General features: G+C 39.6%; 1 protein-coding gene, 1 long non-coding RNA gene and 1 pseudogene across 2 annotated transcripts in view; 1 reads left to right on the top strand and 2 right to left on the bottom strand.

Moving 5' to 3' along the window:
- The first annotated feature begins 5,737 nt into the window (after positions 1-5,737).
- LOC116456444 (large ribosomal subunit protein eL21-like) lies at positions 5,738-6,276 on the top strand. The gene has a single exon (XM_032753802.2). The coding sequence runs from the start codon at positions 5,760-5,762 to the stop codon at positions 6,240-6,242; it is 483 nt and encodes a 160-aa protein (XP_032609693.1). The 5' UTR covers positions 5,738-5,759; the 3' UTR covers positions 6,243-6,276.
- A 29,009-nt stretch (positions 6,277-35,285) lies between these two features.
- Positions 35,286-35,328, bottom strand: LOC116477609 (U7 small nuclear RNA; annotated as a pseudogene).
- Positions 35,329-45,366: 10,038 nt separating this feature from the next.
- LOC131382178 (uncharacterized) overlaps positions 45,367-61,554 on the bottom strand; it is an 18,548-nt gene continuing 2,360 nt past the window's right edge. The window contains exons 2-3 of the long non-coding RNA XR_009211430.1: positions 54,002-54,100; positions 45,367-45,461 (exon numbers count right to left, since the gene is read on the bottom strand). This is a non-coding gene — a long non-coding RNA (uncharacterized LOC131382178). The remainder of the gene's footprint in view (positions 45,462-54,001; positions 54,101-61,554) is intronic.

Raw genomic sequence — 61,554 nt, 5'->3', positions numbered from 1 at the left:
CCTGGGCTCAAGCGATCCCCGTACCTGGGCCTCCCAAAGTGCTGGGATTGCAGGCATGAGCCACCATTCCTGGCCAGATGTCCTATTTTCATGAAGCTGTTATATAACAGCAAAAAATCAATGAGATTGGCAAGGAAATACCTATAGGACTGAAAGCCAGTGATGTTCTTAAAACTTTTTTTAAACAACAGTTTCCATTTTTATTAAATTTTCTGTTAATCAAAAAATTCCCTCTTGTCAACCAAGACTCATACTTTTACAATACTTATAGATGCTCTATTCTTTATGGTTTAGTTTCTTTCCATTTTTTAAATAGTTTTTAACAATTTTTCTTTGTTTTTTTCAAGCACAGAGTTTCAGGAAAATCTCCATTTTTGTATATACTTTGTTGCATGTGTTTTATGACCATTAGTGTGTCTTTGCCTATTTGAGATTCTACCATGTCAAAGATTTAACGATTAGGTTTTTATGTATGTGTGTAAGTGGTTGTTTTGTTTTGTTTTTGCCAATCTTAAATATATAGAGCTGAAATTTTATGTTTTATTTCTCTATCTATTCTCTATTATTCTTTATTGCTCTTCAAAGGACTTGTAATTCCAAGTTCATTTACAGAACTGAATAGAAACCATCCAACAAGTACTAAGTTAGTAATGGGAACTATGTAACCAGTGGAGGATATTTAAAGGACACAGGAAGTACAGGCACTTTCTTCCCCGACTGTAAAATCTGGTTGGCGTACTAAGTCATAGAAATATAAATAGTTCAGTACCCATATAAAGAGGTGTGACTAAGAACCGAAAGGATGCAGTTAACAAGCACCATAACCAGCACACATTCACATAATGAATGAGAGAATCACATACTTCCTTCCCTCATTTCATCCAGGCCTCTGTTCCAATGTGATCTCCTGAAGGAGGGCTTCCTTGACCATCCTATCTAAATTACTGTTTCCATTACTCTGTATCCCCCCCACTCTGCTTTGGTTTTCTTTAGGCCACTTCATAACCCTAACTCTAAAGTTGCTGTTAAACATTATTTAATTAGTTGTTGATTGCCTCTACTACTAAAATATTAGCTCATTGATGATTTGTAGATAGATTGCTATCAAATATTTGGGGAAAACTCAAATGTAATTTTTTTTTCCCCTGAGATGGAGTCTCACTCTGTTGCCCAGGCTGGAGTACAGTGGCACGATCTTGGCTCACTGCAACCTCTGCCTCCTGGGTTCAAGCAATCCTCCTGCCTCAGCCTCCCAAATAGCTGGGGCTACAGGTGCGTGCCACCACACCTGGCTAACTTTTGTATTTTTAGTAGAGACAGGGTTTCTCTATGTTGGCCAGGCTGGTCTCGAACTCCTGACCTCAGGTGATCCACCCGCCTCGGCCTCCCAAAGTGCTGGGATTACAGGCGTGAGCTACCAGGCACCTGGCCAAATGTAATTTTTTTTAAAGTCTAGTCTCAGAACTAATGAACGAATAGGAAAATTACTATATGCTAGTTGCTATGTTAAGTCATTTATATGCACTTATAGTACCTCATTGTATCTTCAAAACAATATTTTGAGGTAGATACACTTATTTTTCAGATAAGGAAACTGAAGCTTAAAAAACTTAAATAACTTTCACAAAAACACAATTCCATCGTTGGAGCTCTTAACCACTGTATATTATTAACTAGATGGTAATTGGACCGTATAATAAGAAAGATCATTGAAATAGAAATAATCTACAAAGTATGTGAAAAATTTATGTAGGTAGCATGTTGAGCCAACAACAAGATACTTATCAAAATGAATTTATCTTATAAAACTGAAATTCTGAAAAAATAAAATATATGGGATAAATCGATAGTCTTTAAAAATAACTCAAGGCTGGGTGTGGTGTCTCACACCTGTGATGCCAGCACTTTGGGAGGCCGAGGCTGGAGGATAGCTTGAAGCCAGTAGTTCAGGATGAGCCTGGGCAACGTAGTGAGACATCATCTCTACAAAAAATAAAAAGCAATTAGCCAGGCATGGTGGCATATGTCTATAGTGCTAGTTACCTGGGAGGCTGAGATGGGAGGATTGCTCCACCCCAGGAGATCAAAGTTGCAATGAGCTATGATCGTGCCACTGCACTCCAGCCTGGGTGAGAAAGCAAGACCGTGTCTCAAAGAAAGAAATATGTTAATAGGTGGGAGTTGGCTGCTTGACATCTATAAAAGAACAACCTAGAATGACAATATTTGGTAATTCATCTCCAGCATTGTCCCAGGGACAGGGTGCCTTGGCACAAAAATACTAATCTCTGGTCCATTGGCCTTTGTTGGGGTTGGTTGCTTGAGGACACAAACCGTACAACTAATTCACCTTGTTTGACTTCCAGATTCATCAAGCAGCCATATGATAAACATATCTTCCCATATTGATTTACATTTAGGGCTGATCAGAAAACACTAATATCCAGACCACAATAGTTACATTGCTCAGAGTCCATTTTAAAAATGGTATTCGGTTTTCTGGTTTGTTGGCTTGTTAGAATTACCCTCTATGAGTTTGGCTAAGGGAAAGAACCCCCTCTGGACTGGATTTTCTCTGAGTCCTGAGACTGTGATGATTCTCTGAGGACATGCTATACTACAGGTATTGTCTGGGTAACTGACCATCCTTCCCCAGGAATTGCCATGAGCCTCTCTTTGTACTCCAACTATATCACTGGAGACCTGTGAATTAGGAACTCTTTTAAAATAGAGTTTAAATGGGGTTTTGCTCTGTCACCCAGGTTGAAATGCAGTAGCATGATCATAGCTCACAGCAGCACTGGACTCTTTGGCTCAAAAGATCCTCCCACCTCAGCTTTCCAAGTAGCTGGGGATACAAGGCACATGCCACCACACCTGTCTAATTTTTAAATTGTTTTTGTAGAGACGAGGGCTTGCTATATTGTCCAGGCTGGTGTCAACTCCTGGCCTCTAGTGATTCTCCTTCCTCAGCCCCTAAAAGTGCTGGGATTACAGGTGTGAGCCGTCATGCTCAGCCTTCATGTATTTTAATAGCAAACTTATAGGAATTGCACAAAAGACAGACACCATTAAAAACATGTACTTGCTGTAGGACAACCCAGAAAAGTATAGTGAGTGGATAGAATCTATTGAATGATAAAAACACTACAAATATCATTTAGTTGCCATCAATAATAAATTTACTTATTTTTGTAAAATCCAGATACTAGCATTGTCCAGAAAAATTTAACAGGTTTATTTGTAATTGTTATAAACTACTGAAACTTGCTCACTGAAGTATTTGACCTGCATTAATGATTAGTGCTTCTTTCATCTGTCTTTAAACACTTTTTTCTTTTTTTTTGAGATGGAGTGTCACTCTGTCACCTAGGCTGGAGTGCGGTGGTGCAGTCTCGGCTCACTGCAACCTCCACCTCCTTGGTTCAAGAAATTCTCCTGCCTCAGCCTCCCGAGTAGCTGGGACTGTGGGACTACAGGCACCTGCCACTACGCCCTGCTAATTTTTGTATTTTTAGTAGAGATGGCCAGCCTGGTCTTGAACTCCTGACTTCGTGATCTGCCCACCTCGGCCTCCCAAAGTGCTGGGATTACAGGCCTGAGCCACTGTGAACCCTTATTTTAATTTTACAGTTTGAGAGACACCAATTCCCATTACCTACTCAGGACATTGCTTAAAAACATGGGATGTACTCAAATGTGACCAAGGAATTTTGAAAATTAAAAGATTGGGGCAGAAATGGAATTTTAAAAATTATTTTATTATTCTAGTTAGTTTTTTGTTTACTCTCTCCTTGGTGATTTTTATGAGACTGAGGCACTACCTACTGGCTAATAAGGCACCTTGATTTTTAAAAGAAAATCAAGAAAAAGAAAAAGTAAAGAAAAAAATTTTTTAAGGGAAACCTCTTCTGCTATTCTAATATATCCATGTGCCAACATTTTATGCTTTTACAATTATAGGGTGCAAAGAGTTTTTGTTTGTTTGTTTAGAGACGGGGTCTTCCTGTACTACTAGGCTGGAGTGCAGTGGCACAATCCTGGCTTACTGCAGCCTCTAACTGTGGGGCTCAAGCGATCCTCCCACCTCAGCCTCCTGAATGATGGCTAGGACTACAAATATGTGCCACCATGCCCAGCTCATTTTTTTATTTTTTGTAGAGAAAAGATCTTGTTATGTTGCCCAGGCTAGTCTCGAACTCCTGGGCTCAAGTGATCCTCCAGCTTTGGCCTCCTAAAACTCTGAGATTATATGTATGAGTCACCCCCAGCCTGCACAAACAATTTTGAATTCTCCATTTTTTCCACATGACATCTTATTGCAAACATTTTGGACATTGCCTATAGATGGGATAACAGTTTTTAAACTTTTTTTTCTGGAAAAATTTTAAACTTACAGAATACTTGTAATAGTAACTCTTCTTCTAAGCCCTTCTAAATTCACCAATTATTAATTTGTTGCATTGCCTCTCTTAATCTCATTACTTCTGAACCATTTGAGAGGAAGTTGCAGGCATGATGATCCTTTACCTCTAAATACTTCAGCATGTTCCTCCTATGAATAAAGACGTTTTCTTACAGCACCATAATACAAATAATGAAATCATGAAATATAATAGTAGTTTTATCTAAAATAAAAATCATAAAATCAATATTCATATTTTGCCAGTTTCTTCAATCATTTTGACAGAAATACTACAAAAATAATATTGTATTCTTCCTGGTGCATCACATCATTGGTAACATTAGTGGCTTCAGAATATTCTACTGAGTGGATATATCACAGTTCCCTTAATCAGTTCCAAATGGTTACATATTCAGGTAATTTCCAGTCTTATATTATTATAATGTTCTAATGCATACATTTATGAGAAATGTGTTTTCCTATTTAGATGATTTCCTCAGGATAATTTTTCATCAATAGAATTAGTTTATAGGATACATAGTTTTGACTGTTTATACATAATGGAATTCATGTTGCTCTCCAAAAGTGTGGTATCGGCATGAGATTTCACAGCCAACTTATCAGTGTTGGGTGTTAAAGGAATTAAAAGAATGTATTGTTGGCCGGGCCCAGTGGCTCACGCCTGTAATCCCAGCACTTTGGGAGGCCAAGGCAGGAGGATTGCCTGAGCCCACCAACCTGGACAACATGGTAAGCCCCACCCTCTAAAAAAAATAAAAATAAATGATGGATGATAAGGAGGCCATAGGCAGTTGTACCAATGAAACATCACAATCTCCTGCCAAGTTCCTGGACCTGAGCCAATTTTTAGACCCAAAATCCATTGACTGAAGAAGTTAGGTGCCAGGAGAAAGGAACTGTGGCAAGCAATGGGGTTAATGATTCCCCAGTTCTTCCCCCAAAATGATCTATGGCTGTTTACTTGTGCAACTGTATACTTTGTAAAGGGGAACACCCAAGCAGTTCTAATACTGCCGGACTCAGGTTTGACTTGACATTGATACCCAGAGCCTGAAGTACTATCCTAGCCTTCCTGTTTAAGTGAGGATATACAGGGTTCAGGTAATACATGAAAAGCAAAAAAAATGGAAGGTCCAAAATTCCTTAAACGTCTTTTAAGCAACATTAATAGGAGACTGTTATATACGGTTGACCCTTGAACAACACGTGTTTGAACTATGTGGGTACATTTACACATGGACTTTTTAAATATAAATATATTGCAAATTTTTTTGGAGATTTAGGACAATTTGAAAAATCTCGCGGAACCGCCATCTTCCAGTAATTCACCAAAATGACAAACACAAAGAGAAAGAGGAGAGGCACCCGATATATGTTCTCTAGGCCTTTTAGAAAACATGGAGTTGTTCCTTTGGCCACGTATATGCGAATCTATAAGAAAGGTGATATTGTAGACATCAAGGGAATGGGTACTGTTCAAAAAGGAATGCCCCACAAGTGTTACCATGGCAAAACTGGAAGAGTCTACAGTGTTACCCAGCATGCTGTTGGCATTGTTGTAAACAAACAAGTTAAGGGCAAGATTCTTGCCAAGAGAATTAATGTGCGTACTGAGCACATTAAGCACTCTAAGAGCCGAGACAGCTTCCTGAAACGCGTGAAGGAAAATGATCAGAAAAAGAAAGAAGGCAAAGAGAAAGGTACCTGGGTTCAACTAAAGCGCCAGCCTGCTCCACCCAGAGAGGCACACTTTGTGAGAACCAATGGGAAGGAGCCTGAGCTGCTGGAACCTATTCCCTATGAATTCATGGCATAATAGGTGTTAAAAATAAATAAATAAATAAAGGACCTCTGGGCTGTAAAAAAAAAAAAAAAAGAAAGAAAAGAAAAAGAAAAATCTCACAAACTGCATAGCCTAGAAATATTGAAAAAATTAAGAAAAAGGTATGTCATGAATGCATAAAATATATGTATTAATAGATAGACTATGTTATTGGTAAGGCTTCTGGTCAACAGTAGGCTATGAATAGTTAAGTTTTGGGGGAGTCAAAAGTTATATGTGAATTTTCAGCTGGGCATCTCATACCTATAATCCCAGCACTTTGGGAGACCAAGGTGGGTGGATCACTTGAGGCCAGGAGTTCGAGACCAGCCTGGCCAACATGGCGAAACCCTGTCTTTACTAAAAATACAAAAATTAGCTGGGCATGGTGTCGTGGACCCGTAATCCCAGCTACTTGGGAGCCTGAGGCACGAGAATCGCTTGAACCCGAGAGGCAGAGATTGCAGTGAGCTGAGATCATGCCACTGCACTCCAGCCTGAGCAACAGAGCAAGACACTGTCTCAAAAAAAAAGTGTTTTAAATTTTGAAAAAATTAAATAAAAAAGTTATGTGTGAATTTTCAACTGCATGGGGAGCTGAACACCCCTAACTCACACATTGTTTAAGGGTCAACTACTGGGAAACCAACAGATGTGTCTTCTGTAATGAAAACCACACAGAATCTGTAGAATGTAGTGGTCACCAATTTTGTAGATTTGAAATGAAGAGGGAATAGCTGTTTTACTCTCTGGGAGAAGACTATATGTAAGAGAAATAACATCCAGGCTAATGAAATTGGTAAGGTACTGGCCAGGCATGGTGGCTCACGCCTGTAATCCCAACACTTTGGGAGGCCGAGGCTGGCGGATCACAAGGTCAAGAGATGGAGACTGTAAGATACAATGAATTGCTTTGAACTTCTCTTCAAAGGTTTAGCCTGCTAACTTCCTTGTCCTTTGTTCTCAAACTCAACTTTCCTGTTCCTCCTTGCCCCTAGTTACTGTAAAACAGCCTACCCCCTTCCTGTCAGCTCTAATCAATAACTCACATCTTTTCCCTTGGCTACCTGCACCCATTGTTCCCCTGAAACTGCACGTCTCAAACAGTCTCACATGCTTTACCACTGTACTTCACGTCCCCCTTCCCTTCCATATTTAGAAAAATATTTGCAAGTAGCCAATCGGGTCAGCTCAGATTGTGCAGTCCAACCCCAGCCCATCGGGGAAGGACAAAGAGGTAGGTATTGCATTAAGGATATAAAAAACCCCTGGTCTCCTTTATTCTCTGTGCTCTTGCGATCTTGATTGACACAAGTGGCACCCTTCTTCCGAAGTAAATTGCCCTGCTGAGACAACTTTTGCCTGAGTGCTGGTTTCACTTTGTGGCACCGAGCATTTGTTTCCAGAACATTTTTGTATCCAACAAGACCATTCTGGCCAACATGGTGAAACCCTGTCTCTACTAAAAATACAAAAATTAGCTGGGCTTGGTGGCGTGCGCCTATAGTCCAAGCTACTTGGGAGGCTGAGGGAGGAGAATCACTTGAACCCAGGAGGCAGAGGTTGCAGTGGGCTGAGATGGCGTCACTGCACTCCAGCTTGGCAACAGAGTGAGACTCGCCTCAAAAAAAAGAAAGAAAAGGAAGGAAGGAAGGAAGGAAGGAAAGAAAGAAGGAAGGAAGGAAGGAAGGGAAATTGGTGAAATTGGTAAGGTACTGACATGAGATTACAAAGTGCATTTTAGTCTAAATAAATAAGAAAGAAAAATAAGGTATTAGAGGAATCTGAGGCAAGAGAAAGTTGGCTGGAGATAGTTAAAATATTTCTAAGGCCCAGTCTCTTGATATAGACCTGTAGCCAATGATTTACAAAATAACAAAAATGGCAAGGGAGTGAGTAAACAAGTGGTTCACAGAGCTAAAAGCAAGGCATGATGCAAGGTGTGAATGGAACTAGTAAGTAAAATGTGTTGCCTGGGTATGTAGAATTTGATATTTGTTTTAACAAATTTAAAAACTGTCAGCTGCTACTTTAAGTGGAGACAGAATTTCCCTTTAGCACATTTTTATTCTGAGAAGAATCACAGTAGTGGCTGCTTTTAGTTATGTAAATGTATGGACAAAAGCGTAATTGCAAACTAGGGCTGTTGGTAGACTGGTCCACTTCTCTAATTCTCTCTTCAGCAGCTAAGTAGCTTGGTATTAGGATAGTCCTCTTGGACTAGTAAGTTTCTAGGCTTTTTAATTAATTCAAAGGGAAATGCGACAACAGAAACTACTTCCCCAATAATGAGTGGAAAGTACCAAAATTAAATAAATATAGCTGAGGTGTAATTTTAGGGAAGAACAATTGGATTGTGATTTTAACCAAGGAATGTAAAACTATGTGGTTGCAATATATTCTGCCTGAACTAAAAAAGTGCTTTAACAGAGGAAAGGAAATTGGTGGTAGTCTCCCTGTCACATTGAAAAGGATAGTCCAGAAAGATTTGGCTGTGTGTTGCCTGCACTACTCGAGGCCCTAGAATACAAATATGGTAGCTGACTCATGGGCTAAGTATCTCCCTATATCAGACTAGGAAAGTTAGTGACACTTGCCATTATTGAATAGGTTATAAAACTCAAGAACAGGACAGGTGTGGTGGCTCATGCCTGTAATCTCAGCACTCTAGCAGGCCAAAGGAGGAAGATGACTTGAGCCCAGGGGTTTGATACTAGCCTGGGCGACATAATTTTTAAAAATAAATAAATTTTTAAAAATAAAATAAATAAATAAATAACCTCAAGGACAACCTTATAAAATTAATCCTGATAATTGCTCCTAGATGAATGCTGATGAAGGTAAGTGAAGTCTCAAAACAGTACTAATCTCCCTTCTACCTCACCAAATATGTTTCTTTTCCTGAATTCTTTATCCTGGTTAATTATAAAATCATCTTCCAGTCACTCTTTTCCTAAAATCTTGTCATCATCTCTCCAATGATGGTCACTCTTTCATCCTCCACATCCAGTAAATCAGCAAGGTTTAGCAGTTATTATTTTTTTTTTCAAGACGGAGTCTCCCTCTGTTGCCCAGGCTGGAGTGCAGTGGCTCAATCTTGGCTCACTGCAACCTCCACCCCTTGGGTTAAAGTGGTTATTGTGCCTCAGCCTCCCGAATAGCTAGGACTACAGGCACGCCCAACCATGCCAGCTAATTTTTGTATTTTTAGTAGAGACAGGGTTTCACCATGTTGCCCAGGATGGTCTTGAACTCCTGACCTAGAATGATCCACCCGCTTCACCCTCCCAAAGTGCTGGGATTACAGATGTGAGCCACCGTGCCTGGCCATATTTTTAAGTTCTCAAGTATTCCCTCTCCTCTTCATTCTCACTGTCTTAGTGTAGTGGACATCTATAGATCTATAGTTCAGCTTTCTTTCTGTAATAATTGCAATTCTCATCTTTTGGAGACCTATTCCTTCTCACTCTAACCATGTGGTTCTACTGGGACTTGCCTCATGGTTCCCCTTACACCATTATTGGAGGCACATGACCTGGGTGGAAAATTAGAAGGAGTCGTAACTGAGAGGGTGAATGCAGACACTTGACTTTATACAAGTCAAGGTTATCGTAGTGGTCATGGTGGATGACTCCTCAACAAGAGTTTCTCACAATGATTAGTCTAAGTCAGAAGTCACCATACTGTTGACATTTAGGGTCAGATAATTCTTAGTTGTGGAGGTCGTTTTATGTATTGTGAGATGTTTAGCAGTATCCCTGGCTTCTATCCTTTAGATGCCAGTGCACCCTTTCTCTAAGGTGTAACAACTAAAAATATCTCCAGATATTGCCAAGTGACTCCTAGACAGTGAAATCATCTCAGGTTGAGAACTACTGGTCGAAACTATTTGTGGCAATCCTATTGCTTATTTCATTGGTCTCCAAAAACAGGCCGATGTAAGGTGTTAAAGTTTTGTCCACTAGAGGGCTTCTGGGAGGGTTTCCACAATCCTGAGAAAGTCGACTGGAAGTAAGAGCATTTTCTTGAGAGAAGTTGTTTTTATGTGAATACTTGCTGCAGTCAACATGGAGAGGGAAATGGAGAAATAAGGAATGTAAAGTAGGAGATATAATAAATTTTACTCCTTAACTATTGAGGCGATGACTTCCCTGCATGAGCCTAAAACAATCTTATCTCTGTACTACCACTTATTTTGGGGTATATATGTATGTACTAAAAAAAAAATACACATGCTCATTATACAATTCAGTGAGTCCTAGCTGAAATGTAAAAACACCTGAGAAACTAACCACTAAATTTGAGGCTTTAAAAAAAAAGGTAAGAGAGAGTTTTTTTCTTTTTACCAGCTGCTATAGGGATGTAACTCAGATCCAACCAGTGAATTTATGTTACTATATTTTACAGTCTCATGAATACATGTAAAAGTGAAAGCTATAAGATCTTTTTAACATATGTGTTTATGCATGTTATATGTTGTGTCTACGTGGTAAAATCTGGCATAATTGACCAGAAATCCCTTAAGGAAGCCTATTTAGATTGGCTTAGAGATAAATGGTTACTCATGTAAAATTATATCTAAAACTGTTGAAATATGTAGTAATTAACACAAATGCCTTTTCATTTACGTGACTTAAGTGAATCTTTGATAAATAAGCTGGTTTTAAATTTGTCAGTAAAATAGAAATGTTTTTAGAATGGTCAGCATACATTTTTGCCTGCATGTATTGTTCAGACAATTTTATATTTGTTCTAGCTGTTTTAAAGTGTCAGGATTCGACACACAGGTCATAAAACTATAATTCCAGCCTTAAAAGCAAAATGATCTTTGTGTGATGGTTAATACTGAGTGTCAATTTGATTGGATTGAAGGATACAAAGTATTGATCCTGGGTATGTCTGTGAGGGTGTTGCCAAAAGAGATTAACATTTGAGTCAATGAGCTGGGGAAGGCAGATCCACCCTTAATCTGGTGGGCACCATCTAATCAGCTGCCAGTTAATATAAAGCAGGCAGAAAAACGTGAAAAGGAGAGACGGGCCTAGCTTCCCAGCCTACGTCTTTCTCCCATGCTGGATGCTTCTTGTCCTTGAACATTGGACTGACTCCAGGTTCTTCAGTTTTGAGACTTGGACTGGGTTTCCTTGCTCCTCAAGCTTGCAGACAGCCTATTGTTGGACCTTGTGATCATATAAGTTAATACTTAATAAACTCCCCTATATATCTACGAACTCATATATATATATCTATGTATGTATGTATGTATGTATCCTATTAGTCTGTCCCTCTAGGGAACCCTGACTAATACAGTTTATGTCACTTTTTTTTTTTTTTTTGAGACAGAGTTTTGCTCTTGTTGTCCAGGCTGGAGTGCAATGACGCGATCTCTGCTCACTGCAACCTCTGTCTCCCAGGTTCAAGTGATTCTCCTCCTCAGCCTCATGAGTAACTGGGATTACAAGCAAGCGCCACCATGCCTGGCTAATTTTGTATTTTTAGTAAAGACAGGGTTTCACCATGTTGGTTGGACTGGTCTCGAACTCCCAACCTCAGGTAATCCTCCCACCTCAGCCTCCCAAAGTGCTGGGATTACAGGCATGAGCCACCACACCCGGCCTACTTTTTTTTTTTTTTTTTTTTTTTAAGGCAGGATCTTGCTCTGTTTCCCAGTCTGGAGTGCAGTGACATGATCATGACTCACTGCAGCCTCAACCTCTCAGACTCAAGCAATCCTCTCACCTCAGCCTCCCAAATAGATTGTACTTTTTTTTTCTTTTTAATTTTTTTATAGAGATAGGGTTTCACTATGTTGCCCAGGCTAGTCTCAACCTCCTGGGCTCAAGTGATCCTCCCACCTTAGCCTCCCAAAGTGTCAGGATTACAGGCATGAACCATCCTGCCCAGCCTATTTTTGTGCAACTTTTTGATGAATAAGACTAGTTTAGTATTGTTACTTTAGTGAAAACAGCTGTATCTTCTAAGTAATCAATAAAATATCCATGTACTTTAAGGTTCTTAAGGTGAACATCTAACATTCACATGCTGTAAAAATGGCTAACAGAAAGGTAACTTGAAATAATGATTAGCTCTGTGTAATATTTGTTTTCATAAGTAATCGAGGTATAATTGTTAAAAAATAAATTAGGTAAATGAAAAGGGAATAAGCATTTATAAATGAACTTTTCATATAATTTGAGATCTTAAAGTTATATTAATTAATAGTTATTCATTAAATGTCTGGGTCATAGCCAAATAATATAAAATATAAAAACATTAATTACTGAACATAGATTCAAATTAATTTACTTTTGGCTTTTTTTTTTCTTTTTTGAGACAAAGTTTCACCTTTTCCCCCAGGCTGGAGTACAATGGCGCAATCTCGGCTCACTGCAGCCTCCCCCTCACAGGTTCAAGCAATTCTGCCTCAGCCTCCCAAGAAGCTGGGATTACAGGCGCCTGCCACCACACCCAGCTAATTTTTGTATTTTTAGTAGACAGGGTTTCAACCATGTTGGCCAGGCTGGTCTTGAACTCCTGACCTCAGGTGATCTGCCCGCTTTGGCCTCCCAAAGTGCTGAGATTACAGGCATGAGCACCGTGCCTGGCCTTTTTTTTTTTTTTTTCTTTTTTGAGACAGGGTCTCACTCTCACCCAGGCTGAAATGCATGATCACAGCTCACTGCAACCTCTACCTCCCAGGCTCGAGCAGATCCTCCCAGCTTAGCCTCCCCAGTAGCTAGGACTACAGGTGTGAACCACCACACCCAGCTAATTTTTTGATTTTTTTTTTTTTAAGCCAGAGTTGTGCTCTTGTTACCCAGGCTGGAGTGTAATGGTGCAATCTCAGCTCACTGCAACCTTTGCCTCCCGGGTTCAAGCGATTCTCCTGCCTCAGCCTCCTGAGTAGCTGGAATTACAGGCATGCGCCACCACACCCAGATAATTTTGTATTTTTAGTAGAGATGGGATTTCTCCATGTTGGTCAGGCTGCTCTTGAACTCCTGACCTCAGGTGATCCGCTGGTCTTGGCCTCCCAAAGTGCTGGGATTACAGGCATGAGCCACCATGCCCAGCCTTTGATTTTTTTTTTTTTTTTTTTTTTTTTAGAGATGGGGTCTCTGTATGTTGCCCAGGCTTGTCTTGAACTCCTGGGCTCAAGTGGTACTTTCACCTCAGCCTCCCCAAGTGCTAGGATTACAGGCATGAGACACCACACCTGGCCTACTTTTGGCTTCTTAAGTTTTAAAGAAAGAGAAAAGATATTTGGGCTTATTAATAAATATGTCCTGTTTCACATTGGAAAATTGTTCTATGAGAAAGCACATGTTTGTAGAGATTATGAAATACATATTCATAGGAGGTTGATATATGTCAGATAGTTCAGAGTTTGCTTCCTTCCTGGGCTTTCACTAGAAATTAGGGTTACTGAGAGTTAAAAATTCTAATTAATGTATGTGATTCTGCATGCAAGATGTATAAGAAATTAAGTTATGTTTTTGGTGAGAAAAACTTTGAAGATGAGAATTTTTTTAAAGGAAAGAATAGTTTTGTCTAAATTCAGAGGTTATTTAAGGTTATTTTGAAAGTAAATTTAGAAAGAAGATAGCAGCAAGGCAGAAAGGAACCAGTAGGTAGAAGAGAGGCTTCCATAGAAAGTTATAGGTATGAAGATGTATTTTTGGAAAGGGAGGTTAAAAAGAGAAGAGGTTTTTTTTTTTGGTATGAGAGAGAATCTCAAGTGGTCAAAATCAAAAGAAAAAAAGTAAATTTTGTCCTAAAGTAAAATGACTGGTTGTTAAAGAAGGAGCAACTATAAATAGGACAAAACCAAAGGTCTGAGCAGGTCACAGACGGTCTGAGCTAGTTGTAAAATGTTTGTGAAAGATGACTCTTATGAAAGAAATTTTGTGTGTGATCAAGTTGGCTAAAATTACACTTGGTTTTAGCCAAAAGGCTGAGAAGCGATGAAGTTGGCTAAATTAAAAGAGAATTATTTGTAAATATTTCTAAAGATTTTGATTTAATTATATGTATAATTAAATAAAAATAGCTACATATGTATATATATATACATATATATAAATATGTTATGGATACAAAACTAAAATTTTAGTTCCCTGTGTTAGAACAACTTTTTTTGGAGTATTGATCTGCCCTTCATAAAATTTGTAAGAGGTTTTGATTTCTAAAATCGATTCTGAACTCTTAAAGTTTTTAACCATCTTCTGAACTAAACTTTTTTCTGTTTTATAGTTTCCATTTAATTTCCATAATTCCAGGTTAAAAATGCTATCTTCTTCATTGAGAATAGTAATTTAATTTCTCAAAGTAGAGTTTTTCTTTGGAAGCTTTTCAGATTCATATCTCAGAATTTCAAATTTTGCTACATCTCACTGCATGTGATTTGCAGGCCAGGCATGATTACCTTCTGCTTCTCCTCTTTTTCTCCTTGAGAAGGTACTCTTTTTGTTTGGCTGGGGTGATGACTCTCGCCTTCAGCTTTTTTGTCAGCTCTTGTAACTTTTTTCTCCAGTCCTAACTCTGCTGTTGTGACCTGACACCGAATATGTTTGTCCTGAAGGCCTAGGAGAGCAATGCTTTCCTCCAATATAACTAGATTCTGTACTCTTGGCTTTTCTTGATGTATCTGAATTGTTCCATGTAACCAGGCAATTTCACATGCTTTTGCTTTTTCTAAGAGCCATATATTCTCCCTGCTCAAGGGACTGGTTTTCTTGTTTACTTCTATGACACAGTGTACACTCATAACCTTGGACATACACTCTTCCAGTGTCTGATTGAATTCAAGTATCTTTACATCAAATCTGACTTCCAGGTTATCTGAATGTGCTTCCCATAAAGAAAAGCAATCACAATGCAGGAGATTTTTCTTTATGCTTTGGTAATTGGCCTAGGAAACAAAGATTTGGTGTTTCATCAAGATAATTCCTGCGTATCACATTGTTTTTATTAGGTTTTTTATTACGTAGGAAAACTGAGCTTTAAAAGGGTTAAAGTTTCTTTATTTGTTTTGTTTTCTTTTGTTTTTGTTTCTATTTTGCATCTATATAATATTCTGTATTTGCTTTTGAAATATTTTAATTACCATTCTGGTTAAGTGAATGACTATTATTTCACAATGACATGTGATCCCATTTTGATCAGATGTTTTAAACCTTTTGACATCTTTGGCAGTCTTCCTCATATCAAAGCTCTAAATTAAGTTTTCTTGACCTACAATTAACTTTGAGATTTTCCATTTGGAACTCTGGAGAGCCTCCAATAATGTATTTCTCATCTGGTAGAAATGTTAATAATTAGGCTTGTTAGATGTATTACATTGTTTGGGAAGCATTGTCAAATAAATGATGTTAAATCTTTGTTAAAGTTATATTTACATGAATATAATATTGATATTCTATATATTAACACTGTGACTGCGGCCGGGCGTGGTGGCTCACGCCTGTAATCCCAGCACTTTGGGAGGCCGAGGCGGGCGGATCACGAGGTCAGGAGATCGAGACCATCCTGGCTAACACGGTGAAACCCCCGTCTCTACTAAAAATACAAAAATTTAGCCGGGCGAGGTGGCGGGCACCTGTAGTCCCAGCTACGCGGGAGGCTGAGGCAGGAGAATGGCGTGAACCCCGGGGGGCAGAGCCTGCAGTGAGCTGAGATCGCGCCACTGCACTCCAGCCTGGGTGAAAGAGCGAGACTCCGTCTCAAAAAAAAAAACAAAACACTGTGACTGTTCTGAAGATTATGTAAAATTTCTGAAAGTCTGATGATCCTGATGTGTTGCTGTCAGTCATGATTCTGGTTGTTATCTTAAAATGATATATGAAATAGAAATAACTGAATTTCCTTGTCAATTGCTAAACTTTCATCAGATTTCTCACCCTGGTTATTCAAAGTCTCTGTCATCCACAGTTTTGATTTTTCACTAAAAGTATCTGCATTCAGCTTGGGTATGGTGGCTCATGCCTGTAATGCCAGCACTTTGGGAGGCTGAGACAGGAGGATCACTTGCGACTGTAGGTTCAAGATCAGCCTGAGTAACATGGCAAGACCCTGTCTCTATTTAAAATAAAATAAAATAAAATAAATAAAAAATAAGAGCATCTGCAATCCGATTCATGGAAAGACTCTAGCAAATGCTCTTGAATACAGGTTTCTGATAACTTTAAAATCAATGGTTCTAGTAAAAATTTATAGAATTCTAATGAAGAAACTGATGCGTTCATGAAACTGTTAATCAAGACCAAGTAAAACAAAAATTAATTACATGAGATTGTATAACTGAAAAGGATAATGTTTTTATAACTCTTATTTGAAACATTGTTGGCTCTTTACTTAAATGTTTTGTTTTCCAGATTTAAGGAAACTTTTTCTCATAACTAGCTATAGTTTATGGAAATTTGATAATGCATACTTTTGTAATAAAATTGGAAGAATTTACTTTTTCTTCCTACTTGATTCCTCCAAAATTCCAAAACTATTTGTATTTTAGTTTAAATTTTTTTAAATCAATAGTTTTGGCCAGGCGTGGTGGCTCACTCCTATAATCCCAACACTTTGGGAGGCCAAAGCGAGTGCATCACCTGAGGTCAGGAGTTCCAGACCAGCCTGGCCAACATGGTGAAACCCCGTCTCTACTAAAAGAAATACAAAAATTAGCTAGATGTGGTGGTGGGCCTCTGTAATCCCAGCTACTCGGGAGGCTGAGGCAGGAGAATCGCTTGAACCGGGAGGCAGAGGTTGCAGTAAGCTGAGATCGCACCGTGGCACTCCAGCCTGGGCGACAAGAGTGAAACTCTGTCTCAAAAAATAAATAAATAAACAAATGATAGAAAAATTAAATAAAATAGTTTGCATAAGTTCAATAAGATCTGCTCTCTTTATAACAGGATACAATTGAAGATGTTGGCTTTACTAGCAAGATTTTGACTGGGATGTTATATTTAAATAATTTAGGCCGAGCATGGTGGCTCATGCCTGTAATCCCAGCACTTTGGGAAGCCAAAGCAGGCGGATCACGAGGTCAGGAGTTTGAAACCAGCCTCACCAACATAGTGAAACTCCATCTCTACTAAAAATACAAAAATTATCCGGGCGTGGTGGCCCGTGCCTGTAATCCCAGCTACTTGGGAGGCTGAGGTAGGAGAATCGCTTGAACCCAGAAGGCAGAGGTTGTAGTGAGCCAAGATGGCACCACTGCACTCTAGCCTGGGTGACAGAGTGAGACTGCATCTCAAAAAAAAAAAAAAAAAATCATTTATAGGTACTGCAGGCAAAATCTGAAGTCTCTTTTGGTTTGGCTTCTTAGCCTCAAGTGGTTTTTAAATACGAGATTTCTGCCAGTCACAGTGGCTCGTGCCTGTAATCCTAGCACTTTGGGAGGCTGAGGTGGGCAGATCGCTGGAGGCCAGGAGTCTGGGGCCAGCCTGGACAGCGTGGTGAAACCTAGCTCTACCAAAATGCAAAAATTAGCCGGGCATGGTGGCACATGCCTGTAGGTCCAGCTACTTGAGACACTGAGCTGGTAGGATTGCTTAAGCCTAGGAGGTCGAGGCTGCAGTGAGCTGAGATCATGGCACTGCACTCCAGCCTGGGTGATAGAGTGAGACCTTGACTCAAAACAAACAAACAAACAAAAAAAAGGAAAAAGAAAAAAGATGAAATTTCTGTGTGAAAAATAACTATTCTTCCTGCACTTCTGTAAATGATCATACCAACATTGATGACACTAAATTATTTTACAAATAATTTTGTCTTTTTCTGATTGTTTTTAGTAGAAATTGGGATATGACTGGAAAGAAAGTTACATGTTTTTGTTGTTGTTGTTTTTTGTTTGTTTTTTAAAAAAGCTATAATACACCTGTGACTAGATTGTAGCCCTGTATCATGGTTGACCACTGCTTAATTTGATAAACAAAATTGTAGCCCTGTGCAGTGTTTTGAGTTTTTGATATCTGCTTATAGACTAGATTAGATCCTGAATTCACCTCATTCCCACCAATATCTGGCTACAACTATTCAACTAAGTATAAGAACTGCTCTGTTTAGCCGGGTGCGGTGGCTCATGCCTGTAATCCCAGCACTTTGGGAGGCTGAGGCGGGTGGATCACAAGCTCAAGAGATCGAGACCTTCCTAGCCAACATGGTGAAACCCTGTCTATACTAAAAATACAAAAATTAGCTGGGCATGGTGGCACGTGCCTGTAGTCCTAGCTACTTGGGAGGCTGAGGAAGGAGAATTGTTTGAACCCAGGAGGCAGAGATTGTAGTGAGTTGAGGTCAAGCCACTGCACTCCAGCCTGATGACAGAGTAAGACTCCGTCTCAAAAAATCAAAAAAAAAAGAAAGGAACTGCTCTGTTTTTCAGGCCTTATAAGATGAAACTGAATAACTTTTAAGGGACAAATCTCATGCCTAATGTAAGGGCTTCCCCAAAAGTTCACTGGACCACCCAGTGCCAGGACCAAAACCAGGATGTGAATTTGACAGTTTCATACTGTAGATGGGTTTTCCCAAGACAATGGAATAAGATTCTCCATCATAATGAGACTCTTATCCCTATTAATTTTTTCTTTGCTTATGCCTACCTTTTGTCTTTGACAGGTGTAACGGAAATTTCACAATTAGTAGCTATTGCATGTAACTTGACAGAACCTGATCTAAGAAATCCTTTAGTTAATGGGTAACTTTGGCAACATCCCTAATACAACTTTTTGTTCATATTATACTAAGGGTCCTTTTTTCTTTTCTTTTTTTTTTTGAGCTAACTCTCTCTGCTTTAATTCAACCAAGTCATGGAATGCTAAATAACAGGATTGCTACCTACTAGCTAAACAGAGATATCTGTGTCAACACAAACACTACATGCTGTACCAGGATAAATTCTGGGGAAGTTGAGACCCAAATACACAAAATAAGAAAAGAAGCCATGGTTACAGCAGGTCTCATATGGCCGGGTGCAGTGGCTCATGCCTGTAATCTCAGCACTTAGGGAGGCCGAGGCGGGCAGATCACTTGAGCTCAGGAGTTCGAGACCAGCCTAGCCAACATGGTGAAACCCCACGTCTACTAAAAATATAAAAACTACCCAGGCGTGGTGGCATGCACCTGTAATCCCAGCTACTCAGGAGGCTGAGTCAGGAGAGTTGCTTGATCCCAGGAGGCGGAGGTTGCAGTGAGCCGAGATCATGCCACAGCACTCCAGCCTGGGCAACAGAATGAGACTCCATCTCAAAAAACAAACAACAACAACAACAACAACAAAAAAAACCTGGTCTCATCCAATTTCCCATGGCCATTTGATTTATTCAATTGGTTGCCTTTAAACATAGGCTCATGGCTTAAAACCACTATGCAAACTGGGATTATCATATTACTATTAATTTTACTTAGTGTTTTCCTTTTTAAACTTTGTACCTGTTGCCTGTCACATTTCTGCAGATATACAACTCTTTGCAGATTTTAATGCTGGTCTAGCACTTTGAGATGATAGACAACATCTATGGAACACACAAAAACTTAACAATGGACTCCTGGCGGATTTAGCCTGAGAGTCACTTCCTCCAAACCTCCCTTGCTAAAAAGGTTTTGCCACTGATTCTTAGTCATGAGTCACTCCCTCCAATGTAGACAACAACCTGGGACACATAAGTCTTGGCTTTGAGGGACAATCAAAACCTAACTCCATAGCTGGGTGTGATGGCATTTGCCTCCAGTCCCAGTTACTCAGGAGGCTGAAGCAAGAGGATCACTTCAGCCCAGGAGTTCAAGGCTATAGTGCACAGTGACTGAGCCTATGAACAGACACTGCACTCCAGCCTGGGCAACATATCAAGACACTGTTTATACTTTTTTTTTTTTTTTTTTTTAAGACAGAGTCTCACTCTGTTGCTCAGGCTGGAGTGCAATGGTGCAATCTTGGCTCACGGCAACCTCTGCCTCCCGGATTCAAGTGATTCTTTTGCCTCAGCCACTCGAGTAGCTGGGACTACAGGCATGCACCACCATGCCTGGCTAATTTTTGTATTTTTAGTAGAGGCAGGATTTCACCATGTTGGCCAGGCTAGTCTCGAACTTCTGAGCTCAAGTGATCTGACTGCCTTGGCCTTTCAAATTGCTGGGATTACAGGGGTGAGCCACCACGCCTTGCCTACTTTTTTTAAAAGTAGGAAAAAACAAACAAACAAACAAAAAAACAAACCCTAACTATGGAATAACTGATCAGCAATGCTTGTAGAAAAATCTTTTGATCAAAAGGGGGATGTATCAAAGTTGTCGGATCAAAAAGGAGTCACTTGTGTCAAACCCTGAAATATGAAGCCAGAGAAGGCCACAAAGCGAGGGTTGTCATGCTTATATACCTGATAAGAACTATCACAAAAGACTGACTGCAAAAACCACAACCTTGCACAAAGGCCATCACAACCGTACACAAAAAATATTTCTGTGAGTACATCTGCCTAGCAACTGCCTGTCCAGCCTTGCACTGATACCACCTTTGTTATTGATTCTTGTAATGAAGAAGAATTGTGTATAGACACTTATGTAATATTTTCATTTTTTCTTTAACAATTCTTGTCTTTCATTACCTCCCTGAATATGCACACCATGTTCCCATCGCTATGCTCAATCCCAAATAAATATTATCAATCCTGAATAATTATCAATAAATATTTTAAAAATATTTTATATGTAATATATGTATATAAAAATATATATTTATAGTATATATAAATATTTATAATATAAAAGTATTAATGTTATACTCTTTTTTGAGACAAAGTCTCATTCTGTCACCCATGCTGGAGTGCAGTGGCATGAACATGGCTCACTGCAGTCTTGGCCTCCTGGGCTCAAGTGATCCTTCTACCTCACCCCTCTGGGTTGCTAGGACTACAGATGTGCACCACTATGCTTGGCTAATTTTTTAAAAATTTTTGTAGAGACAGGATTTCCTTGTCTTGCCCAGGCTGGTCTCGAACTCCTGGCTCAGGTGATCCTCCTGTCTTGTGAACCTCCCAAAGTTCTAGGATTACAGGCACTTACACATGAGCTACTGCACCTGGCCCTATTTATATATTTTCTTAATCCACCCATCTGCACACTGAGTGTGTGTGTGTGTGTGTGTGTGTGTGTGTGTATTTAATTATTTTTTATGCGGTTTCATGTTTTTAGATCTTAAGTTTAAATCTTTGGATTATTTAGCAATTTTTTGGTTTAATGTGTTATATAAAAACCTTTATATAATGTGTTTATATAAAAACTTTTACTCCGAACTATTATCCAATAGTACCATGATGTTTTCTTTCTTTTAGTTTGTGTACTTATTTATTATAGTACACTTTTTCCATGGTTCATTTATGAGCAGTTCTGTCCAAATCTGCTTTTCACCCAAAAAATGTTGGTGAATTCTGCTTGACTGTCCACTCTCTTTTTACCTGGGAACTGTAAACTATACCATAATATTAGGAATGGGTATATTCTCTTTGTAATAACATCTACACTATACTCTGTGATATGTAGTATGTACAAACAGCTTCTGGAACCAGAATGTCTGATTGTGTCTGTTGCTTACCATCTGTGTGCCCTTGGACTTCTTTTTTTTTTTTTTCTCTTCCTTTTTCTTTCTTTCTTTTTTTTTTTTTTGAGACAGAGTCTTGCTTTGTCGCCAGGCTGGAGTGCAGTGGCGTGATCTCAGCTCACTGCAACCTCAACCTCCGCCTTCTGGGTTCAAGTGGTTCTCACGCCTCAGCTTTCCAAGTAGTTGGGATTACAGGCACGCACCACCACACCCAGCTAATTTTTGTATTTTTAGTTAGAGACAGAGTTTCATCATGTGGCCAGGATGGTCTCGATCTCCTGACCTCATGATCCACCTGCCTCAGCCTCCCAAAGTGCTGGGATTACAGGTGTGAGCCACTGCACCCAGCCGCCCTTGGACTTCTGAACTTTTCTGTGGCTCAGTTTCTTTATCTGTAACAGGAGACTAGTTAGGATTGAATGAGTTAATGCTTATAAGATGTATGAAATGGTTCCTGGTACACAGTCAAGGCTTTGTAAGTTTTAGAATTAGGATCATTCCCTTCTATGGCTTAAGAGAGAGAGGAAGAGGGCTGAAGCTATGGGAAGCTTGAGTATTTTGTGGGTCTTGGTTTCTGATTTAGAAATGAACTCAGTCTTGCTCAGAGACTGTGTTCCTAACCTCTAATGTTTTTGTCTCTCTATTTTTTCTTCAATTTAGTCCAAATTCTTCTGTATTTGAGAGATGTTTCTCAAAGTTTAAAAAAAAATTTTAAATTTTTTAATATAAAAAACTCCAAACATTAAACAAAAGCTGGAGGAATAACAATAAATCTCATTTACCCATCATCCAGTTTCACTTTTTTATGGTATTTTTATTCCATTTTTTTAAAAATAGAGACGGAGTCTCACTATGTTGCCCAAGCTGGTCTTGAACTTCTGGGCTCAAGTGATCCTTCTGCTTCAGCCTCCCAAAGTGCTGGGTTTTGAAGGCATGAGTCACCATGCCCGGTTTTAATGTTTTAATTGTTTTAATTAAAACACATCCAGTTTTAATTGTTATTGTCTTATGGCCTTCACAGTTCTTGGTATGTTGGAAGGATTACTTGAACCCAGCAGTTTGAGACCAGCCTGGATGATGTAGAGAGACCCTATCTCAAAAAAAAAAGTTATTAGTATAAGGTTGAGAACTCTTCCCTAGTTTCCACATAGATGGTGCTATTGTTCCTAGCACCTAGGAGAAGGAAGCTTTGTGGGTCTGTACCTATTCTTTCAGATTTGCTGTAGGTCATAAACCCAATACTTGAGCTATAATGATTTAACCACTTTTTCTTGCAACTGTAGCAGCTCATCAGGCTGTTATAGCTATCTTATTCTCTTTATTTCCACTCTAATTGCCCTACTTGGACCTTCACTGCTTTTCATCTGAATTATTGCAACAGCAGCCCAATTGGCCTTCCTGTATTCAGACCTCTATATTCAGTCCACCCTTCATACTGTTGAAAGTTTATTATTTTTTTATATCACAAGCCTAATTATGGCACTCTGTTCTAGAAGCCAAGCAATTGCTCTCGGTTGCCTATAGAGTAAAATTCAAATGGTCTTTTTTTCCACAAGAATATGAGATGGGCCTTTTCAGCCCTTCACTAGAGTATCTTTCACTATATACCGTAGTTACTCAATTCTAACATGCCATTGATTATATGACTATATATTATGATTGTATGTCATTGATCTAACAAACCTTTTGGGTCAGGGACCAAGAGGCACAATGGAACCCACACATCACTGGTAAGATACATTGTGATTTCACAATTATGAAAATGTAGAGGCATATTAAATGATTCCTGTAATCACAGCAACAGTATTAAGGTAACAGCAAGAAATGGATGGCATATTAACCTGCGTAATTGTAGGAGATTTTTAGTAAGGTAATTATTTGCAAACACGGGCAAAGTTTAGGGAGCCAACAGGACATGGTATAGTATTCCCAGCTGGCTTTAGGGTGGGTGGGGGACTGTTGCAACTGAATATCTAGGTATGAAGGCTAAGGGGAAGGAACTCTGCCAGAACCCAGAGAGAGAAGTGTACAGAGCAGGACTCTAGACAAAAGTTGTGGACTTCAGTAGAGAGAGTGAGTGAGCCACGGAAACATGGTAGGGAAGGGGCCAAAGGAATAAAGATCTTGAATACTTCACTCTCTCCCCACCCTCTTATCTCCAAGCTAGCTAAACCCATCTTGAATCCAGAGGATAAACAAGTCCACCAATGCAGGTAAGCTTCCCAGGGCACAAAGCATGATGGAGAAGAATGGAGCACAGTGGGGAGGGAAGCCAAAGGCTAAATGGACAGTGTCAGGCACATCCTCCATTCCATTTACTCTCCATCTTATTTTATTTATTTATTTATTTATTTATTTATTTATTTATTTATTTATGTATCTAAGACAGAGTCTCACTCTGTCGCCCAGGCTGGAGTGCAGTGGCACAATCTCGGCTCACTGCAGTGTCTGCCTCCTGGGTTCAAGTGATTCTCCTCTCTCAGCCTCCTGAGCACCTGGGACTACAGGCCCATGCCACAACACCTGGCTAATTTTTTGTATTTTTTTTTTTTTTTTTTAGTAGAGATGGGGTTTCACTGTGTTACCCAGGATGATCTCGATCTCCTGACCTTGTGATCTGCCTGTCTCGGCCTCCCAAAGTGCTGGGATTACAGGCGTGAGCCACCACACCCAACCTACTCTTCATCTCAAATCACAGATTAAATCTCTACATACCTGAATCTTTGCCCGCTTGCTGTTTATTTGGCCTTTGAGCTCAGCTTAATTTTCACGTTCTCCATGAAGCCATCTCTGACTTGTTTAGTCAATTTGTCCTCTGATGTGTTCCCATAAAATGCCACTTAAAAGATTTAAACTTTAGATGGTCCAAAAGGAACCATTGATGTCAGGACAACCATAAACCAAATTTCATCTCACAGGGAAACGTGAGATTGGATGAGTGACAAAAGAGGCTTTGAAAATGTAGAACTGGGAGTGATACAAGGAAAGAAGAAAGTCCCAAGGAGAGCCATCCTCTTTTGTTAGGATGAAACAATGAAGGAATACAGCACAGATGAAGATGAAGTTGATGGCCTAGAGAGGAAAGATGTTTTGCCTACTCTTGACCTATAAGAAGAAGGAGGTGGAGGAGGTGGAGTGAAGGAAGAGGAGGAGAAAAATAGGATGTCTACAGAAGCAGAAAGACAGTACCAACAGAGGAGGAGGAGGAAGAGGAGGAGAATGTCTGTAGGAGCAGAAAGACAATATCAACAGAATAAGGCCAGGCGTGGTGGCTCACGCCTGTAATCCCAGCACTTTGGGAGGCTGAGGCTGGCAGATCACGAGGTCAAGAGATCAAGACCATCCTGGTCAACATGGTGAAACCCCATCTCTACTAAAAATACAAAAATTAGCTGGGTGTGGTGGTGTGCCGCTGTAATCCCAGCTACTTGGGAGGCTGAGGCAGAAGAATCGCTTGAACCCTGGAGGCTGAGATTGCGCCACTGCACTCCAGCCTGATGACAGAGTAAGACTCCATCTCAAAAACAAAAACAAAAACAAAAACAAAAACAAAAACAAAAACAAAACACCCAACAGAATAAATTGCAGACTGATTCCATTGTTCAGACAGATCAACCAGGGACAGTGGTATTCAGTTCATTTGTGAATCTCAATTTTGAAATGGAGGGAGACAGTGAAGTAATCATGGAAAGCAAACAAAATCTAGTCTCTTTTCTACCGCAAAATGAAATGACTATCAAACTTCAAACCCTAAAGGTTTTATTTTTTTATACCGGGAACTTTCACGTTCTCTACTCAGTGAGACTTAAGGCAATTATTTATATTTTAAATTACTTAAGTAATCTGGAAAAGGGAAATGTTCATTCTTAGGCTCTATTCAGCAAAAGCCAAATCTGAAATTTGTACCATTTCTGCTGTGTGTTGAATTAGTGCTTTGGTTTAAAATGATCTTTTAAAAAAGTTAAGGACATCCTAGAGCTTCAATTGCCAATTTAAAAGTTAAATTATCAAGTTTGTCTTATTTGTGTATTTAAAAAAAAAAATAGAGGCCGAGAGCAGTGGTTCATGTCTGTAATCCCAGCACTGTGGGAGGCCAAGGCAGGTGGATCACCTGAGGTCGCGAGTTCGAGACCAGGAGTTTGAGCCTGGCCAATGTGGCGAAACCCCGTCTCTACTAAAAATACAATCATTAGCCAGGCATGGTAGCAGGCGCCTGTAATCCCACCTATTGGGGAGTCTGAGGCAGGAGAATAGCCTGAACCTGGGAGGCAGAGGTTGTAGTGAGCTGAGATCATGCCACTGCACTATAGCCTGGGTGACAGAGTGAAACTCTGTCACAAAAAATAAATAAATAAATAAAAATAGGTAAGTTGCTGATTAAGGCTAATTGAAGCTGATAATCCCACAATCTCAGATTTAAATGAAGATTTTTTTTCTCCTAGATTTTCTCATGTTATCCCTCACATTTATGTATCTAACCATTAATTTCACATTAAGGATGGTTCGTTGTATAATAAAAGGAGTAAGATGGGAGAAAAAAGATTTAAGCTTTACACTTTCTAATGAGTTGTCTATATATTTGTCTTTGCTGATATATCATAAACTCTTTAATAGTAAGGGACATTTTACAATCATTGTGTCTTTCCCCTTTCCCTGAAAACACACACACCCACCTGCCACAATGTCTTCTACTTAGAATCAAACACTTCAGAGCTGGAAAAAGTCCTAGAAACATCTAATCCAATAATCTTATTTTATAGGTGAAGAAACTGGGCTCAAATCAATGTTGGTAAGGGCTCAGTAAATGCTAACAAGTGAAAGTGAAAATTCAGCCCCAGAGGGTCAACAAGTAGCTTCAAGAGGCCTTTGAAAACAAGTAGAGGAAAACACTTTGGTGTGGTAAACTTATGGTGCCCAGTCACCTGGAATGTGGTCTGTGATTTCGCTTTTCACTCAGGTTTTGCTCTTATTTTGTAAGAAGAATGAAATAAGCTAATGCATGTGAAGTATCTTAGCCGAGGGCCTGGGACATGATAAACTTGGAAATTGGGGCCAGGCATGGTGGCTCACGCCTGTAATCCCAGCACTTTGGGAGGCTGAGGTGGGCAGATCATGAGGTCAGGAGTTCGAGACCAGCCTGACCAACGTTGTGAAACCCTGTCTCTACTAAAAATACAAAAATTAGCCAGGACTGGTGGCTCGCGCCTCTAATCCCAGCTACTCAGGAGGCTGAGGCAATACAGTTGCTTGAACCCAGGAGGCAGAGGTTGCAGTGAGCCCAGTGGGCGACAGAGCGAGACTTCGTCTCAAAAAACAAAAAAAAGAAAAGAAAGAAATTGGTTAGTTCTAGAAAGATTACAGTGAGATAGCTTTCAAGAATTTAGACATAATAAAGGAAATAAGGTTTTCCTCTGATACTTGAAACTTAAACACAAATAAATTATGAAACATTTGTACAATCTAATAATATGTACTTGTTAAAATGATAACATACATTTGCAGTTATTGACATCGGCAAATGTCTGTGATATATTTTTGAGTACATAAAGTAAGTAGCAAAAAGGCATACACTTACAGCATTTTTTTTTTTTTTTTTGAGAGGGAGTTTTGCTCTTGTTGCCCAGGCTGGAGTGCAATGGCGTGATCTCGGTTCACTGCAACCTCCGCCTCCCGAGTTCTCCTTCCTCAGCACCCCGAGTAGCTGGGACTACAGCCATGTGCCACCACGCCCAGCTAATTTTGTATTTTTAGTAGAGACGGGGTTTCTCCACATTGGTCAGGCTGGTCTCAAACTCTCGACCTCAGGTGATCCGCCTGTCTCGGCCTCCCAAAGTGCTGGGATTACAGGCGTGAGCCACCACACCCAGCCATTTTTTTTTTTTTTTTTTAAATTAAGGGAGATCTAAAAGGATGTTTTCCAAAACATTAACAGTGACTTTAACTGAGTAGTATATCTCTGGTAAATTTTTACATTCTTTATGCTGTAGCATAATATTTAAATGTTTTACGACCAGTTCGTGTTGTTCTTAAAATCAGAAAATTAACGTTGTTTTCATGTCAAAAGCAAAAACCAATAATGGGTGAAGTCACCTCAAATAGCAAGGCTCTAAACCAATTTGATTGGACTGTAAAAGATGGATTAGACTGTAACAGCATTAACATATACAAAGTATGAATGTGTTGGTGAGTAGGGGACATGTCAGCTATTGAAGCACCGAATGCAAAGAATCAGAGAAACAAACTTAGGCAGTGATGATCCATGCACTGTGAAAGAAAGGGAGAATCATAGCCAATGGGGAGGCCTTATTGACAAGGGGTATGTATCTCAGGCATTCCCAGCCAAATAGCATTGAATTATAACAAAAGAGAGACAGTGAGAGGAGAAAAAATACAACAAATATACCAGGTTATAAATGAGAAAAGAGATGCACTCAAAAATCTGAAAAAAAATTATATTACATGAATATGTAATATGCGACTTTATGGCAAAATTTTGAACAAATTAGCCAAGAAGAGTCATGACCAAATAGACTAGTAACAACAGAAGTTGTTGAGGAGATGGTCAAATAATTAACTCTTCCCAAAACAAACTACACAAATGGTTTAACTGATAAACTATTTTACATCATATTTCAGGGAACAGATACCATATATTCTATTTAGATATTTTGGAGCAAATAGAAACAATGGAAAACTTCTCAATATTAGGAGGCTAAGATGACTCTGTCATCAAAACTGATTAAGAACAGAAATTAAAATGGAAAATAATTCCAAATAAAATATTAGAAAAATATACCAGTCATGTCTCAAAGTGAGATTTATTTCAATAATAAAAAATAATCTGGCCAGGTGTGGTGGCTCATGCCTGTAATCCCAGCACTTTGGGAGACCGAGGTGGGCGTATTGCCTGAGGTCAGGAGTTTGAGACCAGTCTGGCCAACATGGTGAAACCTCATCTCTACTAAAAAAACAAAAAAAATTAGCTGGGCATGGTGGCGTGCACCTGCAATCCCAGCTACCCGGGAGGCTGAGGCAGGGGAATTGCTTGAACCGGGGAGGTAGAAGTTGTAGAGAGCCGAGATCTCACCACTGCACTCCAGCCTGCATGACAGAGCAAGGCTCTGTCTCAAAAAAAAAAAAAGAAAAAAAGAAAAATAATCCACTCGTTGAAAGCCTGTCATATGCATGTATATGTTATATACAAAGTCAATCACATTAAACAGTTAAAGGAAACAGTTCATGAATGCATCTAGATAAATGCTGAAAATATATTTAATACAAATTAAGTGCCAACCTCAGATTCAAACTAGAATTGCAGGCAGCTCCCTTACCATAATAATAATTACTTATATGAAACCAATAACCAATGTCATACTTAACAATGAAGTACTACAGGCGTTCATCTGAAGCCAGCCCTGACATTTCCACTGTTTTCTTTTTTTTTTTTTTTTTTGAGACAGAGTCCCACTCTGACGCCCAGGCTGGAGTGCAGTAGCGCGATCTCAGCTCACTGCAAGCTCTGCCTCCTGGGTTCACACCATTCTCCTGCCTCAGCCTCCCGAGAAGCTGGGACTACAGGCACCCGCCACCATGTCTGGCTAATTTTTTTGTATTTTTAGTAGAGACCGAGTTTCACAGTGTTAGCCAGGATGGTCTCGATCTCCTGACCTCATGATTCGCCGGCCTCAGACTCCCAAAGTGCTGGAATTACAAGCGTGAGCCACCGCGTCCAGCCTCCACTCTTTTCAAAATCTTTACCAAGGTAATATTTGTATAATTTACTATGTGGTTTAACTTAAGTAAAGTTTGTGAAGATGGCCCAGAAACTTAAATACCTACAGGGAAAGGCAGGGTGCATAAATGAAGTAGCCAGGATATTGTAAAATGTTCTTTGCCAATGCTATGGTTTGAATGTGTCCCCTCCAAAATCCATGTTGAAACCTAATCCCCATTGTGGTGGTATTAAGAGGAGAGGTCTTTTGGGAAGTGATTAAGTCATAAGGGCTGTCCCCTCATGAATGGATCAGTGCCTTATAAAAAGGCTGGAGGGAAACAGCCTGGGTCCTTTTGCCCTTCTCTCCCTTCCTCCATGTGAAGACACAGTGATCAAGGCACCATATTGGAAGCAGAGACGAGGGCCCTCACCAAACACTGAACCTACTGGCACCTTGGTCTTGGACTTTTCAGCCTCCAGAACTGTACGAAATATATTTCTACTATTTATAAATTACACAGTCTCAGGTACTTTGTTACAGCAGCACAAATGGACTAAGCCACAAAAAAGAAAAAAATACAATCTTCTATTTCTAAGAAACATATAACACGTTTGTATAAGATCTTATTTTCCTCTGAACTTTACTGCAATAAATACAGCAACATAATTATAGTAATAAGTAGCAATTGACAATAGCATGAATGTGGGAAGCTCTACAGGTTGATAGCCACTCTGTGCTTGATGCCAGAGTGAGCACTTGCATCTACAGGTAAGATGCTGAGGCAGAAGCAGAAACACACACACAAGGTGAGCTGGAGGTGGACTCTATGAGCTTGAGTCTTAACTTGCTGGTATCTGTGTACCATATCTGTTGTAGAAATAAGGGGTGGGCCCCAGGGATGTGATATGAGGCATCATAAGTGTCTGTTTACACTGTCCATTTATGAAATGGAATAAATCATTCCAAAAAAAAAAAAAAAGCCCTGGCTCACACCTGTGATGACAAGGTCAGGAGCTCAAGACCAGCCTGGCCAATATGGTGAAACCCCGTCTCTACTAAAAATACAAACATTTGCTGGGCGTGGTGGTGGGCACCTGTAATCCCAGCTACTCGGGAGGCTGAGGCGGGAGAATCAGTTGAACCCGGGAGGCGAACATTGCAGTGAGCTGAAATGGTGCCACTGCACTCCAGCCTGGGTGACAAGAGTGAAACTCCATGTCAAAAAAAAATAAAAATACAAAATGCAAAAATTAGCTGGGCATGGTGGTGTGCACCTGTAATCCCAGCTGCTCAGGAGGCAGGAGAATCTCTTGAACCCAAGAGGTGGAGGTTGCAGTGAGCCAACATGGTGCCACTGCACTCCAGCCTGGATGGCTGAGGGAGACTCCGTCTCGAAAAAAAAAAAAAAAAGTTTAGCTTTTAGCTTTTTAAAACATATTAGTTCAAAATCTTTTAAGTTTTTTTTAACTTAAACTGAAAAGTACTCATACATAAATTAAAGGTGTAATAATAATGATCACATATACTTTGCTATGTGTCAGCTGGTTAGTTGTTCCAGAAAGATTATGGTGAGATAACTTTCAAGAATTTAGAAATAATAAAAGAAATAAGATTTTCCTCTGATACTTGAAACTTAAACACAAATAAATTATGAAACATTTATACAATGTAATAATATATACTTATTAAAATGATAACATGCATTTTTAGATATATGTAGGCAACATTTTTAGGATATATGTGTGAAATCTCACCCAATCCTCACCACAATCCTGCGAGACAGGCACTATTATTATTATTATTATTATTATTATTATTGGTTTTTTTTTGAGACGTACTCTCGCTCAGCACCCTAGGCTGGAGTGCAGTGACGCAATCTTGGCTCACTGCAACCACCGTCTCCTGGGTTCAAGAGATTCTCCCGTCTCAGCCTCCCGAGTAGCTGGGATTACAGGCACACGCCATCATGCCCGGCTAATTTTTGTATTTTTGTAGAGATGGGGTTTCACCACGTGGGCCAGGCTGGTCTTGAACTCCTGAACTCAGGTGAGTCCACCTGCCTCGGCCTCCTAAAGTGCTGGGATTACAGGCGTGAGCCATCACGCCCAGCCTTTTGTTATTGAGTTCTATGAGCTACTGACAGCTTTCTAAATTATTCTAAGATTCTGGATTTCAATGATTTATTATTTTTGAAAAAAATTTCTGTAAAATTGCTGAAAACTGCAAGTCTATAATTATGCATATTAGACTAAGCAGTTGGCTCTGACACAAATGAAGTGGATTTTGTTTTTCTCATCTCAACAGTATTTTTAATCATTATGTTTTCACTTGCTAATGTCTATAGGGATGTCTTGGTTCTCTTTCAGTGGCGAAGACAGCATACGTATTCGTGCATTGCTTGAAGATCTTCCACTCTACCAGATGAAACTGGGAAAGGACAATGTACCAAATAGTATCCAAGCACAGAAGGGAATCTCAATTTGAAGTTAGGTGAATTCCCAACATGAACAGGGATGTCTGGCCCAACAGGAACCACTTTCATAAGGAAAAATTTCCCTCTTGGGAGAAATCACGTTGAAGAAAAGCTGAGTCAGAAACAAACTTGTGTTTGTAAGAGAGCCTTCGTAGGAGGATAATAGTGCTCTGTAGGCAGGCTGGTGGCTATCATTCAGCTTCTTATCATATACAAGTCCCCTGAGTGGGTGTCTGGGACCTAGAGAAAGAGTGGTCTGTAAGTAAAAATTGAAAGTACTGTTTCACTGAAAGTTGTAAAACACTGATGCCACTGATTTGAATTCCTCCTGCAGAATTGAATCCAAGAGGAAGAGAAGCATTCTTCCTTCACGTGCCTTTGTGGTGGTGCTTGGTGAGAGATAGTGGTGAAGGCATTGCCTAAAGAGAGAGGCACTAACAGGCAGAGGAGTGTTTGAGACCAGTAAGAACTGCCCTGCCTGGTGGAGCAGAGGCAGAAGCTGATGCCCAGGCTCTGCAGCATCTATAGGGAACTTGGTGCCTGCAGTGCTCATCAAATGATCCAGAGGCCTCCTTGAACACTGCAAAATCCAGAAGAAATTACCATGCCAACGGAGCAGAACCAGATCCTTTGGGGAAACACAGTGCTGGTGGAAGAACTATAGCTCCAGTAAGCAAATGTGGTGCCTGGTGGGTGGTTGCTGAATCAGTGTGTGTTTGTGAGCATATGTGAGACACCCACTGAAGATGCCTAAAAACACCTCTAGAAACTGACATTTTAAAAGGAGACTGAAGTCCTGCATTATGCAGGTGCTGTGAACCTGTGACTATTGGGTTATTCCACTCAATGTGACTTATTTGTATCCACAAGCTAGTGGAAGCTGGGTGCTATAGTTTAGATATTTGTCCCCCAAAACCTCACGTTGAAATTTGATCCCCAATGTTGGAGATGGGGCCTAATGGAAAATATGTGAGTCATGGAGGTGGATGCTTTATGAATGGATTAACCTCCTCACTGTGGGGGTGGTGAGTTCTCGCTCTCTTAGTTCCCATGAAAGCTGGTTGTTAAAAAGAGGCTTGCAGGGTGTGGTGGCTCATGCCTGTAATCCCAGCACTTTGGGAGGCTGAGGTGGGCAGATCACCTGAGGTCAGGAGTTCGAGACCAGCCTGGCCAATATGGTGAAACCCTGTCTCTACTAAAAATAACAAAAATTAGCCAGGTGTGGTGGTACATGCCTGTAATCCCAGCTACTTGGGAGGCTGAGGCAGGAGAATCACTTGAACCTGGGAGGTGGAGGTTGCAGTGAGCTGAGATTGTGCCACTGCACTCCAGCCTGGGTGACAGAGAGAGACTCCATCTCAAAAAAAAAAAAAAAAAAAGAACCTGGCACTTCCTCTCTCTGTCTCTTTCATTCCTCTCTCACTGTGCCTCTGCACATACCAGCTTCCCTTTGCCTTCTGCCATGAGTGAAAGCAGCCTGAGGCCCTCACCAGATGCCCAATTTTGAACATTCCAGCCAGCAAAGCTGTGTGTTAAATAAACCTCTTTTCTTTCTTTATAAAATACTCAGCCTCAAGTATTCCTTTATAGCAACACTAAACAGGCCAGGTGTGGTGGCTCATGCCTGTAATCCCAGCACTTTGGGAGGCAGGGGTGAGACCATGTGTTCAAGACCAGTCTGGGCAACATAGTGAGGCCCTGTCTCTACAAAAACAATTTAAAAATTAGCTGGGTATGGTGATGTGTGCCTGTAGTCCTACCTACTCAGAAGGCTGAGGCCAGAGGATCACTTGAGTCCAGGAATTCAAGGTTGCAGTGAGCTATATCATACCACTGCACTCCAGCCTGGGCAATAGAGTGAGATCCTATCTCAAAAAAAGATAAAATAAAATAAAATAAAATAAAATAAAATAAAACAACACTAAACAGACTAAGGCACTGAGCAAATGGATCTACAAAATAATCTAGAGATTAGAAGTTGTCATCAGAGATAATGGGAATATTTAGGGGGCCACTGGGCAACTTATGTTGTAATAACTTAGGTAGAAATAGAAAGTGTAATTTCATTTTGTAGTCACAGGTTACAATGTTGTATAAGTCCTTATTTAAGACTAAATAACCTAGACTGTGAGAATGTACCAATTTACACTTTGGTCATTATCTCATAGAAGTCATAGGACCAAACAATGTCTTCATGAGTTGGGGTGGGATTTTATTCCCAGAGAGAAAGGATATATTTATACTATGTTGAGAGTAATATTTGCCTCATGTATCTTACTTTTAACAGCAATACTGAACAAGCTAAGCCTTAAGATAGCTGTCTGCTTACAGTCCCTTAGAAAGGATTTTCCCTATAGTCTTATTCTAGAATATTACTTCTGTGTGTAGTTCTTTTCTTGTGTAAGACAACCCTGTCACCTTAACCACAATTGATATGAATGAGAGCAGTTATCTAATCCAAGGAAAAGCAACCCATCATTTAGTCAAAAACCTATGATTTGTCCAAACATGAAGACTGTTCAACGGAAATAATTGTAGCTAACTAGACTGAAGAATATCACCTTTCTTTGAAAGGAGTTCAACTATTAGCAAAGGCAAAAACTGAAAGAAAAAGAGAAATGTAACTAGTAGAAGCCTACAAGCAGGAGAAGCCAAGAAGAAGGAGAAGCTAATGCAACAGATGCCATTATGTTGAGCAAAAGAAGAGAGTACACGTATTGGTGACTTATTGGAAGGACAATCAGACTCAGAATAATTGTCTCCATTATAGTGGAGCACAAAATGGAGCCATTAGAAGCTACCCAGTTACCAGAACGGCTGGACATCAAGAAGGAATTTTCAAATCTCAAATCATGTTCTGTCTCCTTGAGTCCTGCAGGATAGCTTCAGCATGTCTTTATTCCTGTAACCTACTAAACTCTAGCTACTCCCACATGGCTGCAATGAATTTTACCAGTTTTTAAAAAATCAATACTGATTTAAATAAGGAAAACATATTAGTAGGCATTAGTAACACAGCAAAACAAGACTGACAGAAATGAAAATTTAAGAAAAATAAACTAATAAATATTATTTTTTCCTTTTCTTTATTTATTTATTATAAAGATAAGGTTTTGCTTTATTACCCAGAGTGGTCTCAAACTCCTGGGCTCAAGCTATCCTTCTGCCTTGGCCTCCCGAAGTGCTGGGACTACGGGTGTGAGCCACCATGCTCGGCCTTCTTTTTTTACTTCTTTTTACCTCGTTGAAAACTGGAAAAGCTGCTAGACAAATTCTAAAAGAGATGGAACACTGGTAAATATTCTTACTCTATGGGTACTGAGCATGAAATTCAAATCTTGGCTTCCAAGTATTTAAGGCAAAAAGAAAAAAAAATGAGAACAAAAATATTTTAAAATATTTAACTTTTATCTTCATTTATTTTTCCCTTTCCTTCCTCTCATATTAGCCAGGTCTGTGCTTTCTTCTTCAAGGTGAAGTCTGTTGTAAGGATGGACATTGAACTTGCCTAGAAAACTGTCTGGTTTTATTTCAAAAGGCTAAGCCTCAGTAAAGGAGAGAAATAGCAGGTAAAGATAAAATGACTTGGAGAAAGCTGAAGTAAAAGAACTTTGCTCAGTTGATAAAACAATACCCACATGCTCTATAATACCAGAGGAACTCGAGTTTTGGACATGAGGACCCTGATCCAGATTTGTGGTAGTATTGCTAGGGAGAGAGCAAGAGACCCCAAAGTATGAAATTCTCAGGCTTGGCAAAAAATACCCATGCTGCAAACGTGGTGTGGAAGCAGCAAAGCGCTACTGGACCTGAAGGGATGATGCAGAAAGAGCATGGACAGGTCTATGAAGAGATGACCAATGACTAATGGGCCTTTCTGTTACCTCCTTGATGCCCTGGCACTGCATAAGATTCCAGAACCACGAACAGCCCTGGGGAGATTGGCATCAAGCTTAAAGAATGAACAAAGTTAAATTTCTGCATGCTGGGTAGAATTGTGGGTGGGGAGTGTTGCTCAAAATCAGAAAGTATCTTGATGTACAAAATTTTTTGCACATCTGTACCTGAGAACTGATATTCCCACCCACTATACGTGAGTTATCAGAAAAGACAAGAATCAAGCTCACTTCTGAGTTTCAATGGATCACAGTGGCTGCAAGGAGAGTTAGGCTGTTTCTAATCACAAGCCAAAATGACATGTTAGGGAATCTTAGGTAATGGGGTGTTAAAGTAAAGAAGACAAATTTCTGTCTTACAGCCAGTCCTCCCACCCGCGTTGGAATGAATCTGGAAAATCATTTGGGATATTACCAGTTCTTGCCATTGTGTTCTCATGCTGCTGTAGATTCCTATTGCAGTCCTATACCATTCTGGTGACTCAGCTGCTCTCTGTAGCTGCTATTCCTGCTACTGAGCAATGAACTGACTTCTCTCCATTGTCTTTCTTAGCTTTTGCCATTCATGGTTTCTGACTACTCTTGGCTTTTATTGTCTCATGGCTTCTGATCATTGCCTTTTTTCTGGGTGAGAAAAGGTTGGCTTTGTTCTTTTCTTTTTTTGAATTCTACCCCCATGATAAACTGCTGACTTACTCTGTGTGTTGTACACTCAGCTTTGTAAGAGAGAATATTGATCCATTCATTCAATCATGGCCACCTCTGTTGGGCAAGGCTATCACTGCTGAATAATTTGCTTATCCCTGGTCCAAGCTGCAGCCAGGGATAGGAGTTCTCAAGCTTTTCTTTTCTTTCTCTTTCTTTCTTTCTTTCTTTCTTTCTTTCTTTCTTTCTTTCTTTCTTTCTTTCTTTCTTTCTTTCTTTCTTTTTTCTTTCTTTTTTTTTTTCTTTTTTTTTTTTTTTTGAGCTGGCTTGCTCTGTTGCCCAGGCTAGAGTGCAGTGGTGCAATCTCAGCTCACTGCAACCTCTGCCTCCTGGGTTCAAGTGATTCTCCTGCCTCAGCCTCCCAAGTAGATGGGATTACGGGCTTGTGCCACCAAGCCCGGCTAATTTTTATATTTTTAGTAGAGATGGGGTTTCATCCTGTTTGCCAGGCTGGTTTAGAACTTCTGACCTCAAGTGATCCACCTGCCTCTGCCTCCCAAAGTGCTGGGATTGCAGATGTGAGCCACCATGCCCAGCTGGTTCTGAAGCTTTTCTGAGCTTACCTCACAAGGAGTTGTAATTGTGGCAGACCCTGTGAGAAGAAGAATAAAAGCGAACACTTATGGAGTGCTAACCGTGGGCCAGACATTGTTCTAAGTGCTGTATAGTCTGTTCAACCTTCCAAATAATATACCCATTTTATAGATAAGGAAGCTAATGTGGTTAAAGTTGACAATATTTCCAGGATCACATAGCCAGTAAGCAGCAGAGCTAGGATTCTAGCCAGGCAGTCTAGCTTTTTTACAAGCAGTGCTCTCTGCTTGTATTCTGTGAAATTTCTTTATATTAGGATCTGTTCCTTTATTTTCTGAATTGAGACTGATAATTAAGCCAAGAATATTCTTACTAAACTGTTGATTGCATATCAATCTTTGAGTATCACTAACAGTATTAGTAAGGAAGATTCTTTCAACAATCCCAGAACTTCATCAAATGCTTTCTTCCTAAGTGAAAAAGAAAAAAGAGATGTTATTAGGGTAGATATTTTCTTTCAATGTTATTCAGCATTCCAGACCATCAGGAGCATAACATAATTCTGTTCAGGGACCTGTACTGTTGTTTATATTCAAAGAGGATAGAAGCCTTAAAAGAGCAGCTTCATTAATATCAGATTTTTCAGAGTCCTCCAAAAATGTTTTGTGGCATGTCCTATTCAGTTTTTCTAAATTATAGACTCAAGTATTTCTAGACAACAATAGCATTGCTTTAAGTAAGATGAAATGATGTTAGGAATTGAAAGCCTATCCTGTTCATCTTTGTAAAAAATATCAGAATAGTGGGAGCTTAAAAAATTAAGACAATTGAATTCATGGAGATAGACAGTAGAATGATGGTTACCAGAGGCTGGGAAAGGTAGTTGAAGAATAAGTGGTTAACGGGTACAAAAATGTAGTTAGAATGAATTAGCACAACAGGATGACTACAGTACAACAATAATCGCACATTTTAACGTAACTAAAATAATATAATTGGATTGTTTGTAGCACAAAGAAAGGATAAATGCTTGACGTGATGGATACTCCATTTACCCTGATGTGATTATTATGTAATATATGTCTGCAGCAAAATATCTCATGTGCCTCATAAATATATACACCTAGTATGTACCCACACATTTTTAAAAAAAATTTTTAAATATCAGAATACATGTAATAAACAGTAATGAAGATAAAATTACTCGAGAATCCCTAAAGACACGTTACTTGTATTCTTGTAGTAAAGACTATTATCGGAAAAAAAAAACTTGCCTAAATGCAGCAAGTGTTTTGAGAAGAAATATGATTTAACTGTAATATATGGAAGGAGACTGAAATGCATTATTCAATTGCATTCTTCATTTTGATGCTGATAAGACTGAGATAAAGCAAAGTGGATGGCTTATGCAATCCCAGGTTGCATATTGCCACTTTTTGAATTACCAAGAGACATTTGATTAAATAGCATCGCACAGTCACGGTGGTCATTCTCACAACAGCAGCTGTACTCACAGCTGGGTATAGCGGCATTCTCACAAGGCATTCTGACCTTGGTAGCATGTCTGACCTCTCCTTTGAGACTTCTCTGCTAGCCCCTGTGGATCTCTCCTCTTGGGCTGCTTTCAGACATGCCCAGAATAGAGCTGAAATGGAGTCCTGCCATAAATCAGTCTGTGAGTGGATACTATAAAATTCCTGATTTATATGCTATGTGGTGTGTGTTCCTTTGAGATACATAAAGATATGCAAATAGAGTAACCAGAAAGGACTGATGTAAAAGTACTATTTTGCTAAGAAAAGAAGCAACAGAAATCAGTAAACTCACTTCATATGAGTGTACCACTAAGCAGTGTGGAATGGCAGCTGGAGAGAGGCTTGCAAGAAGCTGATAAATGTATATCAAACAGAGGCTTTTCTTTCATTTCCAAACTGGTTTGGTGCGATGTAGTTGTCTTTCCTGCTACCTACATGGAAGACATGACAAAGTATTCTGTGTAATTTGAGCCCAAACTGGAAGGTATGAAAGAATTGTACTTCCCCGTCCTTTTTGACTCTTTCTGGGCCTCTTTCTGCTAAAAGGGTTGTTATGAACTCAAGCAGAATATAAAAGGTTATTTCCTAACATAAAAATGTCATGTTCCTGGATAATCAAGTCTTTAGATCCTACTAGCCTGTATGATGTATTACTTTCACAGTTCAAATGAGAAAGTTTTGCAATGAGGCTTTGGTGTTAATGTACATACCCAATATTCCACAATTTATGGATATTTGTCTTAACTCTAGTTACTCAAAGTTTCCACTTATTTTAAATTTATCACAAGCACTCAAGACAGAAATCAGAATGGTGCTTATTTTATACCACATCTACAGACCCACTTTGTAAAAAATTACTTTTAGTTCATCTTGCCTCTATAATCAATCTTAGAACAGTTTCGTAATACATTGTACAATACGTCAGCAGAAATCAATTCAAGCAACCCTTCAGCAGCTCATGCTAACCTCAAAGGAATAGCAGATAACACCACTTGCCATTTTAATTTGTTAAATGGTATGGAGAGAAACCAGATATGGAACACATATTTCCAATTAAACTTTATAATGTTTGGTTGATATTTATCTGAGGCATTGCATTTTAGATGGTAGAATTGTAGTAGCACAAAATTTTAGTCAACTAATTTTGAGGCTGAATTGTAGAATGAAACATTTTTTAAATATGAAAAGTAGAAAGGATAGTACCTGAAGTGTGTTAGGCTTGTGAGTCCAGAGCTCTTTCTCATGCAACTTTTTAGAAATGCTGATGTAGAATTCTCCATTGTTATATCTGAACTGAAATCTAGACCTTGTAATAAATTAAAAAGAAATAGAAAATGTTGGACAAATAATGTGGGCATTACATTATTTTAAATAGCATATTATGTAAGTTTAAAAATAATGTCCCTTCTTTTAAAAATAGCTTTTCCCTTTCTTTTAAAATTATTTTTAATTAATACATAATAATTATATGTACTTTTGATGTTCAGTGTGATATTTCAATTCACGTATACAATGCGTAATGATCAAACCAACCCCTTAATTTATAAAAAAAATTTTTTGAGAAAGGGTCACACTGACACCTGGGATGGAGTGCAGGAGTGTGATCACAGCTCATTGTAGCCTCAACCTGCTAGGCTCAACCAATCCTCCTGCCTCAGCCTCATGTAGCTGGGACCACAGGTGTGAGCCACCACACCCAGCTAATTTTTGTATTTTTTGTAGAGATGGGAGTCTCGCCGTGTTGCTTAGGCTGGTCATGACTCCTATCCTCAAGCGACCCTCCCACCAAGGCCTCCCAAAGTGCTGGGATTACAGACGTGAGCCACTGCACCTGGCTTCAACCCCTTAATTTTAAGAATCACATATTCATTAATTGATACTAGAAAATATGGAAAAGTATAAAGAAAAAAACTGTCATTGTCCACTAAAGATAGGTGTCATCTATATTTAGGTATGTTTCCTCTATACTTTTTTTTTTTGAGATGGAGTCGTGCTCTGTTGCCCAGGTGGGAGTGCAGTGGCACAATCTTGGCTCACTGCAACCTCCACCTCCCAGGTTCAAGCAATTCTCCTGTCTCAGCCTCCCGAGTAACTGGGATTGTAGGCGTGCGCCACCACGCCTGGCTGATTTTGTATTTTTGTAGAGATGGGGTTTTGCCATGTTGGCCAGGCTAGTCTCAAACTCCTGACCTCAGCTGATGCCCCCACCTTGGCCTCCCAAAGTGCTGGGATTACAGGAGTGAGCCACTGCGCCTGGCCATTTCCTCTATACTTATTCTTTTGTTTTAGGTTGTGTGTTTCATTTATTTTATTATATTATTATTATTGTTTTAGAACTGGGATTTCACTGTGTTGCCCAGGCTGCACTCCAGCTCCTAGGATCAAGTGATATTCCCGCTTCAGTTTCCTGAGTACCTGGAATTACATGTGCATGTTCCACTGTGCCTGGCTCTGGCTGTGTTTATTTTTAGAAAATTTTTTAATTCTTGCCTTTTCAGTTAACAATATATAATAGCATTTCTCTATGAATGCTAATACATACCTTTACAAAGAAATTTAGAGTATAGTACAATTTTCCATTACATGCAGTTTCCATAATTTATTTATTTAGTCTCAGATCTTTTTAGGTTGACCTAAGTTTTCACTTTCATAAAGCATGCTATTATATCTTTATGTGTGGAAAGTGCTCTTAATTTTGAATTTTAGATTTTATATTTAGGCTTTTTTCTCAGAAAGGAAATAAAATTTAAAGACTCATTCAAAAAATGTATCATCATCAGAAATCTATGACAACGCTTTGCTTCATGGCAGTCTTGCCAGCATTGAATAGCATCATGTATGTATATGTATATATGACTTCCTATTAAACATGGTAGAATGACCATACACATTTATTTTCTCCTCTACTCAAAATTTTATTAAAGAGGCAGCAAAAGAGTAAAATATATGTACAGACCCATAAGATCAAAGAAAATGAGAGTGAAAACAGGAGATTTGGAGCACAGAAAGCTGTGACTTCAGGAGCTGACTAGGAGAATAAAATGAAAATACATAAACTCTTCTGAGTTTCCTAGCCTCAAACACAGACAGTCAGATGTATGCATTTTTGGCATGAAATAGGAGAGTTTCTTTTTCTTTTCTGAATTACAAGATTAGGAGAAAGGACAATCAAATAACAATATTCTGGGCTCCCAGTACAATTTCCAGCTTGTTGTCCAAAATATTCAAACAAAAACTAAGAGAAAACGAAGGATAGAAATAGAAAACAACTTAGAAACCATATGGAACATGAAGAAGTAAAAGAATAGATGTGTAATTGAAATTTATTTTTAAAATTTCAGCATAAATTGATAATCGTATATATTTGTGGGGTACAAAATGATGTTATGATTTATGAATATGATGTGGAAAAATTACATCAAGTTAATTAATGTATTTATCACTTCAAAAACTTACTATTTTTTGTCGTAAGAACATTTGAAATTTGCTCTCGGCAATTTTGAAATGTACAATACACTGTTACCAACTATGCTCACCACCCTGCGCAATAGATTTTGTTGAAAACCACCTTATTCCTCTTGTCTGAGATTTGTAGCCCTTTGACCATCATCTACCCATGTCCCCCACCCTCCAGCCTCTCACTACCATTCTACTCTCTACTTCTATGAATTTGATTGTTTTAGATTTCACATCTAAGTGAGAACATACAGTATTTGTCTTTCTGTGCCAGACTTACTTCACTTAGCATAATGCTCTCTAATTCCATCTAAGTTGTTGAAAATAACTGAAAGCTGAATGGTATTCCACTGTGTGTATGCGCCACATTTTCTTTATTCATTCATTTGTTGGTGGACGCTTAGGTTGATTCCATAATATTGCTGCTGTGAATAACACTGCAATGGCCATGGGAGTACAGATATTTCTTTGACACATTGATTTCAAAATTTTTGAGTAAACACTCAGAAGTAGGTTTACTGGATCATATGGAATTCTATTTTTAATTTTTGAGAAACCTCTATACAGTTTTCCATAATGGCTGCATTAATTTACACTCCCAACAACAGTTGTACAGGGTTGCCTTTTTTCCACATCCTTGCCAACATTTATCTTTTGTCTTTTTGAGAATAGCCATTCTGACCGATGTGAGGTGATTTGTAGTTTTAATGTGCATTTCTCTAATGATTAGTGAAGTAGAACATTTTTTCACATATCTACTGGCCATTTGTATATCTTCTTTTTTTGAGAAATATGTATTCAAGGTCCTTGTCCCCACCAACTTTTTTTTGAGACGGGGTATTGCTTCTAGGCTGGAGTGCAGTGGCACCATCATAGTTCACTGTAGCATCGAACTCCTGGATTGAAGCAATTCTCCCTCATCCTCCAGAGTAGCTAGGGCTACAGATATGAACCACTGTGCCTGACCTTTTTGCGTTTTTTTTTTTCTTTGAGACGGAGTCTCACTCTATTGCCCAGGCTGGAGTGCAGTGGTGAGATCTAGGCTCACTGCAAGTTCCACCTCCCGGATTCATGCCATTCTCCTGCCTCAGCCTCCCGAGCCGAGTAGCTGGGACTACAGGTGCCCGCCACCACGCCTGGCTAATTTTTTGTATTTTTAGTAGAGACAGGGTTTCACCATGTTAGCCAGGATGGTCTCGATGTCCTGACCTCGTGATCCACCCGCCTTGGCCTCCCAAAGTGCTGGGATTACAGGTGTGAGCCACCGTGCCTGGCCCTTTTTGTCTATTTTTAAATTGAAATTTTTTTGTTTTCTTGCTATTGAGTGGTTTGAGTTCCTTATATATTTTGAATATTAACTCCTTTAGGATGTAGGGCTTTGGCTTACAAATGTTTTCTCCCATTAACAGGTTGAGTCTTCACACTGTTAATTGTTTCTTTTGCTGTGCAGAAGCTTTTTAGTTTGATGACATCACATTTGTCTACTTTTGTTTTTGCTTCATGTGCTTTGGGGACCAAGTCAAAAAAAAAAATCATGGCCAGAAAAATGTTATACAATTTCTTTTCTATGTTTTCTTTCAGTAGTTTTACAGTTTCTGGCCTTTAACTCATTCGGGTTGATTTTGTATAGAGTGTGAGATAAGCGTCCATTTTCATTCTTCTGCATGCTGATATCCAGTTTTCTCAGCACAATTTCTTGAAGAGACTATCCTTTTCCCATTGTGCATTTTTGGCAGTTTTGTTGAAAATCAATTGACTGTACATGTATGAGTTCATTTCTGGAATCTCTGTTCTGGTCCATTGATGAATGTATCTATTTTTTTTTATTCCCAGTACTATAGTGTTTGGGTTACAATTGCTATATAGTATATTTTGAAGTCAGATTACTGTGGTGCCTCCAGCTTTGTTGTTTTTACTCATCATTGTTTTGGCTATTTTTTTTTTAATGGTTTCATATGAATTTTAGGATTATATTTTCTAAAGTGACATTGGAATTTTGATAAAGATTGCATTAAATCTGTAGATTGATTTGAGTAATATGGACATTTTAACAATATTAATTCTTCTAATCCATGAACATAAGGTATTTTTCTATTTGTTTGTGCCTTCTTAAATTTCTTTCCTCAACTTTTTTTTTCGTGAAAATCAAACTTGTGCACCCAAAGACATTATCTTGTGCATTATCTTGTGCACCCAAAGACATTATCAAGAAAGTAAAAGGCAACTCATAGTATGGGAGAAAATATTTACAAATCATATAGCTGATAAGGGATTAATATCCAGAAAATACAGTAAATTCCTAAAACTCAACAGTAACAACAACAACAACAACAACAAAAACAACATGTTTAATACCATTTAACTACTTAAAAATGGTTGAAGTAGTGAATTTTATAATTTTACCATGATAAAAAAATTGGAAAAAAATTTATAGGCTATCCAAGGTTTCAACTACATTCTCAACACTTATACCACTGTATCCACTGACTCCCTTTCCCAGCCCAAGCGTGTGTTTAAAAAAAAAAACAAAAAAAAACCCAGGATGAAAACACAAAAGAATACTGCAACTTCGTAAATGAGTTAACATATTTAAAGTCTCTCATACATAGTAAGCGTTCATAAAATGTTAGTTATTATTCTATAGATGCTAATTTTTTAGGAACAGGTAGAGGCATTTTTTTCAAATTATTTTATTTATTTAATTTATTTTTTTGAGATGGAGTCTCGCTTTGTCACCCAGGCTGGAGTGCAGTGATGTCATCCTGGCTCACTACAACCTCCGCCTCCTGGGTTCATGCAATTCTTCTGCCTCAGCCTCCCAAGTAGCTGGGATTACAGGCATGAGCCACCACGCTCTGCTAATTGTTGTATTTTTAGTAGAGACAGGGTTTTGTCATGTTGCCCAGGCAGGTCTCTAACTCCTGACCTCAAGTGATCCACACTCCTTGGCCTCCCCAAGTGCTGGGATTACAGGTGTGAGCCACAGCGCCCGGCCATTTTTTCAAATTTAAAAATAGGCTGCAATCTCATTATAGAAAAGTATGTTATAATCCAAGAGAAAATATAACAAATAGGATGGAGCAATCCTTTATTTTTTACACACTTTGACAAAAAGGTTTTCAGTAAACAATGTTTCCTGTGGAGAACAGAGAACATGAAAATCAGCCTCCAGCCATCAGCAGCTGCTCTGCTCAGGGCCTAGGATCCCCTTGCCGAACAGGTGAGGTGGAGAGGTATATTACCCTTCCTTTACTAGCTTGTTCTGCTGCTTCTGGACGGTACTCACACGTCTGATTGTTTCCTGCCAAAACAAACACTATGAAATCATCAAATTTTATCTTGCACTCTTTCTCTGCCCGGATACTATGTATTCGTTATGCACTTTCTTTCCATTCTTTTTCAAACCCATGGCATTGAGCAGGAATCTTGTAGGGCTGTTCAGCATTTTGGATTGTCATCCATCAATCCGTGTTAAGGCCAGACCTTTTTTGCACATCCAAGAAAGGCATGGGCTGGGCGTGGTGGCTCATACCTGTAATCCCAGCACTTTGGGAGGTGGAGGAAGGAGGATCACTTGAGTCCAGGAGTTCAAGAACAGCCTGGGCAACATAGTGAGTCCTTGTCTCTATGAAAAATAAACAAAATTGGCCAGGTGTGGTGACATGCACCTGCCGTCCCAGATACTTGGGAGGCTGAGGTGGGAGGATGGCTTGAGCCCAGGAAATTGAGGCTGCAGTAAACTGAGATTGTAGCACTGCACTCCAGCCTGGGTGATAGGATGAGACCCTGTTGGAGGAGGAGGAGGAGAAGGAGAAAGTTTGTGGAATTTAGAGGAATTTATTTTTATTTATTTATATTATTATTTTTTGAGACAGAGTCTCACTCCGTCACCCAGGCTGGAGTGCAATGGCATGATCTTGGCTCACTGCAACCTCCACCTCCTGGGTTCAAGCAATTCTCCTGCCTCAATATCCCAAGTAGCTAGGGTTACAGGCACCTGCAACCATGCCCAGCTACTTTTTTTTGTATTTTTAGTAGAGGCGGGGTTTCGCCATGTTTGCCAGGCTAGTCTCAAACTCCTGACCTCAGGTAATCCACCCACTTTGGCCTCCCAAACTACTGGGATTACAGGCGTGAGCCACCATGCCTGGCCAGGAAGTTATTTTTAATATGTGTTGTAATGAGAGATATTGGCTAAGAATTTTCAAAATCTGGCAAGAGACATTCATCCAAAGCATTCATAAGCTCTAGACTCCAAGCAGGATAAATACAAAGAAAATCAGATCTATGTACAAATATAGCAAAACTACTGAAAGCCAAAAACAAAGAGAGAAATCTTAAAACCATTTGGAAGGAAAAAAATTACTTTTGAATAAGCAATAAGACTAACATCCAGCTTTTAAACAAAAGTATGAAAAAAAAGACAGAAAGAGTATGAAAACCAGGAGACGCTGGAATAATAACGTTAAAGTCCTTTTCAGGAGCACTTCCAGGAGTCAGCCTTTATATCTTTATTTTTCTTTTCACTTTGCTTCAAAGTTATTTTTAAAATCGTGAAACCACAGGACACAGAGCAAAGTAAATTTTTAAAATTGAAATGTAATTAATCTACCATAAAATACAGCATTTTGCAGTGTACAATTCAATGACTCTGAGCATATTTACAAAGCTGTGTAACTATCATCACTGTCTAACTCTAGAACATTTTTATCAGCCAAAAAGAAACCCTCAATCACTCCCCATTTTCTCCTCCCCTCAATCCCTAGAAATCACTGATTTACTTTCTATGGATTTGCCTATTCTGGATATTTCATAGAAATGGAATCATAAACTATGTGGTTTTTTTATGTTTGGCTTCTTTCACTTATTATAATGTTTTTCAGATTTATCTGAGTTATAGCATGTATTCATTTCTTTATATGGCTGAATGATATAAATTATGGGGATATAGCACTTTTTTAAAAAAAGTCCATTCTTGGGTGGGAGGAGGGTGAGGATTGAAAAACTACTTATCAGGTAGTATGCTGATTACCTGGGTGACAAAATTAACTCTACACCAAACCCCCATGACACACAATTTACCCATGTAACAAACCTGCACGTGTACCCCCTGAAAGTTGGAAAGGCAAATAAAATAAAAAGTTTTTCATCTCTGGGAAAAAGCAAAGTCCATTAATCAGTGGATGGATATTGGTTTGTGTCTTAGTCTTTTTAGGCTGCTATAACAAAAGACTTTAAACTAGGTAATTTATAAACAACAGAATTTTACTGCTCACAGTTCTGGAATTGAGAAAGCCCAAGATCAAGGTGCCAACAGATTCACTGTCTGGTGAGGGCCTGCTAGTCATTGATGGTGCTTTCTATGTATCCTCACGTAGTGGAAGGGGTAAACAAGCTCCTTTGGGTCTCATTTTTTTTTTTTTTTTTTTTGAGACAGAGTCTCACTCTGTGAGATCTTGGCTCATTGCAACCTCTGCCTCTTGGTTCAAGCGGTTCTCCTGCCTCAGCCTCCCAAGAAACTGGGATTACAGGTGTGCACCACCACATCTGGCTAATTTTTGTATCTTTAGTAGAAACAGGGTTTCACCATGTTGGCCAGGCTGGTCTCAAGCTCCCGGCTTTGGGCCTCTTTCATTAGAGTACTAATCCCTTTTATGTGGGAGAAGCCCTCATGACCTAATCACCTCCCAAAGGCACCATTTCTTAATACCATCACATTAGGGATTAAGTTTTAACAGATGAATTTTGTGGAGACACAAACATTTAGACCATAGCAGATTATTTTCATGTTCTGAAAAATAAATGTATGAGTTTATTTCTGAACTCTCAATTATATCCCACTGATTTATGTCTATTTATAAGCCTGTATGTTCTTCTTCTTGATAGTAGTTATCTACTCCTGATATTTATTTGATTATTGTCTGAAGCTTCAAAAACATAAATTCTACGTTGCCTACTGCTTACTGATGTATCTTGAGAACCTAGAACTGTGCTTGGAATGTTGTAGGTGCTCACTAAATACATGATAAAGTTGAATTTTGGACATACTCTTCCATTTTTAATAATTTTTAAATAGAATTTTAGAAAATTCCAATTGTATTTATTTTAGTTATTCTTTGGCTAATCTTATTATCTTTAATTTTTTACTTTTGCTCTTTAATTCATCAATTAAGATTTTTTCCAAATTGTTAACTAATTTTACTAAAATTATTTAATCATTCTTCCCTTTTACATGAATTTGTAGTATTTTCATTAGACATCATATATCAAGAAATTATCGTATATAGGAGAGGATAGGGAGAAACTAACTGCAAAGCAGATGAATTAGAACTTGAACTCTGGCCAAGCATGGTGGCTCACACCTGTAATCTCAGCACTTTGGGAGACTGAGATGAGAAGATAGCTTGAGCCCAGGAGTTTGAGATCAGCTTGGGCAATAAAGCAGGATCTCCTCTCTACCAAAAAAAAAAAAAAAAAAAAAAAGGAGAGAGAGAAGAACTTGAACTCAGATATTCTTATTTTTCCCACTCTAGACTGTTTTTTTCCCTTTTCTAGACTGTTTTGTCCCTTGGGACTATATTATTATTATGGTAGCATCTCTATATGGTAGAATTAGGCTTTTCATTTAATTTATGTCTCTTCCATAATTTTGTGGCTATCCTTGCCTTATTCAAAAAATTATTTACATTATTTCAATACAATTAACAAAATAATATCTCTCACTGGTTTTGTAGTTGTAACTAACCTATATATTAACTTGGGACAAACCGACAATTTTTTTTTCTTTTCTTTCTTTTTTTTTTTTGAGACAGAGTCTCGCTCTGTCGCTCAGGCTGGAGTGCAGTGGCATGAGCTCGGCTCACGGCAACCTCCGCCTCCTGGGTTCAAGTGATTCTCCTGCCTCAGCCTCCAGAGTGGCTGGGACTATAGGCCCATGCCACAACACCTGGCCAATTTTTGTATTTTTGGTAGAGATGGGATTTCACCTTGTTGGCCAGGTTGGTCTCAAACTCCTGACCTCAGGTGATCCACCTGCCTCAGCCTCCCAAAGTGCTGGGATTACAGGCGTTAACCACTATGCCCAGCCTCAAACCGACATTTTTTGAAAAATTCGTCTTCCTGTATATAAATATGTGTCCTTCCATTTATTTAAGCCTCTCAACAAAGTTTTCTAAATGTTTTCATCTTGATATTAACCCATTTCTCGACAAGCTACTCGTTGGTATTTTAAAAATTGCTATTATAAAAGACATATTGGCCGGGTGTGGTGGCTCCCATTTGTAATCCTAGTACTTTGGGAAGCTGAGTAGGGTGAATTGTTTGACCCCGGGAGTCCAAGACCAGCCTGGGCAACATGATGAAACCCCCGTCTCTACAAAAAATACAAAAAAATTAGCCGGATGTGAGGATGTGTGGTGTAGTCCCAGCTACTTGAGAGGCTTAGGTGGGAGGATCACCTGAGCCTGGGGACGTCGAGGCCTCAGTGAGCCATGATTGCGCTACTGTGCTCCAGCCTGGGCACAACAGAGTGAGACTCCATCTCAAAAGAAAAAAAAAAGAAAAGAAAAGAAATATTCTTTGTTATTTTTCTTAGTTTGTTATATCTGCTAGATGTTCTTTACAAAGTGAGAAAATCATCCTCTTAAGAGCACTAATAAGGCAGGGGGTGGTGGCTCACACCTGTCTGACTTCAAGAGTTCGAGACAACCCTGAGCAACATGGTGAAATCTCGTCTCCATTAAAATACAAAAAAATTAGCTGGGGTGGTGGGTGCTCCTGTCCAGCTATGCAGGACAGGAGGCTGAGTCATAAGAATTGCTAGAAACCAGGAGGCAGAGGTTGCAGTGAGCTGAGATCATGCCATTGCACTCCAGCCTGGGCAACAGAGAAAGACTCTGTCTCCAAAAAAAAAAAAAAAAAGCACTAACAGATGTTTATCAGCTAATATTTATTGAAAATCCATTTTTGATATGGTTTTAAATGAAAATTTCATATTTTAAATATTTTGAGAATCGTGTATTTATGTGTAAGACAGGTATGGGAGTTTCTTTTCCCCGATGATGATTCCACATACACATTGGTAATTTAAGACTAATAGAAATTTTGTTATTCATATAATTTAATCAAAACAACTATTAAAATGCATTTAGTTCTTTATAATTTAATAAGAACAAGATGTCTTTGTTCAGAATGATAAAGAGCCTGTCATAATCTGTTTTTTAAAGAAAATTTAAAAAGCATATTCTGGAAAGGCACTCTATGGCAATACAGTAAAGGAAATACTGACTTTTAGAGAGTCTGCAGCAAAACATGCTAATTCTATTGCAATTCCTTGGTAAGAACCATTATTGAAGATGCAATTTACCGTATCTACTGTCCAATGACCCCATGGATATTGAGTATAGGCACACAGAGATATGTTTTATGTAGCTCACAGCTGAAATGTGCATTTGTGCAACCCTGTTCTTCTGTTATTTTGTTACTCTGTACACATAGACATCAAAAAACGAATGTACAAGTATATAACATTTGTTTGCTAATTGTAAAAACTATTTTTTAGTAGAATTAAAATATGCATGTGCTAAAATTAAAGCATTTCAATCAAGGTCAAGCTATCTCCTCAGAACAGGTCAGACAATTTTCACAACATCTGTGGGTCAGGCACTGGCTCTGCCCATTATTAAAAAATTAGTTTATTGTACTATACATTAGAAAAATGCATTGTTAGCATACATAAAGCATTATTTTATAAATATCTTGCATTGGATAGGCAACATTTCTTGAAACAATCCGAAACTTACAGAAAAGTTGTAAATATAGTACAAAAATTACTTTTTCTTAAGCAGTTTGAGAGTAAATTGCCAGCTGGATGCCCCATTAGTTCCTCATACTTCGGAGTATATTTTCTACAACTGGGACATTCTCCTACATAGCTAAACACTGCTAAAAAAATCAGGAAAAACACTACTAAAAAAAATCAATTACCATTGGTACGTTACTACCATCTAATCCTCAGACCTCATTCAAGTTTCACTAAATGTTGGAATAATGTCCTTTAGAGCAAAACGATCGATTTCAGAACCGTGTCTTAATTTTAATTGTCACGTCTCATTAGTGTCCTTCAGCCCTGTCTTAGTTCAGATGGAATGGCTTAAACAATCAACATTTATTTCTCACAATTCTGGAGGCTGAGAAATCCAAAATCAAGGCACCTGCAGATCTGATGTCTGATGAGGACATCCTTCCTGGTTTACTGGCTGCTTTCTTTCTGTATCTTCATATGGGGTGGTGGAGGGAGAGAGACAGAGAGAGGAAGCAAGCCTTCCTGTCTCTTTTTTATGAAGGCACGAATCTCATTCATTCAGGAGTTCACCTTCATGACTTAATTACCTCCCAAAGGTCTCACCTCCTAATAGCATCTCATTGGGAGTTAGAATTTCCACATATGAATTTGGGGAGGGGGACACAAAACATTCAGTCCATAACAAATCCAAAAACATTTCCTTAATCTTTCCATTATTTTCATGACCTTAACTCTTTTGAAAATTATAAGGCATGTTTATATAATGTTCCTCAATTTGAGTTTGCCTGACGTTTCCTCATAATTAGATTCAGGTTATGCATTTTTGGGAGGGGCATCACAGAAGTCATGCTACATTCATTTTATTGCAGCCTGTCATGTGGAGAGCACAATTTCAATTTGTCCCATTGCTGATATTGTTTACTTTGATTACTTGATTAAGGTGGCATCTGCCTGGCTTATCAACTCAAATTACTTTTCCCCTTATAATTAATAAGCATTTTGTGGGGAAGTACTTTGGGATTATGTAAATATTCTGTTTCTCATTAAACCATCAGTTTATTCATTTATCATTTTATATCAGTATGATTCATCATTTACTATTAGTATGAAATCACAGCCTATTTCAACAGGCCATAATCTATCGCTATCATTATTTATTTTGGAGCTAATATGCTCTGTGATTTTGACTGTGGGAACTTCATCAAGCATACTTTTCTGGTTCTTTTGTATACTTGTTTGTTTTACATGTCCCCACAATTCTTTGATTATCAGGGAAATTCACCCCCCATATTTCACGTAGGTTCTTTTCTATTTTCCCTAAGTGTCAGCCGGTCTGAGAAATAAAGGGACAGAGTACAAAATAGAGAAATTTTAAAGCTGGGTGTCTGGGCAAAACATCACATGTTGGCAGGTTCCGTGATGCCCCCCAAGCCACAAAACCAGCAAGTTTTTATTGGTGATTTTCAAAAGGGGAGGGAGTGTACGAATAGGGTGTGGGTCACAGAGATCACATACTTCACAAAGTAATATAATATCACAAGGCAAATGGAGGCAGGGCGAGATCACAGGACCACAGGACCGGGGCGAAATTAAAATTGCTAATGAAGTTTCGGGCACACATTGTCATTGATAACATCTTATCTGGAGACAGGGTTTGAGAGCAGACAACCGGTCTGACCAAAATTTATTAGGCGGGAATTTCCTTGTCCTAATAAGCCTGGGAGCGCTACAACAGACTGGGGCTTATTTCATCCCACATTAGTCTTCCCTTTCTTTTCTCTCTCTTTTTTTTTTTTTGAGACTGGGTCTCACTTTGTTACTTAGGCTGGAGTGCAGTGGCGTGACCTTGGCTCACTGCAACCTACACCTCCCAGGCTCAAGCAATCCTCCCGCTCCAGCCTCCAAAGTAGCTGGGACCAATTCACCTACCTCGGCCTCACAAAATGCTGGGATTACAGGTGTGAGCCACCATGCCTGGTCTATGGTCTCTCCTTTCTAAGTGATGACTTCCTCATATGGCTTAGGCTCTGACACCCTATGCCTGCCCCTTTCCCAATGGACTCCTCCTTACCGCACTAGGGTTCTGACTCCCCATGCTGGTTCACCCCTGGAGGACACCCTCCTGACCCCACCAGGCACTGACTTTTCATCCTGAGCCTCCTCCTGTGTGGGCACCCTTCTCATCACACTTGGCAGATGACTCCCCTTGCCAGGCTGTCCCTCTGTGGTAATGCTCTTCTCACCATACCCAGGTTATAACATCTCAGCCTGGACCCTTACACTGCAGAGACATCCTCATCATTGTTCTGAGGCTCTGACATCCTATTCCAGGCCATCCCTTTCAGGGAGACATGCTCTTGATACTCAGTATTAGAGCTTGACCAAGATGAAAAGGGAATTCCCAAAGAGAGGCAGTCTAGGGTGGGAGTCGGAACCTGAGCAAGGTGAGGTGTGTGTCAGGCTCTGGCAGTCAGCCTCAGTGCTGAGCTGCTTCCTTGCATGGACACCCTCCACATCTTGTGTAGGTTCTGACAGTCTATTCTGAGCTGCATGGATCCCACCCCTGTATGGACTCTTTCGTCTTGAGCTCTTGTACTCTCAGCCTCCCTTGGTGTTAAGGACTGCAACTATCTTGAAAAAAGAACTAAATGTGAGGGTTTGCTCTTTCAGATAGCAAAACTTATTACAAAGCTACAGTAAATAAGGCCGTATTGTATAGAGGCAAGGGATAGCCAAATAGAATAATATAGAATGCTAAGACATGACTCCGCTCACATATGGTTACTTAAGACAAAGATGGTCTGCAGAGCAGGGGGGAAAGGGTGGGCTTCAATAAATGAAGTTTTCCTGTCCTCTTTAAGGAATCATTGCCTTCCATAAGGTTGTGAGGATATTGTCCAGTGTTATCATCTGGAAGATATATTGTTTACTTTTCTTATTTGTGTCTCCAATTTCCCCAAAAGCAAATTTTTAGGCAGCTATCTATACAAGACAAATAAAAGAAATTTGACCTTCTTATATGGTTGTTGGGTACCTACCGAGAAAGAGTGTTCTAAGAGGGGTTAAGGTTGAAGCTCCAGATCTCTGAAGGCCTGACTTCAGAAGTTTTAACATTCACTTGATCCAGGGCTGTCCACCTGTGAAGAAGATTGAGGTGGAATAAGAGCAAATCCTCAAGTGGGGCCATTTTTGCCTCAGAATGGGAGAGAAAAAGTTAGTTTCTTGGCCAACAGAAACATATTATGAACAATCCAAGTGAGATTTTGGAAGCAAAATTTCAAGAAAAAGAACTTTTGGCTCTGCCTCTTAAGGAAGGTAGATGCTGTCACAACATTATCACAGAATGGGTCTAGTCCGTGAGGCCCATACTAGAGAATGGGCCTAGTAATGGGGAAACAGCAGCATTTGGTGACAAATTTCTCCCAATCTATCTCTGGGAAATGGAACTTTTTTTTTTTTTTTTTTGAGCTGGGGGTCTCACTCTGTCAGCCAGGCTGGAGTGCAATGGCCTGATCATAGTTCACTGCAGCCTCAACCTCCAGGGTTCAAGTAATCCTCCTGATTCAGCCTCCCCTGTATCTGGGACTACAGGCATGTGCCACTATGCCTGGCTAATTTTTAAAATTATTTGTAAAAATGGGGGGTCTCCCTATGTTGACTGGGCTGGTCTTAAACTCTTGGACTTAAGCCATTTTCCTGCCTTGGCCTCCCAAAGTGCTGGGATTACAGGGATGAGCCACCATGCCCAGCCGGAAATGGGACTTTTGGGAAACTACTATTCTCTCAGTGGGGCCTTAACAGCAAATAGTGAAAATGCTTTAGGCATTTTAGCTGATGTAAATTCAACTCTAAGGCATTATTGAGAAGCTAAAAAACCAAACCAAAAGGAATATAGGCTACATTTAGATATGTATATTTTATTCATTTATTGATGTATTTATTCTATAAATATTTATCAATTGTTGTAGCAAAGACTGGCTAGATGTTGATCAAACCAATTTTGTTTTATTCCTAAGGCCACGGCTGAACTACATTTTCTAGCAATCCTCAGAATAAGACGTGGTCATTGACTGAATTCTGGACAATGGAATGGAGTAGAGTGAAATATACCACTCCTAGGTTTGGCCTGTCAAATCTCATGCACAATTCTGTACATTCATGTGTCAGCCTCTCCTCGGGTGGGGACTCCAAGCACTTTGGAGTTGGTGGAGCCACAAGATGGATCTGAGATCTTTGCTAAGGTAGGGTTTCCCTGGCTGGCCTATAGCTGACTATGACATAAGAGAGAAATAAATTTTGATTTTCTTAAGCTCCCAAAAGTTTTGATATTGTTTGTTACAGCCATTAGTCTTCCCTAATTAATACAAATGCAATGCCTATTCTGTGCCAGCCTTATTCTGGGTACTAGGGATGCAACAGGAAACAAATAAGAGACATGATTCCTCCTCTCACAGGAGATACTTTATAAAAGGGGTGGCACACAATAAAAAGTGACAACTTACATTTGCATGGTGCTTTACTGTTTACACAGTGCTTTCATGGGCACCAACTCATTTAATTTTTTTTTTTTTTTGAGACGGAGACTTGCTCTGTTGCCTAGGCTGGAGTGCAGTGGCGCAATCTTGGCTCACTGCAACCTCCGCCTCCCAGGTTCAAGTGATTCTCCTGCCTCAGCCTCCCGAGTAGCTGGGATTACAGGTGCATGCCACCACACCTGGCTATTTTTTTTTTTTTTTATTTTCAGTAGAGACGGGGTTTCTCCATGTTGCCGAGGGTGGTCTCGAAATCTAGACCTCAGGTGATCCACCTGCCTTGGCCTCCCAAAGTGCTGGGATTACAGGCATGAGCCACCGTGCCTGGCCCGATTTTTATAACAATATTTTGCAGATAAGAAAACAAAAGCTCAAAGATTTTAAGTGTCTTGTATGAGACAAGGCATTAGGAACTAGACACATGAATCAGTTTTCTGGCTCCCAACCCATTATTCACAATGATTCTCAAGTATGAGGAAATGATAGAGCAAGGAAAGTGCTAATCCTTGTCAGAAAATTCCATTATTCAATTTTATGTCTTAAAGTAATGTATTCTACAGAAGTGTAAGACTATTCATGGCAGCATTGATTATAAGGGCAAAATACAGAAAACAAAGATTTAAATATCCGTTGGCAAGAGAATGCACATATTGTGATATATTCAGAGAACAGAAAATTATATGGTAGGGAAAATAAAGAAATTAGGGATTCAAGTATCCCTAATTTCAAGGATGAATCTCACAATCATGAGGAAGAATAGTGAAGGCAAGAATGAAGACTACAGAGTATAATGCCATTACAAAGGTTTAAGTTCTTCATGGGAATGATAAACACCAAATTTAAGATAGTGACTCTGTAGAAGAGAAGAAGGCGGATACAATCAGAGAGAGTTACGCTGAGGAGATCAACTGTATTGGCCATATTTCATTTCTTAAGCTGGGTGGTGAATACAACATTATTCTGTATTATCTTCCTTTTGTCCGTCTGAATCTGTTTTCTACCTTCTCATTTCTGCCCTCTGTCCTGAGAGGCTGACTTGTGTGGTCTTCTGTAGGATCAATGGGCTCCTTGTCCCAGCTTTCAGAAGATTATAAGGTGGAAGAGAATGAAGTCTCAGCTTCCTGACTTTTTAGGATGACTTTGTGCTGGCCAGGTCTCTTAAGCAGAGGTCACATCTCCTGTTTGGAGGCCCTCTCTACCCAGCCCACTGTGAGTTTTGGTAATTGCCCAGTCCCCTTGTGCCTGCAGGGCCAGAAATGGAAATGTCCTATTGTTAACACTCAGTTACCACACCATTCCTTACAGTTTTCTGAAACCCTGCCACCCAAGCTGGAGTGCGGTGGCTGGATTGTAGCTCACTGCAGCCTTGAACTCCTGGGCTCAAGCAATCCCAGGGAGCTGAAGCTAAAGGCACATGCTACCACCTGTGGCTAATTTTAACTTTTTGTTTTTAATTTTTTTAATTTTAATTTTAATTTTTATTATTATTATTTTTAGATGGAGTCTCGCTCTGTTGCCCAGGCTGGAGTGCAATGGCGCGATCTCGGCTCACTGCAACCACCGCCTCCAGGGTTCAAACAATTCTCCCACCTCAGCCTCCCCAGTATGTGGGATTACAGGCTCCCACCATCATGCCTGGATAATTTTTGTATTTTTGTAGAGATGGGGTTTCACCATGTTGTCTGGGCTGGTCTCGAACATCCACCCACCTTGGCCTCCCAAAGTTCTGGGATTACAGGCGTGAGCCACTGCACCCGGCCTTTTATTTTTTAAAGAGATGAGGGTCTTGCTATGTTGCCCAGACTGGTCTGGAACTCCTGGCCTCAAGCTATCTTCCTGCCTCAGCCTCCCAAAGTGCTGGGATTATAGGTAATTTGAAAAGAATGAAGAGTTTAATCGAGACTATAGCCATCCTGAATTAAAGACGAGAGGAGGGGGCAAAGAAAAAGAAGAGACTGTATTTGGACATGGTGGCTTACACCTGTAATCCCAACACTTTGGGAGGCTGAGATGGGAGGATGGCTTGAGGCCAGGAATTGGAGACCAGTCTGGGCAACATTTTGAGACCCGATCTCTATAAAAAATAAAAACAAGATAGTTGGGAGTGGTGGTAAGTACTTGTAGTGTGAGACACTCTTATTTGAGCCCAGAAGCTCAAGGTTACTGTGAGCCATGACTGAGCCACAGCACTCCAGCCTAGGGGACAGAATGAGACCCTGACTCTAAAATAAATAAACAAAAATATCATTTTATTTATTTGGTATTACCCAGCTTGAGAGTGCCATCTGTTTTTTTGCTGGGTTGCTGAGTTCCAACTGATAGAATAGATATTCTTTCTCTTTTTCTCTCTCCAGACACATGAATCTTTTTTTTGCATATTTGACATAATGTGCTAACAAGTTGAGAAGAAAAAACTTTTATTTTTAATTTTTGATACAGGGACTTGTTCTGTCACCCAGGCTGCAGTGCAGTGGTGTGATCATAGCTCACCGCAACCTCAATCTCCCAGACTCAGGCGATCTTTCTGCCTCAGCCTCCTAAGTAGCTGGGATGACAGGTGTCCACTACGAGGTCTAGCTAATTTTTAAAATTTTACTTTTAGGCTGGGCACAGTGGCTCACGCCTGTAATCCCAGCACTTTGGGAGGCCAAGGTGGATCACCTGAGGTCAGGAGTTTGAGATCAGCCTGACCAGCATGGGGAAACCTCATCTCTACTAAAAATACAAAATTAGCAGGGCGTGGTGGCACATGCCTGTAATCCCAGCTACTCGGGAGGCTGAGGCAGGAGAATCACTTGAACCTAGGAGGTGGAGGTTGCGGTGAGCCAAGATTGCGCCATTGCACTCCAGCCTGGGCAACAAGAGCGCAACTGTCCCCCCAAAAAAAATTTACTTTTAGCAGAGACGAGGTCTTGCTATGTTGCCCAGGCTGGTCCCAAATGCCTGAGCTCAAGTGATCCTCCTGCCTTGGCCTCCCAAAGTGCTGAGATTGTAGGTGAGAGCCACCATGCCCAGCCAAACATTTATTGAGCACCTATTATATATCAAGCATTGTGCTAGGGTTAAGGTTTGGAGATAGGGAGAAAAATAAATTAAATCTGTTGTTACAAGGAAGTCACAGTCTAGTAGGAGACACAGGTGAAAAATTAAAGGCAATGAAGTATAGTGGCTAAAAACATGGGATTTGTAGTCTGGGAAACCTGAGCTCAATTCTAGGCTCTGTTACCTACTGGCTATGTGACCTTGGGCTACAGAAATAAAAATGGGATTACTACTGGTACCTTCCTTATACGGTAGTTGTGAGAATTAAAAGTAAAAGCACTAGTATCTATACTTTTACATCTCACTAGTTATGTGTTGTTTAACCATGGGGATATGCTCTGAGAAACGCATTGTTAGGTGATTTCGTGGTTGTGTGAATATCATAGAGTGTTCTTACACAAACCTAGGTGGTATAGCCTACTACACGCCTGGCTGTGTGGTGCACAGGCAGTCTACTGCTTTGAGGTTACAAACCTGTACAGCATGTTACTGCACTGAATACTGTAGGCAATTGTAACACAACAGTATGTGTGTATCTAAATGTATCTCAACATACAAAGTTCCAGTAAAAATATGGTATAATAATCTTATGAGACCACTGTTGTATATGTACCCTGTTATTGACCCAAGTGTTGGAATGTCATACACATGACTGTATATGTCTAGGATATATTAAGTCCTTAATAAATGTTACCTAAAATTATTGTCAATTGTAACAATAGCATTTTGTACTTGGTTTAGAGGTAGCACAGAGGAGGCACTGATGAAGTAGAGCTAAGGAGGTCAGCAGAAGTTTAATGGGTGAAGTGATGTCAGAGCTGGATCTTAAGGAAATGGTACTTTCACCAAGAGATCAAATGGGGAAAGGCAATCCAGACAGAGGAAACATGTATAAGAACATGGAAGAATGAAATAGCACTATGTGTTCAGGAAAACATGAGCATCTTGCTATTGCTAAATGGTCAAGGCCTAGGCATGAAAAATAATAAGATGAGGCTGAGTTAAGTGGAGGTATACACAAAGAGCCTGGGGTGGACTTGATCCTGCAGTTGAGCATCTAGGAAGAATTTTTAATTCTAATTTTTAATTTTTTGCACCATTTACTTGCTTTCGAGAGGAAGAATTTCTAAAACTTTTATTTTAAAATAATTTCAAAGCTGTAGAAAAGTAGCAAATTGAAAAAATAAAAAACTCTGGTATACCCAGGTTCTCCAATTTTTAACGTTCTCTCACATTTGTCTTATCATTCATTTCTCTTTCTGACTTCCACTATGTGTAATTGTCAAAATCAGGGAATTCATAAGGATACAATGCAACCTAATTCCTTTATAGCAAAATGCTTTCTTTCTTTTGATCCAAAAATCCAACCCATGATCATGTGTTGCATTTAGCTGTCAGGTCTCTTCAGTCTTCTTGAATCTGGAAGAGTTTTTCAAATCTTTGTCTTTTGGGACATTGGCATTTTGAAGAGCATAGGTTAATTATATTGTAGAATGTCTTCAGCTTGCGTTTGTCTGATAGTTCCTCATGATTAGAGTCATTTATGCATTTTTTTCAGGAACACTACAAAAGATAATGCTGTATTCTCCTCAATGGTTCATATAGAGAAGTGTACAATGTCTATTTGTCACATTATTGGTGATTTTCACTTTGATCACAATAAAGAGAGTATCTCCTAGGTCTCTCCACTTTAAAGTTACTATTTTTCTTTTTTAAATGATAAATGTTTTGTAGGGAGTTACACTGAGATATGTAAAAATATGGCAAGCTATATAAAGAACAAAAGACAGTGAAAACTCTTAACGCAGCAATTCCACTTTTAAGACTATATCTGAAGACCTCCTCGCCTCATGCCTGCATGCAGGCTGCATGCCTGCTCATTCCAGTACTTTGGGAGGCCAAGGTGGCAGGATGGCTTGAGATCAGGAGTTCGAGACCAGCCTGGGCTGGTGAGACCCTATCGCTATTAAAAAAAAAAAAAGAATATATCCTAAGTAAACAAGGATGTATGTAAAGTTTTAGCTAAACGGATATTCACTGAAACCTTGTTTACAATAGATAACAATTTAAAATAACCTAAATGTCCGTTATTAGTGGATTTGGTTCAGTAAATTATCCATACAATAGAATATTATGCAGACGTTAAAATTATGTGGTAAAAGTATAGTTGATGACAATAAAGAATGTTGTGTGCAGTGGCTTGTGCCAGTAATCCCAGCACTTTGGGAGGTGGGGGTGACAGGATCACTTCGGCCCAGGAGTTCAAGACCAGCCTGGACAACATAGTGAGATCCCCGTCTCCAAAAAAAAAGCTAAAAAATTAGCTGGGCAAGGCCTGTACCTGTAGTCCTAGCTACTTCAGAGGCTGAGGCAGGAACATCACTTGAACTCAGGATGCTGAGGCTGCAGTGAGCTGTTGTGTCCGGAATTGGTGGGTTCTTGGTCTCAATGACTTCAAGAATGAAGCCACGGACCCTCGCAGTGAGTGTTACAGTTCTTAAAGGCAGTGTGTCCGGAGTTTGTTCCTTCTGATGTTCAGACGTGTTCAGAGTTTCTTCCTTCTGGTGGGTTTGTGGTCTCGCTTGCTCAGGAGTGAAGCTGCAGGCCTTCGCGGTGACTGTTACAGCTCTTAAGGCGGCATGTCTGAAGTTGTTCGTTCCTCCCGGTGGGTTGGTGGTCTTGATGGTTTCAGGAACGAAGCTGCAGACCTTCATGGTGAGTCTTACAGCTCATCAACGCAGTGTGGACCCAAAGAGTGAGCAGTACCAAGACTTATAGCGAACAGTGAAAGAACAAAGCTTCCACAGTGCAGAAGACCGCAGCAAGTTGCCACTGCTGGCTGGGGCAGCCTGCTTTTATTCCCTTATGTGGTCCCACCAACATCGTGCTGATTGGTCCATTTTACAGAGAGCTGATTGGCCTGTTTTACAGAGACCTGATTGGTCCGTTTTGACAGGGTGCTGATTGGTGCGTTTACAAACCTTGAGCTAGACACAAAAGTTCTCCAAGTTCCCACT

The sequence above is a fragment of the Hylobates moloch genome, unplaced genomic scaffold (genome assembly GCF_009828535.3).
Source record: "Hylobates moloch isolate HMO894 unplaced genomic scaffold, HMol_V3 SCAFFOLD_2, whole genome shotgun sequence".
NCBI lineage: Eukaryota > Metazoa > Chordata > Mammalia > Primates > Hylobatidae > Hylobates > Hylobates moloch.
Note: the sequence above shows the minus strand (reverse complement) of the source record. Positions and strands in the feature narration are given on the sequence as shown.

What these genes read in the sequence shown, in the direction of transcription:
- LOC116456444 (XM_032753802.2), top strand. Translation starts at nt 5,760, where the DNA reads ATGACAAACACAAAGAGAAAGAGGAGAGGCACCCGATATATGTTCTCT.